A 72,089-nucleotide genomic window follows, 5' to 3' on the forward strand; every position below is an offset into this window, starting at 1 on the left:
AGGTATTTACAAAAGTTTAAGCTACTGCCATTATAAATTACAATAACTTATTTTTTAAGTATTAATTATTAAAAAAAAATACAAGCCATTGTTATTTGTAATATCAATACATCTAAGCCATGTAAATACAACACACATTGCGTTACAAATCCTATAGGTGTCACATTTGCGAAAGTTAAAACTATTGGCATTGTACATGACAAAGCTATATTCAAAACCAACACATAAATAAAAAATTAGTCATTTACAATACCAGTACTCAAACTTTCCTAATGCGAGACCTATTGCATTGCAAATGCTTGTTTTCTGTGCCATTGGCAAAGTGGTATATTGAGCATGGAGGGCGGGATGGGTTATGATGTGCATTGCATAACATAAGTCACATATTTCAGGAGTTTGCATTCACTGAACCTTAACTAACGTTTGTGCTTCTTCTGTGAATTTCTATGGTATTTTTGTAAAGGGCCTATTTTAATGATGATGCCAGAATTTGTAGAGCGCACAGCTACTCCGAAGTGTGTACTTGCACTAAACTCACAGGTAAGATGGTCAGCTTTGAAAAAAGGGTCATGTTTCAACCTCTTAATTAAATCTATTCAAATTCAACCAGCCGATGGTCAAGGGGAAGTTTGTTCTAGGTGGTGGGACCCCAGATATGAGAAAAAATGGCCACCTGTTCTGGCACAGCATATCCTGGGTACCTTGGCTAATGCTCTGTTAGAGGAATACAGCTTCCTAGCAGGGAGATAGAAAAGAATTCTGGAGGCAAGAAATCTAGGACTACTAAATGCAGAGTTCTGTAGCTGAGTAGAACTGCTTTGAAGAGGACACGTTTCATCACTGGGAGCCAATGTTGAGTGGGAAGATGGGAGGAAACCAGAGTTCTCAGAGGAAGATTGAGAAGCATATGTGCAGCTGCGTTTTGAACCAGCTGGTGCCTGTTGATTAAATAAACAGGGAGGCAGGGATATTGTGCGTTTGCATAGTCAAGCCTAGACGTAATAGGTGCTTGAATAACTGTTTTCCTGGCTGGTATGGAAAGGAAATAAAGAAATGTTTTCATTATGCGGAAAAGGCCAAAACAAGTGTCTGCCACAGCTTTGACTTGGGGCTGAAAGGAGAGCAGGTTGTCAAACTTACCGTGAAGATTTTTTAACCACTACAGATTGAGGGCGTTAAGGCAGAGCGCCCTCCGGCCAGGCTGGCCAAACAAGCGGTGAGTTAGGGCCGAAGAAGAGAACTTTGATCTTATCCGCATTGCCCTTCACCCGTTTTGGCTTATCCAGTAGAAGACAGCAGCCAGACAGGGTTTAATTAAATCCAGCACAATAGATTTGCCTTTATTAAAGGAGAAAAGAATCTCCCTATGTTAAAGGAGAAGAGAACTTCATTCACCTGGCTGTGTGCAGCTAGGGTTGGCTGCAGGATCTGACTTTTGGCCAGACCTGCAACATTTGCCTGCGCGTTCCACCATGGTCTTGTTTCCACCATAGCCTTTTTTTGAGAAAATCAGTTATTGTTAAAATCTTTTTGCCAAATGGTCTTTTCTGCTATATAAAATGGCAGCAGTGAACGTGGTTTTTATCAAAATCGTGATTTTCTTTCATTGACAAACTTATTTTGTTCTCTTTTTGTCTATTTTCCACATCTTTGAGCACCACTCCGCATTCCCCTGGAGCTAGGCACTACTTTTAGTGCTTATCTTTGCTGGGTACTTTTTTCCTATAGTGCAAAAAGTACAATGTTGTTCAAAATCACAATTTTCAAGCGATTTTCTCTCTTTTATCATCCAATCACACTTGTCAAAAAATTTAAATGTAATTGACAGAAATCGTGATTTTGGAAATCATAATTTTAATCAGTCAACAAATAGAAAGTGTTAACCCTTCCAAGCCCAACCAGCACCTTTTTCAAATGATATCTCAGAACCTACATTTACAACAAGCTATGAAAAGTACACCCTTTGAGCGAGCAGCTACTTTCATGCAACATTTGATGGTAATTCAATCAGTGTTTTTGCCGTAGCTGGTGCAAAAATTTCTACAGGAGCTAAAAAGGGAAAACACTTTTGTGTCAAACTCCTTGACCATTTGCCCCCTGAATGGAACTGGAAAAAAACTGGTATGCCACCTTTAGATATACGACAAGAAAATGCTAAGTTTGGCCGCGCATTAGTCCATATAGACCAAAATTATAGGCAAAACAAACACGCATTAGCAAAGCCAATATGTTACAACTTTGCGACCTATTGGCTTTGCCAGTGGTTGTTAGTCATACTGTACAGCAATCCTAATGCTGTGCAGCATGGATAAAGTAAAACAAAAAAACTTTACGCAGAAGGCTGAATGATTTGTAGGTGCCACCCCACATTTGCACATGCCTACAAAATGATGAGGTCCCATTTTTAGTTTTTAGACTATGATATAATTTAAAATGTCATAAGAGATGATATATTAGACATCTAAGCTGAACATGGTGGGGGTGCAAGTTATAGTCTTCTCAGTAACCTATAAATGGTAAATTTCAATGTTTTTTTTAATTTAAAACAATATTTTTTATATTATTACAAGGCCTAACTCTAATATCATTTTACCCTTTGTTTTTCTGAGTGAATTTCTATGGGTTTTTTCACATACAGTTAGATATTATTACCATACCTGACTATAACATCACTTTAACCTTTGATTTTTCAGTGAATTCTAGGGTTTTAAGCGTAAATTAGAATCTTATTACTATTCCTAACTATAACATCACTTTACCTTTTGTTTGTTTTCAGGGAATTTCTGAGATGTTTTTTTATCAGATTCACCGATTTCCCCCACGGAGCATATCTTTTGACACTATGCCATAGAGGGTTGGTCACAGTGCATTGCCTGCAGCCAGGCTGTCATATTCTATAGTTTAGATTGTGGACAGTCTAGTCTGTCTCTGATTTATGGACTTCTCTCTTTATTCACAAACCGGATTTAACACAGGCCTTGAGCCCAAACCCCTCCTTGCGGTGTTGCCGACAGGGCCTGGATGGGTGGCCAACCCAGTGAGGCTAGGCCAATGCTCCATTGCTGGCAAACCCCCCAACTTTGTGGAATCCCCCATAGACACCTACTCAGTTTTTTTTCCACACTACTCCCACAGGACCTAAGCAGTTGATGGGGGTAAAAGCCCTCTTGGGCCCTCAGAATGCTCTATTTTTTCAGTTTGCTATACTGCAGGAGTTCCGCTTGATGAATACAGGACCAGCAGTCCAGCTATTACTAACATTTTAATGTTCATTTCTCAAAAACGGATGAACAAATTAACATCAAATCCGAAAAACGCACACTTTCAGCGTAAAGATCTAGCTTCTGCCAAATTTGGTATTAGTCTGTTCATTAGTTTCATCTATAACAATCCTGGCTGTTCGAGCAGTAGCGGCACGCCCCCCCCCCCCCCCCCAGCGCCTTGAGACCCTACGGGTATGTAGCGCGCTTTATAAGTGTCACTGATTGATTGATTGATTAAAATTCCTATGGTAAACTGCATGTGGAAAATGTATTTTGGGACCCGCTCCTTTTTTAGGCCCCCCATGACAGACCACCCCAAAACTTCCTGGGAAGAACTGAAGTGGAGTACCTTTTTTTTCATTTAAGTTTTGTAAAGATTTGTCAAACTGCTCCAAAGTTGTCAGCAAAACAGAGCACTATTGGCTTTACTCATGTCCTTTAGCCATGTTGTACTGCACCGTGGCTGCTGTTCAATATATCCAAAAGTTAGTGGCGTAGAGTAGATTGGTGTAGAGTAGACTGGCATAGAGGAGGGTGAGTACAGTGGCGTAGAGTGCAGTGGCATGAAGGGACATTGTGTGAAGTGGCGTAGAGTGGAGTGGCAAAGCGAAGATTGGGGTGGCGTACAGTGCCATAGAGAAGAGTGGAGTGGCGTAGGGTGGACTAGTGTAGCAGAGTGGCACCGTGTAGAGTGAGGTGGCGTAGAGTGGAATAAGCCAAACCATGCAGGCGGAAATAAAATGAAATACAACAAGCATTGGAAATGCAATAGGTCTTGCAGCATTAGAGTTAGTGCTTTTAGAATTGTTTATGGGTTTTTTTTGTAAATCTTTAGCATTTTTGTTTCCTGTAGCCAATGCTAAAGAATTTCAAATAAAAAAAGCCATAAACAATTCTAAAAGCTCTAACTCAAATGCTCCGAGACCTATTGCACTGTGTGAGGGTGAGGGGTTGAGGGTGAGTGAGGGTGAGTGAGGGTGGGTGAGGGTGAGTGAGGGTGGGTGAGGGTGGGTGAGGGTGGGTGAGGGTGGGTGAGGGTGGGTGAGGGTGGGTGAGGGTGAGTGAGGGTGAGTGAGGGTGAGTGAGGGTGAGTGAGGGTGAGTGAGGGTGAGTGAGGGTGAGTGAGGGTGAGTGAGGGTGAGGGTGAGGGTGAGTGAGGGTGAGTGAGGGTGAGTGAGGGTGAGTGAGGGTGAGTGAGGGTGAGTGAGGGTGAGTGAGGGTGAGTGAGGGTGAGTGAGGGTGAGTGAGGGTGAGTGAGGGTGAGTGAGGGTGAGTGAGGGTGAGTGAGGGTGAGTGAGGGTGAGTGAGGGTGAGTGAGGGTGAGTGTGAGTTAGGGTGAGGGGTTGAGGGTGGGTGAGGGTGAGTGAGGGTGAGTGAGGGTGAGTGAGGGTGAGTGAGGGTGAGTGAGGGTGAGTGAGGGTGAGTGAGGGTGAGTGAGGGGTTGAGGGTGGGTGAGGGTGAGGGGTTGAGGGTGAGTGAGGATGAGTGAGGGTGAGTGAGGGGTTGAGGGTGAGTGAGGGTGAGTGAGGGTGAGTGAGGGTGAGTGAGGGTGAGTGAGGGTGAGTGAGGGTGAGGGGTTGAGGGTGAGGGGTTGAGGGTGAGGGGTTGAGGGTGAGGGGTTGAGGGTGAGGGGTTGAGGGTGAGGGGTTGAGGGTGAGGGGTTGAGGGTGAGGGGTTGAGGGTGAGGGGGTGAGGGTGAGGGGGTGAGGGTGAGGGGGTGAGGGTGAGGGGGTGAGGGTGAGGGTGAGGGGGTGAGGGTGAGGGGGTGAGGGTGAGGGTGAGGGGGTGAGGGTGAGGGGGTGAGGGTGAGGGGGTGAGGGTGAGGGGGTGAGGGTGAGGGGGTGAGGGTGAGGGTGAGGGGGTGAGGGTGAGTGAGGGTGAGTGAGGGTGAGGGGTTGAGGGTGAGGGGTTGAGGGTGAGGGGTTGAGGGTGAGGGGTTGAGGGTGAGGGGTTGAGGGGTTGAGGGTGAGGGTGAGGGGTTGAGGGTGAGGGTGAGGGGTTGAGGGTGAGGGGTTGAGGGTGAGGGTGAGGGGTTGAGGGTGAGGGGTTGAGGGTGAGGGGTTGAGGGTGAGGGGTTGAGGGTGAGGGGTTGAGGGTGAGGGGTTGAGGGTGAGGGGTTGAGGGTGAGGGGTTGAGGGTGAGTGAGGGTGAGGGGTTGAGGGTGAGTGAGGGTGAGGGGTTGAGGGTGAGTGAGGGTGAGGGGTTGAGGGTGGGTGAGGGGTTGAGGGGTTGAGGGTGAGTGAGGGGTTGAGGGTGAGTGAGGGGTTGAGGGTGAGTGAGGGGTTGAGGGGGAGGGGTCGAGGGGGAGGGGTTGAGGGTGAGTGAGGGTGAGTGAGTGAGAGTGAGGGGTTGAGGGTGAGTGAGTGAGGGTGAGGGGTTGAGGGTGGGTGAGTGAGGGTGAGGGGGTGAGGGGTTGAGGGTGAGTGAGGGTGAGGGGTTGAGGGTGAGTGAGGGTGAGGGGTTGAGGGTGAGTGAGGGTGAGGGGTTGAGGGTGAGGGGTTGAGGGGTTGAGAGTGAGGGGTTGAGGGTGAGTGGGTGAGGGGTTGAGGGTGAGTGGGTGAGGGGTTGAGGGTGGGTGGGTGAGGGGTTGAGGATGAGGGGTTGAGGGTGAGGGGTTGAGGGTGAGGGGTTGAGGGTGAGTGAGTGAGGGTGAGGGGTTGAGGGTGAGTGAGGGTGAGGGTGCGGGGTTGAGGATGAGTGAGGGTGAGTGAGGGGTTGAGGGTGAGGGGTTGAGGGTGAGTGAGGGGTTGAGGGTGAGTGAGGGTGAGTGAGGTTGAGGGATAGGGGTCGAGGGGACCGCTGTTCCTATGCAAGTGCGGTCCAACACATCAAATTCGATGTAGTAGGAAAAGTTTGCCGTCAGATTACGCCGCCTGTTGAGACTCATCAAAGTTGACTGTCAACGTGGGGGGTGCTGTCTTCCTGCCTCAGGCTCAATAGTGAGAGTGCTGTAAAGTACCCTGTTCACCAGGTTTGAAAACTTGGCTCTTTAACCATGTATTGTACACACCGTATATGTGCAGCTTTGATGGTACACTGACCTGCTGCCTGTGAGCCCCTGCTGTTTGCTGAGGGAGCCGAACAGAAACCCTCACTATGGCATTACAGGAAGAGTGCCGCGGTGTGATGCTTGCCCGAGAGTTTCTAGGAGTGGCATTTGTGTCTACTATGAGGGGGAGGGGAGAGCTGCAATATGCACAGTGGAGGTTGGCTGCCTGCAGCCGCAGGAAGAACAGTCGCCGACGCCTCCTCCCGACTTTACACCAGAGGTTGATGTAGGAAAAGTGGGTTACAGAAGGTTTAGGTCTTTCTCGGCACCAATTCCAGCACAAACATTTCAAACTCAGTAAAAGCCAAATCAAAGTATACATTGTAATATTATGGTTCAACATTTTTATTCTGTATTCCTGCACCGCTTGTATAGCTGCCCTGCTCTCGATTACTGCTAGCAAGAATAACTACAATAGAAACCGATAGTCCCTCCAGTAACTACTGCCCTTCATTCAGCCTCATCGACCCACATTAACAAAAGACAGCCAGCATCTTGTCAGCCTAGATCTAAATTACTGCTGCCAACAATATACCAGCAACCCTCACTTGATTATCGCAACGCCTCCCATCCAAGACAATGATTTGTAATCGATAGCAGGACCAGACCGTGTCTGCGCATTTTACATGTTAACAACACAGGCTGACAAGGATTCAGAGAGATAAAAACATCAATTGTTCTAGGCTTCCTGCCTGATCATTTACCACAAAAGCGAATGAATAAACAGCCGGACGCCGCACATACCTGCTTCAGAACTTCGATCAATACTAAGGAAAAACAAGCCTTTCACCGTAACACGGCGGGCAGGGGAGGGGGCGGAAAGGGGAGAGGTGTGACACGGCAGGCAGGCAGGCAGGGGAGGAGAGTAGGAGGAGGAGGGGGGAGGAGAGTAGGGGAGGCACGGCCTAGCGGCAGGCAGGGGAGGAGAGGAGGAGGGGGGAGGAGAGTAGGGGAGGCACGGCCTAGCGGCCGTGCAATCAAGTAGTGAGGGGGCGGAGCTGGGGGAGGCTGTGAGAGAGAGTAGGCAAGGCTAGCGGCAGGCAGGCAGGGGAGGAGAGGAGGAGGGGGGAGGAGAGTAGGGGAGGCACGGCCTAGCGGCCGTGCAATCAAGTAGTGAGGGGGCGGAGCTGGGGGAGGCTGTGGGAGAGAGTAGGCAAGGCAGGCGGCTGGGGGCATGTGCACGCGCATTTAAGCTCAATGCGCATGCGCATTGAGCTTAAATTTCTCGTGCACTGCAAGGAATCGCCACGATTCCTTGCAGTGTGGATAAAGAGCGGATAAGTGCCAATACTCTCGCCTTGCTCGATGCGCATGCGCATCGACAGGCGAGACCTAAAAATGTGTTAAAAATTAGGACAAGTGGAGCAAGCAGTGTAAGAACTGGAAACCAATGAAGTGCTCTGAAACGCACAACTCAATCGCAGCACAATCATCCTACAGACACCAATTAAGTTGAATCAACCTGCACTTGGTCCATGCTCCACAGAGAGAAAAAGAAATGACGCCTGGCACGCACTGGCCAAATGGGAGACAGCAAAGTAGAGTTACAATGGAGCCAACAAATGAAAAGCAATGGACGGCTCCAAGTCCTTTATTGTAAAAAAAATACCCCTGCAACTACAGCATATGCACGGCATGCGCTGTTGCAAACGAGACCTAAAAACTCTCTTCCTAAGGAACCTCCGACCAAACTCTAATGACACGGTGCCGACCGTCACAGTAATTTTGCGAGTGTTTTATAATTTATTTTTGAAACAACTTTTTTTTTTTACTTCTTTTTTTGCAAACCATCCATTTGACTTGTATACTGGGACCTTTTTATTAGTTTTACAATGTTAAAGCTCCTTGCATATGTACACATATAAACACACGAAATAAAAAGAACATCGCAGGCATGTCAATGCAGGCATATTGGGTTTGCCAATATTTAGTTCAAGTCTGAGCTTAAAATATTCCCAAAATAAAATATATTCATCCACTATCGCCAAACTGTTAGACGAGTAAATGTAATTTTAAAATATTCACACCTCAGGGAAACGCTTATCAAATGAAGTATGCTCGAGCAGAAATGAGACACGGAGTTTAAATATATTTTTCATGAGTATCAGTTACTATATCCGTTCGTCCCATTCCCCGAAATACTTAATCATCTCAGTGTCTCTTGGACGAGCCTCGTGATTTGGAAGTCGAATATTCCTGTATCAATTTCTTTAGGAAAGGCTTCATAATGTGTATGTTAAATGTATCTTGTTTACGAAAGCGCACGTGTTTGGCAAACAAACAGAACATAAAACAGCTATTAGTGATAACTTAAATATATAGCGCCTCCTGTCGGGCATGTGATGTTCAACCAGTCCTGTTATGCGGATCCTCGCTTTATTTTCTACAAAAACAACATGAATGACCTACTCATAATTCACATGGGAGGACTTGGTAGCTCTGTAAAAAATACACCCGTTAATCAAATTACATCAAGTAGGCATGTCAGTTTCCAACGTTGGCCACCCTCGTGATTGCCGGCGGGCCCATTCATCTATCCCTTTCATTCGAGTTAAATTCTGCTTGCTGCTTTAGCCACGGTATGGCCCTTTTAAATGTAGTTTGTGGGGGGAGCAGGGGGTGGAGCCCATCGGGGTGTGCCAGCAGCAGCAAACAAAGGGCCCTTCTGCCCTTTAAGAGGCACGGCCGGCTGGAGCGAGCTAGGGAGAGGGATTACGATCTAAAGGAAGCCGCGGGTAGCCGCAGGAAGAGCTAGGCATCCCCAGAAACAACCTCTGCCCGACAGCGCCCTAGCAGGAGCGGGGGGACACAAGGACCGTAGCGGAACAACCCCTCACAGGAAGATCCACCCCTACAGGAACAACCTCCGCGAATGAGGACCGGATACAGGCATCCTCTCCTATAGGAACAACACGCCCGCCCTTTGCCGGAGGAAGGTCTGTTATAGTATCCTGTAACCTCCAACCCCCATCCTCGTGGCAGCAGACGCTTCAGGAGGAAAGTAGTGGAAGGATCAAGAATCGTTTCCACACCCAGCTGCAGCGGTACGGAACAGGGGCGACCGGGCATCTGCTGTAATAGGCTTAAATGTCGTCTGGAGCTTCAGGAGTTCCCTCGTGCACGAACTCCACGTCCTAAGCCGACCTCCAGCCGTCTCTTGGCCTCCGCCTGGCAAAGGGCGCAACAGACTCACGCCTACGTTGCAACTTTGTAGGAACCGCTCCAGGACGGGGTCAGGAAGTCCTTCGCCCAATACCGGCAGCGATAAGCCCTCTTTGTCTTTAAGGACACCGCAGTATTTTACTTATTATTATTATTATTATTTAGTATTTTACTTTAGTACAGCGCTACCTTTTGGGTTATTTTAGAGCGCTACGTCTTGAAAACGTAGAGGAGGCTTTTTCCTCCAGTCCAACACGTAGATCACATATATTAGCTCTTCCTACGTTTGAAGCAGTAAGACAGAAAGAAGTACCATTTTAGACTCCCAGATATGGAGATATAATTGATGTTTAAACATCTCCAAACCCTCCTCGTGATTGCTGCTTTGCTGGACTCCCACCGCCTTACCCGGTACCCACCATTTCCCACACCACTCGCCACCTCTTCAGCTGGTTTACTTGAGCAAAAAGAAGGTCGCATCTTAAGGAGCCACTTAGCTCAAGCCCTCGCTCACCGAGAAGTCTACCTGCAGCCATCATGAACGGCCTCCCAATGCCACCCGCTGCGGCGGGCATCGCCAGCCCAATAGAGGGCTTGCCCCCTCTGCCCAAAGGCCTCAGCGGCCTCCTCAACTCCAGCGGCGGATCGTGGCGCGAGGTCGAGCGCGTGTACAGCAAGAAGACTCGTATCCAAGACGACCTGAGCCGCGCGCGCCGCTCCAGCGCTGCGGATGCAGTGCGACGCACCGGACGACCTCTGAACCTGGACGCGGCGCTGGCCATACTGCGCAAGGAGATGGTAACGGCCCCTTTTATCACTTCGAATGGTTAAATATGTTATTATTTCGGATTTGCCCTAGCGGAATTCCAATTGATTTTAATAGACCCAGTTGGCATAATTTGGGGCCATCTACTTAATTATAGGTAATTCGGGGCATTTCAATGAGTATTTAAAATATGCTCAAAACAGCGAGTTTGCAATAACATAAGTAAAATACAATGAATTAGAATATATTAAAGGTGCAATCTGTATTTGTGCATGCTTCTCTAGGCCGAAGAGTGTTGTTAATGTTGACAATGCATCTGATACACATGTCAATAATATTTATTTACGTTCCGTTTGTGGACCACGTGCTCTGTGCGTAAAAGAAGCTTAGGCTGCGCTTCCTGTAGTTAGGGTGACCACTTCCTTCCAGGTCATTATGGACAGTTTACAGTAACGACTTCTGTGTTGTAACCTAATGCATTCTGGGTGCTGTAGTTTTTGTTTTGCTTCTAGTACACCACGTAGACTAACACCTGAAAAATGCGATTTGGTGGTAAAAAGCTCAGGTCTGCGGACAGCGTCTATAGTATCTGGAGTCTCATGTTCACCCTAGTGGCACTTAAGGTAGATGAATTACGTAGATGTCTGTGCTGTTTTCCACTTTCATGCGCAGGATGGGTGTTCGCCATTCTGCAGGTCATAAACCGGAAAGTTATTGCTGCTAAATGGTCTATTAACATTGTAAATTCCAATTTCACAGAGTACCATTGGCTTCGTTTAAGTACTATCACTTTCACAATTGTAAAACGCAGTGATCAGGTATTCTTATGGTGTTTTAGGATCCATTTCTTAAATGGGGCAGAGTTAGCAAACTTTATATGGGGATGTTGAGTGGTCCATGTAGTCGTCAGCTGTTGAACATATTTGCTTCAATCTGTGGTAATTCCTACGAGTAGTAAATGTAGCTGGATCTACCGTTAATGGTTTTTGGTGAGCTGTTTGTTTTCGAGATCTAAGTAGCCATTCTTCTTTTATGAGCGACTCTAGTTTTTAAGTTCCTACCTAGAAACCGCTTTTAGCTGCTTCGTCAGCCTTATGTTTTCAACAAGCATTGGCAACACCATTAGGTCTGATGTTGTCTGCCAACCCTTTAGCTTTGTTAGGGATTGCTTTGTCATGGTTCTCGGACAATGTTATTGTTAGGAAAGCTGACTGCCCCTGGTCAAAAAATAAAAACATACATTGGCTAAAAGCAAACATTAACAAATAAGTCCCTGGCACTTAAGGGAGCTAATTTGTATGTGGGTGTTCTTCTTGCTAAAGGGTAGAATGTGGTCTCTTACATTGAAGTATTTTGTTTCACTTTTATGTTCAAGTACCTAGGCTTATCTATTCATTTAAATCTATAAAGTGGTATTGAACTGAGCTCATTCTTTAGTGAGATGGAATCCGTCTATACAGTATTACGTGTGTTTATTTACCATCTTTAAATAACCTACATCTTCAATTTACAAATTCATTATTTGCTTTAGATTGCTCAGAGATAGCACACTATGGGTTACAAAATCCAATCAAAACCTAACCTTATCATCCTTACATTCGTACAGATTATAAATTGTCCTTGGTAAAAAGGGCAGACTAACTTATCACTGAGGTTTGTAATTAACGATCTCAGCTCTGCCTAACACACTGGATCAGATTTTCTCTCCAGTCTTTGACTACTAGACAATAAAACCCTACACTTTTCATCGTCTGACCACACTTCAGTCTTGGCCAAATGTAAGATCTTCTGCACTCCTTACTATCTAGATGTAAGAACCACCATCTTTAGGTACAGGGGGAGACCTTAACGTTTCTCATCCTTGGAGAAACAATTCAAGCGAATTCATAGTTCAGCTGAAGCAGATGACATCCCACCCAGCCCAAGTGTTAACTAATTATTAGTAACATTTTAGATACCCTGGAAGCAGTTACACTAACAGGCCAATACTCTAACTTCCGGATGTATGTATGTAGGTATGTTGTATTTCTATAGTGCAAACCTAGCCCATAGCAGAGTGCTGTGCTTGCTCAAAGACTATCATAAAGTCAATGAGTGATAGGAAAGGTGGCCAGTTTTAAGACTGTTAATGCTGTGTGATATAGTGTTCTTTAAAGAGATTAATTTTCAACTACTTTCCTAAATTGGAGCAACATTGGGACCGTCCTGGTAGACACAGTGATGTTGTTCTGGATCCCGTGTGAACACACAGAACAGGTCTACCACCTTGTTTTTTCTTTTTTTTTTTTACATGTTAGTCTTAAGGTATCCTGTATGCTGAAAAGCAACGGAGATGGTTAACTTGTCTGTAAAATAGCCAAGGGTTCTGGCCAGGATGGCTTTGTAATTGATGCAGCTGGTTTTCAACATGGTGCAGGCTGGCAAGAGGAGGCAATGGAGTTCCACCAGGATGGGGGTGATCATATTTCCTCCGGCCTGGAATGAAATTTCATGCGTTGTGTGGGGCACCAGTGTGGAGTCTGGGAGGCCATGGAGGAGGGAGATACCTCCATGCAGATGAGAGCAGTTTGAGGTTGCTTGCTGGAAGAAATGGTTTCAGTTGGCAGACACGTGCTCTAAAGTAGCCTTTGAGATGAATGAGGCACAAAGGCCTGATTCACTAAGGTAACTTACACTTTTGAAGACATTTTTACATTGAGGCAAGTTTATTACTTTATGTATTCCCAAATTTGATTGCAAATGTACTACAATCTGCCCCCAGATTAACACACTTGGGTAACTCTAGTGTGGGTGGGTGACGTCCATCCTCAAACCCCCTCCCTAAACCATTTTACTTCTCTCTAATCCTACCCCATTTTGTAGTAATTATACCACTTTTCCTATACCCTCCCACCCACATTTACTACTAAAGCATATACTTAAGTGTGCAGAGACTTCGCAGTTGGGGCGGAGAAGTCCACATACGTAAGTATAGGTTATGTTTAAAACTTCCCACCTAGTTTGTGAATTGCAATTTATAGTACATTTTGTAGTGCTACAAAAGTACTACTAAGTGCAATATGTGAATCAGGTCTAAAGTCTACAAAAGCTTGTGTAACATAACAAGCAAGCTGAAGAGAAGTTACCATCCAAGCAACCCTTTGGGAGATGATCACTCAATTCAATATGGCCACCTGGTGGGGTGAACGTTTAAGCAGCAAATTGTGTTGATATGCTCATTAATAGCTGCAACAATGGAAGGAAAATGTTGCACTCTTTCTGCCAAATCTCTGGGAAGTTCTGTGTCTGCCAGGACAGATGCATAGTCGGCACATCATAGGAGGGCCTCCATCTCGGCCTGTGCAAGAGAGTCCCTTCCTACTGGTTAGCAAGGCTGTTTATTGAACAATGAGAGACTTGCAAGCTAGTGACTTGAACAATATATGTGGTGTCGATGTGAGTGATGAGAATGGGATTCTTTCTACCACCCAGCATCCTCACCTCTGGCTATCACATTCAAACAGTGACGATTTTTTATACTGAGCCATCAAATTTATTTCTATCCATCTATTTGTTTGTTAGGGTAGAAAGCTGCTTTTTCTTTCCAGTTTTCAGACCCTCATTTTTAGGTCGAGCTATTATAATCCAGCAGGGATTAATAGCTCGAACATATAGTAGGGGAAACAAACTCTTGACCAAGCGGAATCCCTGCAGTTCATGTGTTGCACTCGTGTGAGACGCGCGTCCACGTCAAACCCATCAGCCTCACAGCACCAGACTTCAATGGAATGCCTCCCAAGCTGCTCCCCCGCCATGAGCCTTAAAAGCAATGCCAGTCGTGCGAGACGCGCGTGCACATTAAACACCATCTGCCACAATCACAATGGCCCCTGCCCCATCCCCACTACAGAGCGCGTCTCACAGCCATGGTTTTACTCTTATGGCCGCGAGGCCGTGTCTCTTTCATGGACAATGCTTGTTTAATTGGTTTACTTTCCTTTAGTCTGCACCGTTATGCCACACTCTTTGCTGCTCCCTTCAATCTTTTTTTCCGACTCAGCATGGCGCCTACTTTATGGACCTCATGCTATAACTTAAATATGCTCCGAAACCCATGTCCCCCCACCCACTCAGACATTCTCTGCATGCACCATTGTTCCCCTCTGTACACAATCGATACCCTCCCTGTGGCTTGTTCTATTTCCGATGCAGTGTTTACTTTATGGCGTTTCCTGCAGAGCGCCTTAGTTTTCTTCGGCTTGCCCAGCTTGCAATAGCCGTGGCAGGTCCTGCGCACTGTTTTCTTACCCCACGGCAAGAGAACCGTCCCGACAGCGACTCCCCCCGATCGCCCTGAAGGCATGGGTGGCCCACACTGTGTTGTGCTCCCTGCATAAATTTAACCCTAACAAAAGTGTGTTACCTTTCCTTTTAATTTTGCTAATAACTGCTACCATGCTGTTGAGCGACGCTACTTTACTTATAACGCAAAACAGACACTCTTGCTTTGTAAAACACTCATATGGAAAAAATGCGATACTTTGGTGGGTGACCGTTGCTTATGCCGAAAAAACGTTCAGAACAGATTGGCCGTTGTATGACGCTCTGCTCTACCTAGGTTTCTCTTGTATAAAACCCTACAGCCTCAGCTTCTACTGAAAAGTGCATGCTGGGACGGGAGAGACTAGTGTTGATTATCATTGAGCCTGCAGCTTTTTCAAAAGTTGTGGAGTTGAGCGAAAGCCAAATGGCAGAATTAAGCTTACAGCGGTGCTGTGTGCCCTGAGGCATCATAAAGCTGCAGTGTGATGTGGCGGTCATTTTCTTTTTCTTGGGTAATAAAAGTAACGTACATGCAAATTTTTGCCTCAGTTAGCTTTGCGTATTTTTATGCTGCATGTTGAGATGTATGCACTGTATAATAGTTAGTTATGATAGCATTCAGCCTAATTTTTGATGCACAGTGGGCGACATTTGCAAGAAAATCCTTTTGTTGTAGATTCTTACAAATTTATCATGAGGTTTTAATTGCATTGTTCCATTGCATATGCTAATGCTGTCATGTGCATTAAATGTTTTAATGTATGGGGCAATAATCCAAGTTAATTACATTATGTTGATTGGCATCCCTGTCCAGTCACATTTGCTTCTTTCTACGGAAGACTGTAAGATGCTCCTTAACAAAGGAGTTTTATCACCTCGTTAATCCAACCGGTGTCCCAAACAGTCTTATCGAAAAAGGATGCAAACATTGCCTTGCTCTGTTGAGAGAAAGAAGGCACAGAAACACTTTTATAACGGCAAGTGTTTCGAGCTGTGACAAAGGAGGCACTCTGGAGCAGTTCAGTGGATTTATATACTGGCTGTAATTAAATTCACTTAGTGAACACGTGTTGGAGAAGACTCAAATCTTGTACTACAACGCTTCCTTCACCAATCCTATAAACCCACTCAGCCCTAGCGACTGCAAATAAGGAGTATCACCCTGCCCATAAGGGAACATGAACCATCTCCCTGTGCTGGTCCTCTAAGCCACATAGATTATGTCTCTAGCCACTTAAATGTGCTTGAGTTTTCTTTTCAAGTTTTGTCATTATCTAAAGGTTGTAAAGTAGTTTTATCCATCAGAGGCACGCAATTAGAGATAGCATCAACTCAAAATTCCTATTTTTTATAACAATCATAAAATATAAATGATTATTACACTGAATCGTCACCAAAATCACGGTTCATATGTGCGTTTATTATGCTTGTTTGTTTCCTTGTTTCTCTCTTATAACGCCACTATACCATTTTTACCCTTCTTTTGAAGCCCTGCTCCCGCAACACTGATTTTTCCGTCTCCTTCCACCTTTTCCCCTCTTTCATTGCCTCCTTTTCTCTGTCTCTTTTTCACCCTGTTTCTTTTGTTCCCCTGCCTCCCATCTCTCTCAGCCTTCTCATGTGTCCACATTTTCTGACAGTGACTGTAAGGCTGCATGTTCTTTCTAGTAGCTTGGGTTGTTTGTGCATCAGTAATGTCTGTCCTTTATGGCTTCTCGCTGTGCGAGTCAGTGATGCACATTATATGGGACGTTGTGGGCTCTGCATTGTCAATGCGTGTCCCGCCTGCCTGCATTGCTGTGGCTTGGAGATGTGTATTTCCATCAGCCGCCTGAGGGTGGGTAGTATAGAAATGTGTTATTTGTTTCTGGCAGCGTGACCTTTGATGTGTGCGATCATTGGACGCCGGTTACATCGCAGACTGTATATCGGAGACCTGTGATCTCCGGCAGCGCGAACTTGCACCAGAGATGGGTGTGCTGCGCTGTAACAACAGATGGTGGACAGTGTTTTATTTGTATTCTCTCTAGCGCGTCATGTGTACAGATGACACGAGTGCTCTCTACCAGAATCAATTAACTATAAACCAAAAACAGTACCAATATTGCCACACTACTTCAACTTGGACCAAGGATGATCACTCGAATCATTGACTGAAACAGTAACTCTCGGGAAATGTTTTGTCCGGAATAAATCCAATGAGTTTAATTACTTTTACATCACGAGCATCATATCAATGAGCAATTTTTTCTTTTTTAGATGAACACTTATTTGACTCCACATAAGTATGTCGAATAACGAAATAGAGATATTTATCGTAGTGTGGAGACGGATAGGGTGCTGTTTCCCGGGTAGCACGGTGAAACGCCTCTCCGACCATCCAGCCGGCACCATCCAGTCGGTCATCCACCGACTGGATGGTGCCGGCAGCTGCATTCATTGACAGAGACCGAAGAGCGTGGACCCCCCCGATAGACTCAGCGTACTAAAACCTAACAGGAACCAAAAAATTCAAAGAGGCGTTTCACCGTGCTACCCGGGAAACAGCACCCTATCCGTCTCCACGCTACGATAAATATCTCCACTTCCACCCGAATTGGTGACAACAAGACTTGTTAATATCGCATCATGCGTTAAACTATTTTTACCTTCTAAAGAGAACCCAGCAACTGAAAGGCGCTTGGTCCTGACGAGATTTCGCCACAACAAGGGGTCATCGAAACGCGTAGACCTCCTCTACCCAGCATTAGGAATTCTCGATTGACTCTCAAGCACACCAAAACTCTTTATTTGCTGATTTCCAATGCTATGTTTTTCTATATATGTATTTCTAAAAATTGATGTTGTAAATATTTTTGTATAATGGCTATATGTGTATATATATCAGTGTGTTGTTCTGTATGAATGTTGAATGCAAGTTGAGTTTGTTGCTAAATAGTATTGTCTTTTTGTTTGTTTAATTCTATTTCGTTATTCGACATACTTATGTGGAGTCAAATAAGTGTTCATCTAAAAAAGAAAAAATTGCTCATTGATATGATGCTCGTGATGTAAAAGTAATTAAACTCATTGGATTTATTCTGGACAAAACATTTCCCGAGAGTTACTGTTTCAGTCAGTGATTCGAGTGATCATCCTTGGTCCAAGTTGAAGTAGTGTGGCAATATTGGTACTGTTTTTGGTTTATAGTTAATTGATGGTGAGGCTTGTCCTTATTGCCAGTGAGCCCAGACCCTGTCTTGGTTTTGGTACTCTACCAGAATCATGCAGGTTTTCTTCTGCCACCGTGGCTGTGTAATTCTCTGTCCATAGGGTCCCAACTCCTTGTGAGATCTGGTGGTGGTCAGGAGATGACGTCACTCTTGACTTGAGCACCGCCAGAATATTGTTGTGTACTTCAAGCAGCGGCACATCGATTCTTTTTTACCAAGCCGTCCCTGGTGCAGATTGCAGCTCACTCCCCCCTCACCCTCACCCTCACACCCCCTCACCCTCACTCACCCTCACCAGCATAGCATAACAAAACACAGCATAGCATAACAAAAAAAGAATAGGATAGCAAAACACAACAAAACATAGCATAACAAAACACAGCATAACAAAATACAATAAAGCATAGCATAACAAAACATAACAAAACATAGCATAGCATAACAAAACAGCATAGCATAACAAAGCATAGCAAAACAATACATAGCATAGCAAAACAATACATAGCATAGCAAAACAATACATAGCATAGCAAAACAATACATAGCATAGCAAAACAAAGCATAGCATAACAAAACTAAACTTAGCATAGCATAACAAAACATAGCAAAAATAGCACACATAACAAAACATAGCATAGCAAAGCATAACAAAACACAACAAAGCATAGCATAACAAAACTAAACATAGCATAGCATAACAAAACATAGCAAAACACACCATAGCATAGCATAGCATAGCAAAACATAGCATAACAATACACAACAAAGCATAACATAGCATAACAAAGCATAGCATAACATAACAAAACACAACAACGCCTAGCATAACTTAACAAAACAAAGCATAGGATAGCAAAACTAAGCATAGCATAACACATACAACATAGCATAGCATAACAAATCATAGCATAGCATATCAAAACATAGCAGAACAAAACAAAACATAGGACAGCAAAACATAGCATAGCAAAACAAAACATGCATAGCCTAAAGAAACATACATAGCATAACAAAACATACATAGCAGAACTAAACATAGCAAAACAAAACATAGGACAGCAAAACATAGCATAGCAAAACAAAACATTGGATAGCAAATCAAAACCTAGCATAGCACACAGCATCACTCAGCATCTCAGGGGCACCACAACATCACTATGCGCTACCACAGCATTACTGAACGCCACAGCATCACTCGTTCGCCACCACAACATCACTTAGCGCCACCACAACATCAATCTTTGCAACCATTCAACAACAGCTGGTTCAAATATGTTCTCTCAATGTTTCAAAATGTATTACAAATGTAACAAAAAGATGTTAATATTTCACTTCTGCTCTTGGATTTTCGTCACAATAAAATACTCTGAACTTAATCTTCACAAAAGTTATTTACAAAAGTTTAAGCTATTGCCATTATAAATTCCAATATTTATTTAAGTATTAATTATATAAAATAATTAAAAGCCATTGTTATTTGTAATATAAATACATGTAAGTCACGTAAATACAACACATATTGCATTATAAATGCTATTGGTGTCACATTTGCAAAAGTTATAACTATTGGCATTGTAAATGACAAAGCTATTAATTTCTCTATTTTCAAAAACAAAACATAAATAAAAAAATTGTCATTTACAATACCAATAGCTCAAACTTTCCTAATGCAAGACCTATTGCATTGCAAATTTTTTTTTTTTACTTCTATAGAAATAATTTTCCAATATGTGTCACATATGTCAGGTTTTAGAGGTGGGCGAGCAAACGAATCACCAGGGAGAGCCGAGCTAGAGCTGAGCCAAGGGTCGTATATATGGCTCTAAAATCAAGCGGAGTCTTAAAATATTTAGCATGCAAATCATGTACCAAACATCACAGTTGTATGATATGATAAGTTGTCTTCAAGCGTCAAAAAACGTGTATATCAACGTACTGAAACTTTTACCATGGTACATCAAATTTTATTTCTGCATTGATAAAGCTGCTTCTCATGCCTACCACGATTTTCAGCACATTATTTCACGGAGATGTTGCGAAATGGTCACCTATTGTGGGGACTGTTTGAGCAAGCGAAAACATAACTTTCACTTCACTCTGTATCTTCGATGACCTGAGCCAGAAACAGAAAAAAATACATCAGTGTACCATACATTGAAGTTAAAGGCTGGGGCGGTATAAGGGGACACAGTTATGTGCAGCAGAGTATGACTGTCAATGTATACATCTATTTTTTTTTTTTTTTTTTAAACATTACCCCTAAAAAAAATGAGTTTGGCACCAAGGACAAACGTGGTGGTAAATCTTTTCTGGCGTACTTAATTGGCAACAAACAGTGCTTTAAATGTAAAAAGAGAAGTGCCGGTACTCCACAAATTGATTGGGATGGGTCTAGAGGGTTTGGTAGGGATGTGTCTGTGGCCGTGATTTTGAGGCAGGCATTTAACAATCTTGGCATTTTCTTATTCAATGGAAAGCGCCCTAGTTTAAACTGGAGCTGCTGCCTACACCTGGTCGCTTCCTGGGCAGTTGTTTGCTGTCACATTGACTCCTTGAATGTTTGGAATTGGTTCAATTTAAGATTCTGTCGCTAGTCCCAGCGCAGCACTTTTCCACAGACAACACTTTTGTTACCAATGTCACCCCCTTAATAAATGATTTCCCTCCGGTAGTTACGCGAGTCCGGAGGGTCCCTGTCGTTGATGGCAGAATCTGTGCTAAGTTTCTCTAGGATCAGCAGCCATGAAGACGCTCAGAATGCATTCTCTTAAACCAAGCCACCCACTCCCAGCACACCAGATACTGCAAGTATCGGGCCTCACTGTTGTACACTGTAAAGTTGTGTGGGCCCTAGGCCCTCATGCTCGCAATCACTGACACAGACACACTTGCTGTATGGTGCAACTGGCCCAGAGCACGTGGGCTCGGCCTCTTTTATTTAGCCTGTGTCACCTGACCAGTGACATCAGTGATGGGTGGGTGTTCAGTGCATTCTCAATGGTTAGTACTAGAATGCTAACTGACTCTAGGGCACTACATCCCTCCCAAAATTGGTTAAAAAAATAAAGCAAACGGAAAGAGTCCAAAAACCTGTGGGGAAAAGAAAAACACAGAAATGTAACATTGGACTTGTGTTTTCAAACGAGTCTCTTTGGCTGCTTGCAAGCCGCAGGCAGTATAGTTCTTGCATTCAGGACTAACAGTTCTCGGTGGCACGGCTCCCAGTTGTTCGGTGGGTCTATTGTTTGTCTGCGCCGTCTGTACGCTGTTCAACAGCCCTGCCTTTGCTTCGCTCCACTGGTGATGAGAGAGAGAGATGGATGACCTAGGTGTCAACGGTCTTCTGCTTTTGTTGTCTCTTCTGGCTTCGTGATGTTTCCGGGCAGGCTTTAGTGTTGTCTCTTGGCAGGTGAAAAGAGTAGGTGCAAACATCCCTCTCACTAGGATGCCCCTCTCGCCGGTATTCCTCTCTCACCAGATGTCCGGGAGGACCTCTTTGCCAGGTTTCCACTGGACTGGTGTTTTCGGTCGTGTTGCTCCACCATGGCCTTCGGGCCGGGAGTAGGGCGCTCCACTAGCATCACCGTTGTGTCCTAGTTCCACCTGAAGGTTGAGTTGTCGACTCTTCATTGCTCGCGAGGCTTTCATCCCCTTGGGTCCTGCAGACGCGCTTCTGTAGACCTGTCTCCCGTGCGGGACTTGCTGCCACCAGAGTCCCTTGAGGCCTCTGCTTCTTTTTTTTGCCACGGGTCGGTGTGGAGTGGTCAGTTCCTCAGCGGGATGTGTGAGCACTCTCGCCATCCAATCTTCTGCTCAACCTCAGAGGTAGATGTCGGTAACAGTCTAGCTTGCTTTCTTCTGCGTTCGCCATGTGGATGGATGGCTCGTAGGTGGATGTCTTTAGTCTGCGCTGCCGGTGCTCGTGCCAGGTCTTGTCTTCCATTGCACAGGTGTTCCAGTGCCTGTCACCTTCCTTCTTTCCGCAGGGGCGGCTTCTTCTTGCAGTGGCCGCGTGCCACTCTGACTTCTCCTTTCTTCTATTCTTAGTGGCGGTGGCCACTCTGTTCTTTCTTCCTTCTTGAAGTGGCAGTGTGCCACTCCGATTTCTTCTTCCTTTTCGCAACATACCCTGGTCTCCTCCTCCTCGTCTTCATCTTCTCTGGCCAAGCTTCCCCATGCAGCTTGCGCACTCCACACAGGTCTTCCTGGTCTAGTCCTAGGACACGGTCTTCTTGTCACTTCACTCCCAGGGTTAGCGTCGCGACCATCACCTCTTCTTTCAGTCCCTTCCATTATTTGTGAAGTTGAAGTTCGTTGGACCATGTCTGCGGACCGCGCCTTGGCTGAACTTTAGGTGAAGTTTGTTGATCCATGTCCATGGACCGCGCCTTGGTTGAACTTCTTGGACCTTTGTGCGGGTCCCTTCTGCCAATCACTGGCAGGTAGGCTGCTTGGTGTGGCCATATGGTTGGCCGGCTTCATGCTTGGTGACCAGGCTGAGTGGTCATGTTGCTCTTGTGTTGAGTCTTCACTGCTGCGGGTTGTCTGCACATCCATTTTCTTTTCATCGCAGTTGAATTGCTTTGATGCTCATCTGGGAGCGCCCTTCGTGTCTTCTCTGTCACTTGCTGCTTTGGGCTAGTGCGGTCTGCACTGCTGCGCATTTGCGTCATGCGTCTTTGCACTTCCTAGTGCCGGGTTTCGGAATCATCGTTGGTTCGTGTGGGGGTGTTCCTACTTTCGCCATACTGCTGCAGCGATGGTCTGTGGCCACCAGGCATCGCTGTGTTCTTTTCCGGCGTGGCCTAGGTGCTTCTGGAGGGTTGCTTCTTGGAGGGTTGCGTCACCACTCCATTGACCTTCTTCTGGTCTGGCTTCTTCTTAGAGTTGTCGGTTGCGATTCTTTGGAATTTCTCTGGGCGCACTTGCGGCGTGCTTGTGGGTGTCTTCGGAGGAGTTCTTGCACTCCGGTTCCTGAGGTGTTCTTTTTGTTGTGGTGCGCTCCTGCGCCGTCGCGTTCTCTTCTCAGGCTGTGTGGTGACGTGGTGGCGTTCCGGTGTGGCAGTGTCCTTGCGCACTCTTCTCTCGCTCACCGTTGGTTTTTCTTTTCTTTCCCCTGGTGGTAGGTGACCTTCAGTCACAGGCTGTGATAAGTGTCGCCTTTCCTTTGTTCCCTTCTTCTTGGGAGTAGCCACCTGCCAGCAGGTGGTTCTCTATCAGTTTGTGGGTATCACTTGTGGGCCCTCTTGTGTTGGCTGTGCTTGGAGACGTGTGGCTCAATGATTAGAGTGGCAGACCCTGATGCAGAGGTCTAACCCGGGACCAGGGTTCAATTCCCCGCCTCGGCGGGTCTTGGGCTCAAAATTCCACGGACCTGATAATTCTCGCCTCGGTGCCTATTCCAATCATGGGGCCTCATTTATGAAGGTCTTGCGTCAGTTTTGCGCCGCCGGTGCGTCACTTTTTGTGATGCACCAGCGGTGTAAAAAAATGCGCCTCGTTGCGTCACTTTTTAAATATGGCGCATCTAGGTAGATGCGTCACTTTTTTAAACCCCTGCGCCACATTATACCTGCGCCAGGTATAATGTATGCAGAGGGGGCGTTCCCCCGCAAAAAGCCTCGTAATAGTGACGCAGTGAAATCTGAGATTTCACTGCGTCACTTTTAGGACGCTGTTGCGTCAAAATCTTGCGCCTGCCTCACAGCAGGCGTTAGACTGACGCAAGCCCTTTCAAATGGGGCTTTCCCCATGTGAAAGGACGCATTGCTGGAGTTGCGTCACTTTTGTGACACACTCCAGCAATGCGTCACTTTTGCGCTTACAGATGCGTCACTATTTCTGACGTATCTGTAACTCCTTGCGACATGATGCGTCATATTTAATGTATGACGCATCAGGAATGTCATAAGGAGTGCGCAGTGCAAAGTGACGCATCGCTGTTTTCACGCAGAGATGCGTCACTTTTCATAAATGAGGCCCATGGAGTCCCACTCTGCAACTCTGGGCAATAGCTTGCTTAATCTCTACAACGGTCCCCACTACGCTAAGGATGCCTGGCCTCCACCTTGGGGGGGCCCAGGAGTGGACGCCTCACAGGGAAAGCCAGGATGGGTTCCACAGCGGTATTCGTACAAGCGCCTTGAGACCCTTGCGGATGAGTAGTGCGCTATAGAAGTATCATTTACATTTACAATTTTTTGTCGTAGGCTTGTTGTTGCTTTCTTATTACAGTGCCGAAAAGGTCCACTAGATGCCAGTGTATCCTCATCTCGATCGACTGGGGCTTCTCTTACTCTCATTTGGGTGTGCCCCCAACCCCCGCCCCTCCCTCTCCCTCCAGCTACCATTCGTCACTATGCTCACGTAGCTCAAGCACCTCGACCACGGTAAGGGCTGTCCTCATTTATTTCCAATGTTTGATATTGGCAGGTTGCATTCTACATCTTGCTCATGCAACACACAATCTAGGCACTTTGCTGCGAATGATTCTTAGGCACTGCAGCGCTTCTCTCTGTCAGAGCAGCCTTGCCAATGCTACCGGCCCCATCTCCTGTGTGTTTGCGCTCGCGGCCCTTTGATCAGCATTCCCGCTGGGCTGCGCTTCTCACCCTCGGTGCTCCGATTGGCCTAAGCAGCTTGCAGACGCTGTGGGCCTTACTGCTCCTTTGCTCTCGCGCCGCCTACATTGCATTCCTGCTGTGCCTCCCCAGCTGCTCCCGGTACACACACACGGGGGAAGCTAGATGCCACATGAGGGCTCCACGCGGGCACCGGTGAGTGGCACTTATTGTTTTCTTTTTTGTTTTACGTTTTCCCGCCCCTCGCAGCAGGCTTTGCCACGGTCTGCACGGGGGGGGGGGGGGGGGGAGGGGGCTGCTTGTTCTGCTTTCGGTAATCGGCGCCCTGCAGCTCTCCACATTCTGCGGGCGCTCTCCTTTGAGGTTTGTTCACCCCGCCACCTCACAGCGCACACGCGCGCGGGGGGCGCTGGAAGCAGGCCGCGGGTGGGCTCCCCTGGTCTTGCTCTCGCTGTGGGAAGCAAAGTTAATATCTAGCGGGTGGGCTCCGCTTTGTGGTATTCCGGGCGGCGCTAGCAGGCGGCTGCCATTATCGCGGATATGGTCATTGCGGGTGGGCTCCGCTTTTTATTCCTGCATACATATGGGTTCGCCTTCTGCCAGCGGGCCACTCCAGCTGCGCGGGTGGGCTCCGCGAAGGCTTCCGCATAGGTGGGCACATTCGCGGCCGACGCCGGTGGGCTCCGGTCGGTCCGCACTTTTCCTCGGGCACCACCACGGCAGGGCGGCTTACAGCAGGTCAGAGAGGAGCGTGGTGGGCTCCCGGTCATCTCTCAGTGTTCTCCAGGCCTGGGGCTCGTCACACGCCCCACGGGCCTCTCGGCGGCTGGTGCCAATCACAGGGGCGCCGTTGATGCAGGCAGCTCCCTCCTTTTTCCCCCACAATGTTTTTGATAGCTGTGGCACGCGTGGCTAGCGTACCCTTGTCTCCATTGTAAAGTTGAGTGGGCCCTAGGCCCTCATGCTCGCAATCACTGACAGACTGGCTGTATGGTGCAACTGGCCGAGAGCACGTGGGCTCTGCCTCTTTTATTTAGCCTGTGTCACCTGACCAGTGACATCAGTGGTGGGTGGGTGTTCAGTGTATTCACAATAGTTGGCACTAGAATGCTAACTGATTCTAGGGCACTACAGTTACAATCAACAGAAGAGTGCCCACACAGGGATAGTAGTGTCCAGCACAGAGAAGAAAAGAGAATCAAATCAACCTGAGTAAGAATTTCTCAGGGATTTCTTGGAAGCTCTCACTCACCACCCTGGGTGGTGACATGCTTCATCATCGGGCCCACCAGGAGAAGCCGAATGCCTCCCTGGTGTGCTGCAACGCCAGGTTACTGCGGAGCGGGATTTTTTTGTGACAAAGTGTATGAAAAAAGTGAGTTTAAAAAAATACCAAACAGCTTTACCAAACAAAAAAACTTTATTCCGTGGTTAGCTGGGTATTGGTTAAAAGGTATGTGCAGGGAAATATACCAACTAATGTGTTGGGTGTTTTCCCCTTTTAAATTACAGCGGGGTCAACATGTTACTGCCCTTTAAGTGTATGGATATTACTGGGCATTCGTCAGGACCATGTAATTGTGTACCTCGGTGGTGTAGGCGCGCTAAGGCCCACCCTAGCCAGAGGACGTGAAAGTTAAAAAACAGAATTATGTGTCAAAAAAGTGCAAAAAAAACAAACCAGAAAAATGGGGTTCGAACAATTTTGATGAACCTGTGGTTTGTGTATTAAAAGATCCACACTTCATGGGTCTCGGGAGGGGGGTGGTGGCGACAATGGCACACCGCCCGCAACGCCAAACACCCGCTAGGCACCTAACGATCTCCTCGAACCGGACCCCGTGGGCACTACATACACAACAGAGATGCAGCTATAAGTGGTGCAGCAAGTGCAGTGGCACCGGGCCCGAGGTTTGCATGAGCCCACTGACCCCTGAATATTGATATACTTCAGCGTTCAAGGAGCCCGCGTTTCTTATTGGCTCCGGGGCCATTGGCTCAAAAGTGAAGTCCTTTTAAAACGCTGATACCTGATGTATGCAGAACATAATGTTGTCCCCAGACCCACGGTCTGCTCGCACATGGTGCCTTCTGTAACCTGATTTCAATACTGTTATATGTACAACTCCTTGCGTGAGAAATACTCCTGCTGACAGCAGTGTTCTCTGCAAACGCTGCACAGCTCAATGGAATACGCTTCAGGCTCTGTCAAATACCCAACCTAAAATTAAAGGTGTGTTCTGTCTCTCTTCTAGCTCTGTCTTCTCTCCCTCCCTCGTTTCTCCTCTCTCTCCCTCTTACAGCTTACATCTGACCAGCATTGCAACCTACGAGCTGCAGTTTCACCACTCATCACTGCAGCAGGCTCAGCTTGCTCCGTTCTGATTCTGCTTTGCTCCTCCTCTACTCTTACCACTCTTTTCTTCCTCTTCACTCTCTTTTCAAACACTCACTCCTCTTGCTGTCTCGTTTCCTCCGTTCATTCCCCCCTTTTCCCATTCTCTCTTATATCCACTAGCCTTTCTCGCACTTTCCTCTCTGTCCACATTTCCTGCTTCCTTTTTCTTCTCACCTTCATTCTGTCTTTTTCTCATGTCATGCACTCTCATCCTTACCAGCTTTTCCATCTTTCTGTTGTCACCTTTCTCTCTCATTCCTTCCAACCGTGCCACCATGCCACATAACTCCTATCAGCATAATTTCATTCAGACCCCACACAGTTCCACGCAACACAATTCCACTCCACACACTACCATTCCACACCACATACATCCATTCCACACCACAGAATACCACATAATGCCATAAAATTCAACAACCCACATAAACTCCACAACATACCACTACACAAAATACCATTCCACATAATCGCACTACATGACACACAATCCTACTCCACATAATTCTAGTACACTCAAAACCACAATTACAATCCACGGCACACCATGCCACATAATCCCACTAGACATGTACATTCCACACCACACAATTCCACGCCGCACAATTCCGCAACTAACAATTTCGATGCAACTCACATAATTCCACTCCACACCGCAACTTCACACATGGGTAAAAGACATTGTCATTTACAACACTATTAGCTCTAACTCTTGCAATTGCGAGACCTTATGGCATTGCCAATGCATTCAGGGCAAAAAGATTCAAAACCAGTGGCAAGCATTTTGTATGGTTAACATGGAGGGGGTGGGATGAATTTGACTCCTAAATATAAAACGCTATTTGAGGTGCAAATCTTATTTTTTGCTCTTTTTTTTTTTAATCTTATTTTTCAGAACGTGCTACTGTGGGAAAATGCGATTAGCTCGTATAGTTCCTTCTCTAAACTTCTTTTTTATTTCATAAATGCACAAACAATAGTTTTAAGTATCGAACATTTTATCGTATGCAGCATTCCAGTGTTTTTTGTTTTTTTTTTAGCAAAACTATCCTACACACAGCGCTTCCGTTTCCTGCAGGAAATGTGTAAACAATGACTTGTTTTGCCAGAAAACTGCAGCATTTCAACCTCCGGTGTAATCTTTCCTCGGTTGGTACTGAATTTCACAGATGGTGGTTGAAATGAATGCGCGGAGTTGTTTCCATTGTGCTTATAATAGTTTTCTGTCCTGCGGCAGAAATCCCCGGCGCAACTGCTGAGGGCATATCTTCAACCCGCTTCAGCATTCTTCGTTTTTTAGCTCGAACCTTAATAGAAAGCACAGCTGTCTGGTTTGCTAACGACTTCTTGTGGGCATTATGAAAGCTTCCCTGGGAATGCATTCTGCCCACTGCTGACCATTGGCTCTGTGGTTTGTAACTCAAATGTCCTTGCTTACTATTTGCTGACTTTATTTGCTTTAGACTATTCCGCTTCAGTTCGTCCCCCTGGAGCATCGTTTTCTGTAAACCCGCCTTTAAATCTTCTTCTTATTTTGTCACATTTGCTGTGCAATCAAAGACGGAGGTCAAATGTTAGGCTTGGTCTTCTAAAGAAGCTCGGTGTTTACTCTTCTTTCTCGGACTTTGAAGTGAGAGAATTTATATGACAATATAGCTGTGAAACGAAAGGTTTTTTTCTAGCACATAAAAAGGAACCGTGATATTTCACAGTATTTCAGAATTTGTAAAGTTTAAAGTAAGTTTATTAATTTTTTTGGTAATACTGCAGTTTGGTAGAAACAAATTTGAATACAATCAAAACAAATTAATACACGAGGTGATGACGTTTTCACATATTGTTGTGCACGGTCAAACTGTATGTCTGGACAAATGTAATGGTCATTTCATTTGAAAATATGTTCTCTGTAATGGCAGTGCTTTACTATGCCATGCTTACACCACTCCACTCTACAACAGTCTACTTCACTCTATTCCCTTCCACTCTATGCCACTTCATCCTACGACACTCCACGTCACTCTCCTCTCTGACATGCCACTCCCCTCTACTCTGACACCCTATTATGCGCCACACCACTCCACTCTATTCCACACCATATCACTTACCTAATTTACCCACTCCTATCTACCCCACTGCTCTCCAATCTACACTTATACACTTCCCCCTCTCCAGTCCTCCACACTCCACTACAATCTACTCCAATCAACCTCACTCCTATCTCCACTCTACTCCTCTCCAATACACCACACTCCAGTCTGCCACAATCTATCCACTCCAATCTACCCCACTGCAATCTACCCACCCCACTCTAACCCAGTCTGCTCTACTGTGCACAGTCTACCCAACCCCACTCTACTCCCTCCAATCTACTCCAAACCACCTCAATCTATCCCATTCCACTATACCTCAATCTACCCACTCCAATCTACCTCACCCAGTAACTTTTATTCATGCTGAACAGCAGTTACCCTAGTGTACCACAAGGCCAAAACACTGCTGAAACCAATAGGTCTCTCATAGGCAAAACCTACTAGCTTTGCCTATGTTTGTCTGAGAGGAAGATGAGTCGAGCTGTTTGGTACTAAATGAATACAAAGTGAATGCGAGGCTGGTTTGGCGCCAGGAGTCCGCACAGGATAACTAACATTTGTATGTTGTAATGTATTGCATCATTTCTATAGTGCTTCCTAGCTCTTTTTGAAGTCCCAAGACGTGTGAAACTCTTATTTTAGCCTATTTTTCTAGCAGCACTCATACTGAATAATACGGAATATAGTCTTTTGTGTAACTCCTGTATTCCTTTCGTGAATTTGAATGATTGTCACAGGTCTCCAGCATTGCTCCACAAATATTGGAATTTCTAAATGGGACTGATTTACCAAGTCATGGGTTATCCTCGAAAGCTGGCTCGATACAAGCACCCTTGATCAGTAATTTAGCATTACTCTGCGATCCTATACCCTCTCATTCTGTCTACTCTGGCATTTATAACTTTGAACCCAGCCTCTCAAAATTGGGGCTTTAAAACAGACACCCCTGTGTGGGTTGTCCCTGGTGTCTTTATCCTTCAGGAGAGTTGGGGTCTCATTTAGAGTTTAGCAGTGATTGAGCAGCAACATACTTTGGTGGTCCCCCTGGCCAGCTAAAATGTGCTGTTTTCCTTCCCCTTTTTAAGAGGTGGGAGAACAGTGTGGTTTATGACTCCAAAACAGCAAAGATTCTTCCTTCCTGAGGCACTGTGGTCCCAGAAAGTAAATGTAAAAATGTCCCAAGCGCATTGGGGGGAAAAACATATTTGCGCATCACGGACACTTTTCAATTAGTTTTTAACAGCAAACCGCTTGTTTAGAAATTTGTGGTTGAAAAGCAAAAAGGAACACCAAGCAGGCTGGAAAAAAACATGGCAGTGCACTCCGCATGCAACAGGGATAAAAGTGCATCCCCCATTCTGGACTTCCCTCAAAATGCACTGTGTAACCAATGTGTGTCTGTGTAAGTCAACAACCAAATTGAACCATCATGGTAGTTCAGTTGGAAATTTTACTGAGTGACTTGACATCAGAGTTCCGCCTAGAGCATTTATATATTTCACTGTACTCCATTGAGGTGTTTGCAGACAAAAAACAAATTAGGAACATTCCACTTATCCTTCAGAAAACTACATCTTTCATAGTTTGACACCTTGGTGGTAATTTAGATACTTCCACACCCCAAGAAAATGAGTGGGTCTGTTTTTCCATCTATTCTTTCGATAAAGGCCATATATAGTCTTCGGCTTCACCCCTCAATGTCTCACTACTGCTGACATGCAATATTGTATTAAGCGGGTCTCCTGATGTGCTGTCTTCTTCTCTCCCGCCTAGGTCGGCCTGCGTCAGCTTGACATGTCTCTTCTATGCCAGCTGTGGTCCCTCTACGAATCCATCCAGGAGTACAAGGGTCTGTACCAGGACATGTCATCGTCCATACACTCCGAGGGCTCCTACGCTGCAGGCTTCTCAGACGAGGATGAGGACTTCGAGGCGAGCCTGCCCAGTCCTGGGACGGAGGCCCCACAGCTGCGTCCCCTCAGTGTGGCGCAGCCACAGAACTCACGCGACCAGTGGCTGCAGGAATCTTTTCACATCACCATCTAACAACCATGAGGATCCTTGACCTCTGCATCTTCACACCCTGGATTGTAATTTAATTTTCCATTTCCCCCGTGTTTATTTCCCCTTTCACCCTCTCTAACAGACTGTTGTATTTATTTTGTGGGTGACTTTTGCATTTTTGCTGGTTGTTTTCAGTGTCTCCTGGAATGCAGACCTAACTTGCAGGGTGAAGTTTGGATGCTTGCAAGAGCGTCTGGGAGGGTAATGCCTGTAGATTCCTTTTTCCTGGTTCTACTGCTCTTTGCTGGGATAGTATGCTCTACTACGGCCAGCACCTTGCAGCGTTGCATGCAGAGAAAATAGGATCATGGGTACTTTGTAACTATATGTTCAATTTGTTACAATGCCTCCAGATGGGAGAAGCAGGAACTGCAGGATATGTCAATTCCCACACAGACATAATTACTAACTCCTACCCCATCCCGAGGCTTTGAAGATATTTGATTTGATTCGGGTTTTATATAGCGCTCTATCGCTCCGAGGAGCATCTTGGCGCTAGATGTGATTTGTGTGGATCAAAGGAGGGGTAAGAGATATAATAACCCCTAGAGACGTTTCAGAGTTAGACCAGGGCTTTGCAGGTGGTGGCTGTTTGATTGTAGATCCAGGTTTTGATGGCTTTCCTGAATCTACTTTCGCATGAGATTTCCCGGATTTGAGGAGGGAGTTTGTTCCATGCATATGTTTGCCATTCGTAAATGGGAGGGGGGTTCTCAGAGCACCCCTTCCGAGAATGTTGACAAACGTTTTTAGGAGTATTTCTAAAAAAGGTTTGTTTAACTTTTCATTTTATTTTTGAAACAATCCGATTTTGCTTTTGGGGAAACTTTCTTTTTAGGGAAATGACCCGCATCAAAAATAAATTGCTTTATTTAAAAGCAGACTCAGACATGGTGGTCTGCTGACCCCAGAAGTCCACCATGCCTGGGACCCGAGTGATCTGCCTCATGCATAATAATGAGGTCGGTCGAAGTGCGATCCACTGTGATTCAGAATTTTGTGAACTAACCTTTTAGCATATAGACAGTCACAAAATTCCTTTCCATTTGCAAAAAGTCCCTGCGCAATTTGCAGCCCCTTTTTGCGATTGGAAAATTTGCACATCAGGCCAGTAGTACTGATTTTATAATGGGATAAACAGGACTTGGAATGCAAAGCAAAAACCTAGACCTGGTCAGCTACACGCACGTGGGAAATGTGAGAGTTGTGTAAGAGGAGGTTTGAAGACCCATGCTAGGACTTTCATATCCTGCACCACAACACCCTTTTGCAGGGACTATAGAAGCTGTGAGTGCCCTTCCACTATTTCTTAGAGTGCCATTTACTGGAAAAGACCAGCCTGCAGGAGATGTGAGCCAAATCTGTCCCGCTGCCAGTGCTTCTATACCTTTCACTACAGTGCATCCTTCACGGAGAAGCAGGGACTGCAGAAGTGTCAAAATAAATCTTTACAAAGATCTCTGTAGAATTTCTGCTTAGGGCCCGTTCTGTGAAAAAATGGTGCTATGTAATGTATTTATGAAACAAAATTAAAGCATTGCCATACAATTGGTGTAATTACTGTGTAGTTGTGCATGTCAGAGCTACGCAACAGGGCCAGTCTGGGAGCCTAAAACAACCATGGCAGAAATGTCATACCAGTCTCTCATTTCACAGAAGGAGCATCATGAGCACATCCGTGACTGGGGGATGCGCTACAAAGTGTGGAGAAAAAGACCACGTGAGAGGAGATGTGGTCTAACAGGAATACAGCTAACTATGGAACTGAGGAACCAACCAGGCAGGAGTCCTGGACACTGCTGAATGTCCATTTATTCTGGGCAAATTATTTAATCTGCTTCTCATGTAAAACACTCTAATGGGGTACCCAGGGGGAGCAAGGCCTAAGGTCTTGCTCCTTGTGGGCTTGCTCGGATGGGCGATACTGGTCAATGAAGGAATGGCCTAAAATAGGTTATTGTCCGTGAGTGGGGTAAGATTAAGGGATTTTTTTTAATGGGGATCCTAAATTCATCCTCTTTGGCTAACTCCTAATACATGGGCAGACACAGGAGAAGCAATTATTCTAGACCGCGTAGTTTGGGTCCGTTGATTTTGTACCACTGTTGGGTAGTAAGGTGCTGGAGCCAGTGAGTTGTGTTATAAAGGTAGGCGGTGTAGTAGGGAGACTAGGCGGTGGGTTATCCAGAGGTTTGGGACTGAACCAGCGTGGGGCAGTTGGAGAGGCATTGCACACAATGCGAACCATGTGGAATGATGACCTCCAGAAGCCTGGGATATTGAGGCAGGCCTGGGGTGGCTTGACTCGACCGATATGGCAGCTGATAGGGACTATGGTAGCAGCAATAGCCACATGCTCACCATCAAGGGTAGGGTGAGTGGGAGAAGTGTGGTGGCAATTAAGATGCCTGTGCAAGAGTCCGGAGAGGGGGCTAAAAGGTCAACCAATGGAAGCGGGTATAACCGTTCAAACAATGCTGCAGAGCTACTCTCGAGCTTAAACAAGAAACCTAGAGAGAAGAATATTGCGTTATATTAATATATTATTGAACCCATTACAGTTGCAGCAAATATGTTTTAGTGGATTTTACAATGTTTACAAGGCAGCTGACAGAGTCTTTAAAAAAAGGGAATACTTGATTTGACAACTAACTACACCTACAGACATAGCACTTAGAACCCAGTTTTTGTCTAGTTATTTCAAGACTAAGGCTCAGTTTGCTAATTGCCTGAAAAGTCCATTCATGAAATGACAACTCACAAAAAATTTTTGATTCCATCTTCAGAAATGTACTCCTGTCTGACTTTTGGCTAAAAATAAATTTCCAGTCTGGTCATCAGAACACTCAAACATGCTTGTTTGGCTGCACACGTGTACAGTTCTAAAAATATTGAGTTTAGTGGATTGACACACCTGATTTCGGGAGGTGTGATGGGCAAGTCTCCGTTATGATCCCTAAAATATTCTCAATTGCTCCTTAGATTGAATAAATGATAATTACTCTTCGAGGAATCGACGCACTGCTAAATCATAATAAAATGGTTGTTAGAACCCACATTGACCAGTTCTCATTTGAGATGACTTAACTACACTCCTGCAGAAAGCCACTGTGCCTAAAGAATATTTGCCTGGCTACAGTAATGTTGTACTGCTGTTTTGTGAACGTTCTTAGCTGCCAAGTGTCTCTATGGATAATGTATGCAGAGGAGGCACTACAGGTCCAGAACAGGTCCTATCCAGAAAAGCTGGAAACCCCTGCCTCTTTGCAACCTTGGAGCATAATACTGCTTGAACTAGCGTGTTTTGAGAAGGGAATCCCCCTCTCACACATAAACACTTTAGGGCGTGTATACACAGTCTGAATTACACACCCACTAGTTTAATCACACACACATCTTTTATTTTAGTCCTGAAGAAAGCCAGCATATTCATAAGGCACTGGCTGAAACATGTTGACTCACCATGGATGTGAGAGGTCGTAACTCGCCTCCAACGTCCTACAGCCTTATTTTTAACCGCTGTCGGTGGCCCAGGTATTAAAGTCTAATCCACCTTCGGGTACTGGGACCATCGCCAAGCCGTTTTAACATCACTTTCACAACACTCTTCACCGCACACTCAGCGACATACCTGCTCCGCTGTAATCAGGCGTCGAAGCACACCCGGGACACACTAGGTGTCACTGGGTGGGCCCGATGATGAAGCATGCCACCAACTAGGTTGGTGGGTGAGGGCTTCATGAGCACACCAAACAGGTGCTCTTGCCTCCTATGACAAAACATACCCGAGTCCCTAAAACCTTTGTCCTAAAGGCACAAGCTAGTCTCTTTTTGATTAAAATACATCTATGGATAATGTCTCACTTTAAGTCAGTCCTGACCTTATAACAAACCTCAGTGTATTCTGGGACTTGACATTTTGCTGTTAACAATGGAAATATGGGCTCCAGTGATAAAGTGCTGTAGGGTAAAAAGCCAGGATTAACTGAAGGTATCACATGTAACCATGGGGCACCTTACAGCTATGCATTGTATGGGAATGTGGAAAGTCTTGTCATGTTTTTGCCACTATCCCATGCAGCCAGCATTCTATTCATTGATGCCTTTCACAACACATTGCATTGAATGTTTAAAGCCTAAGGTGTTTGGAAGGTGATATGCTATCAATACTGACTTGTTAGAAAAGGGAGCCGATTGTACATGTTGGTAAAGAGTCTTATGAGACAGCCGTTTCACCAATAATTGAATCAAACACTGCCAGAAGACCGACTATGATTTTAATGCTCCCAGATTCTCTACAATGTATAACATAATTTGATCAGACCCAAAACATGCTTCTAAACCCTGCACCCTTAATCCAAGCACACACAACTGGATCAATCGGAATGAAGGAGAAACCCTATTTTAGTGACATTCCTAAACCGCAAACCTTAAGCAGAGTTATCTTTAAAATGTATTTCTTATGTCACCTTGTATGACAAAGTGTTGCCCTTCAAAAAGAAATAAAAATGACACAGTCCCCTTCACTTTCCTTTGAATGGCATTTTAGTGTGTGTGAGTGCGAGTATCTATCAGTATTGATATATTTACACTGATTACATTTGTTTACCTTTTAGAGGGGTTTTGCCATTTATTATTGATTGAAACCTAATATAGGACTGTCTGCCTATTATACATAATATCAGAGTTATGTTGCATTCGAAAATTGTATTATGTTTCGCAAACATATTGCTGCCATAGTACAATAGTTTGAGGCAGGACACAGAGATGCAATGCTTACACAAGGGAGTTAAATTGTACTCCTTTGCATATACACTATCCTGGAAGAAACGCACATGGTGTACGTTCCAGCAAATTTTAAACCGGTCTTACAGTGCACTCTGAGAACCTGACCCTGGAGACATTTTCTTTAGGTGGCAGCGGTGCGCCTCTGGTTGGACATAAATTTTGTGTTCAGGCTCTACATAGCTGAACAATCTCTCAGTCTACTCATAGGGCAGGTGTCTGATTATCTAAGCTATCCCTCAAGTGGCAATCTCTATCACTAAAGATGAGAGCGGCAAACAATCATTTGTGTTAGATTTGTTCTAAAATTGCCACTGGTCATGCGTTTAGTGCCTGAGAGCACCCTCTAAAGCATATTGAAAGTCTATATATGCACTTATAGCTAAGATTTGGAAGCAAGCACTTACGCAGCACAAGGCCTGTCTCATACTGGGCAAGCAGAGTACCTTATAATGGCCACTTCTAGAAACTGGCAGCCAGTGCAGCTTATGAGTGGCAGAGAACATATCATATTTCCTGAAATTTGTGACCAGTCATGCTGTGATATTCTGAATGCCTTGAAGTGTGGAAATAGGTGAGTGACTCTGGGAGGCCAATGTAGCAAGTAATGGTATAATTCAATCTAAGAATGACAAAAGCATTAACACACACTCTTTAAGTGGCATGCAATAAAAAGTTGTTTCTTCCAGCTGCTCATCTGGATATAACAGAATGACACTACTGCAGCAGCAGAACAAGCATTGGCATAGCCAATAGGTCTCGCCTTTGGAACCTTATAAGTGTTTAGTTATCCAGCACAATATCCTTGGTGCAACAACATCAACTGTTACATGGCTAAACACTTCTTAGGTCCCAAAGGTGAGACCTATCAGCTATGCCAATGCTTTTTCAAAACGGGGATGTTAACCAATATTGCCCTTAAGGAAGGGAAGCCACAGGAACAGGCTGCATTAAAAAAACATGAGCTATAATCTTGAACAAAACTTCCGGGTATGTGAGTCATTTGCCCTGGAGGCATGCCATTGTGTTCCCCTGAGAGATGACAATTCAGATGTGCAAATTGTGAAGCCAGAATTCGACACAGACAACTTCTGAGTAGCAGACGTTGGTGAAAAAAATGTGAAGTGCAAAAATCAGATGAAAAGGATTCAGAGTAAATAAACCAAATTCTGAAGGAGGATTTCAAAGGATTCGTAGTCGGCTGAGCAGGCGAAGCACGTCCATGGCTTTGGATCCCTGGACAACACTTCAGAGGAGTAATATGAAGAAGATTATACCACTGGGTGCACAGCCAGTTCAGAACAGGACAAATGTGAGCAGAACAAAGTTCTGCGATGTGATGCAACTTGAGGCAACAGCAGCATCCAGATGAGCAGAATTGGAAATGAAGGGATTGGCTGCGTGACGGTAAAACCGTCCACCATGGGAGAGACCTTGATTTTACCGTCCATAATGTGCCTCGACTGAAAAGAAATTAGTCTGACTTTTCTAAAGGCGAATATGGCAATCGAGCCTACATTATACCCAATTTCACACATTCAAGCTATTTAAACCATCTAATCCTTCTGAACAAAAAACACTTTCAAAATTAGGCAGGCGTGGTAGAACTAATTAGGCTCTTCGCTACGCTGACGTTTCCTGTACATATTTCTTTAGCTTTCTGCAAATACTTTACTAAGATCTAAATATAAGTTCACATGGAAGAGTTGGCAGTAGCTTGGCTCCAAATGAATGCTCCTAGGAATAGGTCTCAGGGAGTGTTATCAAAGCGAGGCCACTGGAAGATGGCAAGGTGGGCAGCATGTGTGGCCGTGGGCAGGGTGTTCATAAAAACAGTGCCCATTACTACAAACATAACTTCTTACCATGGGCATAGTGCTCCGATGCCGAGTTGGAGCTGTATGAACCTGCAAGTGCGGGAAGCCGGAGGGTGCCTCACAGACTTGTGCCAAGAGGGGAGGCGCACTGAGCTATGCCGGCTCCCGCCAGAGCACGTCAGGGAGGAATGCGCCCGGCAGTGAAGTCCGCGCCGGTCACGCCTCATCAGAGTAAATAAACCAAATTCTGATGGAGGATTTCAAAGGATTCGTAGTTGACTGAACAGAAATAATTCTACGCTAATGCTAAAAGTGTAACAGCAGTGGGTTTCAGGAGAGAGAGCCGTGCACGAGAGAATGACTAATGCAGCTGTTTTCAAGCACACTCGTGCTTGTGGCACCATCCGCCTTGCGGGAGTGAGCAAAAGCCAATTAGTATGCACGCCGCTGCTCTCTCCCGCAAGGTGGATGCCGCCACAAGCACAAGTGTGTGCTTGAAAATGAGCAGAGCGACTGCTAAAGGTCCTCCTCCTATGCAGCGCATGTGCGCTGCGTAGGCGAGACCTAAAAGGGAAGGGGGAATTCCAATACTGTATTCTTGTCTGATGTCATTCAACACATCTACAGGGATGGTCTCAATGCCTAAACCATGTGTTAAACTCATCCAGCTAGAGTTTAATAAATAGTGATCTTCAAGATGTTTCGAAAGCCGATGAGCAAGATTTTCTCACCAATTGTAAAGACTGTTGCCTAAAGATGTGTACATAGTTGGCTTCTACGCAGGGGTCAAAGACTGACTTCCTTAAAAGGTGTTAACATCTGTCAATGTCCGTAGTGAATGAAGTAAACAGGAGTTGAGGATTATAATGAAAGCAGATAAAGATTTTAGAGTTCCGAGTGGATGAACATCATGTGTGGAGTCTGAGATTAGGGAGGTAAGCAAAAAGGAACCTCCTCATCTTCCTTAGCCTTGGAAGAACTGTGAGATGAGTAAAAAAAGATTGAAGGCTCATTATCCTGCTGCAGGAAAGATGAAACTCTGGAATACTATCATGAATGGCCTTGATCTTCTCATGGAAAAGGGACCATATTGTCACAAACAACAAATGATGGGGAGCACTCATTTTGACGAATGGCAGATCAGTGAGAGTGGAGACTGCCTGGAATAGAGCCCTTGAGGGGTTGGACACTTGAGAAATAGAATCTATATAAATAAAAATGTAAATGTTTGTTTGTTCAAAATCATAAATCTCCGAAAGTTCTTCACCTATTACTTTGAAATTTTGACACAACGTTCGATTCGAATACGCGCGTGTTTTTATATACACAATGTTGGATTTGAATACGAGTGCCAAATACACGTGTTTAATCGAAAGCCCGAACAGACACATCAAAATGTCAATGTTCGTTTGTTCAAAATCATAAATCTCTGAAAGTTCTTCACTGATTGCTTTGAAATTTTGGCACAACGTTGGATTCGATTTGGCACGTTTTTATATGTACACAACGTTGGATTCGAATACGTTCGTGTCCAATACACAAGTGTTTTTAATCAAAAGGATGAACCGACCCTATCGATTTGATTGCTGCGCAACAACTACAATGGACGCATAGAGACAATAGGCTACATATATTAGGATGGACAGTTGGTGTCAGGATGGCAGACAGGGAAGTGGGTGGAGGGAGGGGGGAGGAGTTGGTTCACTTTGCAACATTAAGAAAGGATGCATAGAGACAATAGTCTTCATAGATAAGGATGGACAGTTGGTGTCAGGATGGCAGACCGGGTAGTGGATGGAGTTGGTTCATTTTGCAACATTAGCGCGTGTTTATATATACAAAACGTTCGATTTGAATACGCGCGTGTACAATACGCGCATGTTTTTAAACGAAAGGCAGAACAGACCCTATTGATTTGCTTGCGCAAATACTACAAGGGACGCTTCAGACAATCACAAAAACATATTGTATACCCACAAGCATTGTGAAATTGAACATATTAGAAACGTGCGCTTACTCTTTTCTTTCTCTTCTATTTAACCAGACTGAGCCACAGCAACGCGTGGCCGGTACAGCTAGTTTATAATAAAAGAGGTCTGAGTAGCCGTAAAAGACAATTTTATAATTCATGAATTGTTGACATATATGTGATGCTTTCAAGGTCTGATTGTGTTTGTATATCCAATTTTGACTGATAGATTTACTAATTTGTAAAGTCTACAATTACCCCAGAAATAGGTGTCCTGAGCTAAATGCAAACTACTATATATTTTTTTACATAACAACGATGGAGGGGTTGCAGCCCTGGTTTACCTCCTGTGACCTTAACTGGATATGCCTAAACTGCCTCTAGCCTGTCCTAAACTCTAAAGAACAATGCTTTTCTGTTTATAAAGTCTTTTTGGTGTTTTCTTTAGCACTAAATACCACATGCTGGCAGCTTCAAAGAACCAGGAGAAGAGACTGGGGAGAAATTAAGGGCCTCATTTAGAGTTTGACAGAGGGGAGTAACATCATAACTCTGAGGTGTATCAGCCCTGCCAAACTCGCCATCCCTTGCTCTATTTACAGTTGGCAGAAGGGCTGCATTTACAGCAGTGAAGCCTCTGCTGGTGTTAACTTCTGGCCTGGCAGCCCATATGCCAAGGGGCTGCGAAGTCACAATGATGGTCTAACTAAAATGAGGGCATGGCTACCATGGCTCCTTTTTCCTGAGGCATGGTGGATACTGGCAGGGAAAATATAAAATAGCCCCCACATGCAGGGAGAAAGCTCCCTGCACGTCATTCCACCTGTGTTATGTATTCAGAAAACAAGCTCGAACTTTAAACGTTTATTTTCTCAAGACGAAGATGTTTGCTGAGTGGGTGCTTTATAAAAATAGTGTCAACTCAGCAAGCCTTTTAGTGCTCTGAAGGTGGTGCCACAAAAGCTGCTTTCACATCATAGAAATACCAGCCAGACACATGAGTATCTCAAAGTAGGGTAAACTGTCCTCTGCCTGAGTGGCAGAGGCCTGGGCTTATTTCCCTGCTGACTGTCCACCAGGTTTTAAATGTCCACCTAAGCATGTTCTGTAAGGTTACAGTAGGCAGGGCATTTGGCATATCAAACACATCTGGTTGTCTTCATACCTGCAAACCTCCAACTAACTCAGTGTGAGAGGAAGGTACCAGGTTGGGGTGGGTTATTGCCCTCATAGGCTCCGCAACCATGAACGTGCTTCAGACAGGGCGTGGCCTTTGAGAAGGAAAAGGTCTTTGTGCAGGACACTAGCCATGACCCTTCTCTAACCCTGCTCAGAAAAAAACCACAAAAGAGGCTTCAAAAGCTGTCACTTATATTCTGGGGAGATTGCAAAACCCTGACATTAGATGTGCTCAGTATCCTGACAATGCGAGTTAAAAACACTCTCAGTAAAGGTTTCCTACTCGCATTGTCGCCACCATGAGATTTCAGCTTTGCACCAGATGACCTTGTGAAAGGCGCTGATATTGTGTGACATATGGTAGTGCCGAGTAAGTTGGCAGGACTGGGTCTTTGTCTATCATCAGTATATTATCTTGATTATCTCTTTAGCTATCCTCTATGATATTATAAAGCAGCTCACAAAGGATCAAGGCTCACAGTGCAGAGGATGCAGTGCAGGCAAAGATCTTGGTTGCAGGAGGTGCGTGAGGCTGGAGCTTCTTGGAGCCTGAAGATCTCTGGTGAAGAGAGTCAACAATCCTTGGCAATGGCAAGTCGATGCAGTGCACAATGGTTCAACCCCAGCGGTTCCGACAAGGGATACTGGCTTCAATCTTGCTGTGAAGACAGTGCAGAACCACCACCTGTGTTGTTGAACGCTTTGGACTCTGTAGGAGCTCAGGAACAGCAGACCAGTCAGCTTTGTTGCAGTGCCTGCAGATACAGGGAAGTAACTCCTTCACTTCAAGGGAGATTCCTTCGAGGGTGTCTTGGATGTCCACAGGCCTGTAGAAGATCCTGTATGGAGCACAGGCACAGATGACACAGAAGACTGGCAGGACAACGAGATCAGGAGTCTTCCCAGTTGCAGTGTCGGTTCCCAAAGTGAAGTCCAGCGAAGTCCAAATTGCCCAGATGGTAAGCCATTAAGTACACTAAGTAAAAGTTTGTGACCATTCAGGGGACCCTCCCAGTGGGGGGTCTAGACAGTGGGGAGGATACTCCAGTGTCCTTTGTCCAGTTTTGCGCCATACCTGGAGCCAACAGGTCCCTGAACCGGTTCCAACTGGAGTATGCAAGGAGGGCAGCAAATGTGCCCTTCAGAGAAGTCTAGTGTTGCTGGCAAGCGCCCCGCCCTGTACCAATACAATTAGTCCTGTCTGGGAGGTGGTCCCACCTCCCTGGCACAGGAAACTTATTGTCCGGCCCTCCCCTGCTCAAGCTTGGCTCAGCAGCAGGAGGGCAGAATCGTGTCTCTGGCGGCAGCAGCCATAGTTTGCTGTCCAGGTCTAGAAGACTGGTGCGGGGAGCACTGATGGCCTCCTGGGGGAGCTTAAGAGTGCATGGAATCATACCTTCAATACCTTTTATGAAACAGTGTTGGGGTATGCTTCTAACATGTTTGATACCAAACCGTTACAGCCAGTTTAGAGTTAGCCTTTGCGTAATGAAGCATGCCCACTCTATGTATCATAATGGCTAATGCACTTACAACCTGGGAGAAGAAACTCAGTGGATTGTAGGGGCATCCTGTCCATGCAGGGCCACCGTCAGACTTCTAACCGAGCGCCCTTCCTTCAGGATTGAACGGCCTGCCTCAGGGGTTGATACATGTTTAAGAGGGGTCCCCGCAAGAGAGACGTGTTGCCCAGGTCCCCGCGACTGCATGGGTTCAACCCCCTTATTGTAACGCCTGCCTCAGGGGTGACTTATAGGTTTTAAGTGCAGGAACCTCAGATATAAGTAAACCTATATGTGTTGTAAGTGGTGCTAGCACCAGCTTACACAGGTTGCAATGGCAGGCCTGTAGTCACCATTTGAATGGTCTCCCATGGGTGGCATAATACATGCTTTAGCCCATGGGGGGGGCCTGGTGTACCTATTCCCTGGGTACCTTAGTACCATATACTAGGGACTTATGAGGGCACATAAGTTTCCAATCTGAGGTGTACCCAAGTACTCGCCATGTCCAACTTATGGAAGAAACTACATAAGTGGTATGTGATCCTGCACACCTTATTTATGTTGCAGTAAGCCTAAGTGTACCAAAACGTTTGTCAATTTTAACCTAATATGCGTGGTACCACTTGAAAGAGAGATATGACCCACCGATCTCTCTATGTATTAAAGAATCAAAGGGGGCTGAGGAAAAACCAGAACCTAAGAGGAGCACAGCGCTAGACAAACAATTGTCTCAATGAGTTAATCAAAATATTAAAAAAAGAATCAAACGCTCTAAGGCATGTCAGTTTATCATAGCATAATGCATGTTGCTTAACTAAAGCAATATATGAAATCGATTCAAATTCTTCAAACAAATAACTGTTATGCACTTAATTGCAATGCATGTTTCAAATGCACACAACTTATGGAAGAAGCACAGAGACTGGGGTCCTGATTAGCAGGATCCCAGTCAGACTAGTCAGAAAAACATAATGACACCAGCAAAAAGTGGGGGTGATCATAAAAGCAGATCCTACTTTCCTACAGAAGTATACTGAGAATTGCCCATATGACCACTCTAGCACTTTCAAGTAGTAGATGTGAGGTGTCATGGTGGGGTAAGAGCCGAATTAAATTGGGACAGCTATAGCCGTAACTGCTTGTGGGCAGAAGATGCCCGGATTTTGTGGTACTGCACCTGGACAAAAATATCTTGTACAGCTGCCAGGCCTCACATTGTTGAAGAACATGAAAGAGGGTTTGTTACACTTTGAGGAGGCTTTGGACTGGTAAGTGCCTCATATGGGCAGAGTTTGTTCCCAGAAGGCTGGTACATTGTGCGAAAAAGCACACTGCTATGGACAAGGCAAGAAAGAAGTTGAATAGGGTATTAAGGGTTTTTGTGTGAATACGGATATTAATGTCCCGGGGCACGTGAACATTAACCCCTTCGCTGCTGATGACGAGCTCAGCTCGTCATCAGCCACGGTGGTCGTGTGCTGATGACGAGCTGAGCTCGTTATGTTACATTGGTGTTTGAATTTTGCCGCACAGCGGAAAAATAACCACTGCAGCGATGCGGTTAAGTAAGAGAATCCTTGTTTACATCAGCCAGATGGAGTACACTTATAATCAGTAGCAGCCCTTGTGTGGGACAAGTGGCGGGGAGGGCTGGTAGGGGATGGGTGCAGAAGGGGCATAGGGGTCGCGAAGGGAGAGGGGTAAAATGAAAAATAATAAAACAAAAAAAAGTACTTTCTGCTGACCACATCCCGCGTTGCGCTCCTATGCTCTGCTGCTTCAGACAGGCACAGGCTCTCAGAATGCCCTGTGGCCAACCTGAAGCTGCTCTCACATGAGAGAAGCTTCAGGATTGTCCTGAGCGCCCTTGATTGGTGCTCCAGGACAGACTGCGAGTCTGCGCCTGCCCTTTCCAACCCCAGCAATGCAGCTGCGGTTGGAGAGGGGTTCACTGCGCATGATGGTTTGGCAGGCCTGAGACGGCCTGCGAACCATCATGCGCACCACCACTCCCCTTAGTGCCATCACCCCCAGGCTCCACCCTAAGACTCGACAGGAAAGGAGAAATAAAACAACACGAGTGTCGTTGTTTTCCCCTTTCCTGGTGTTTTTTTAGGGGGGGTGGATGCTTCTTCGCCATAGCGGAGAAGGAGCCGCTGCTTATCATTGCTCAGAACTCTTATATTTTGGAGTAATGAGAAGTTGTGGCAAAGTTACTGGGAGAGAAGTTATGAATAGTGTTGCTTGTGAGCAATGAGTCCGAGGGTTTCATGAGAGCGTGCAGAACAGGGGTGAAGGGTGGGGCAGGAAGACACCTTATCAGGCTGTTTCTGGTTGGTGGTAGGGTGGGGGACTGGTGTTCACGAGAGGGCATGTCCATCTAGCGGTCCTTGGTGAGAGGCTGGGGAAGAAGTCTGGGAAGTAGGTTAAGGTGGGGACAGCTTTGAGAAGTTGGTGATTTCCATGGGTGAGGGTCCTGTGGCAAGGAGCTGTGAGATAGAAGAGGGAAAAAGTATGTTTTAGTTGTACCTTAGTTTTTGGGTCCTCTTGACACTGTGACTTTTATGGGAGGGGGCATTAGGTTTTTACATTGAATTAAGTAGGCTGGGGTTAAATTTATGTATAGTAAGTTTAATATTAACTGCACCTGTTCTAATAAAAGTGGCCTTTTATGCTATGTCGGATGTCTGTGATCTTGCCCGATTCCCTTCGGCCATATTCGCACTATATAAAACTGCGTAAAGTGACGTTTTTATAAGTGGTTTGAGAATAATAGATAAACAGCTTTTAGATAGGATAGCACTGCATAGCTACAGTGCCAAGCGCCGCCTGCGTTGGAACACGAGGAAGATATTTCACCAGTTTCCTTGGAGAATGGGAAGTACACTTTGCGGTCATGGTGGTTTTCAGCGCAGCCAGAAGGCGGCAGTGCAGCTCCACAAAGCACAGCAGTCAAGACCTCAATTGAGGTTTCTGATTCATGTTTTCATTACACAAGGCTAAAAGTGGGGTTCCCCAATGAAATGTGCATACCTGCAGCTTTTGACGGTCTTAATACTGATGTTATGTACATTCCTAAAATACGTTTCTTTTCTTCTACTTATATGAGGATTTTAATTCTCTGAATTCGAATAACATTCTAGATTTCTTGGGAAGAATGCCTTTTCGTTTCTCATTCCGTTTGGCGTCTACGAGAAGTGAAGACCTGGACACGCACTTCCTTTCATGGTAAGCGTTGAATGCCCTCCTTGGTGTAAAACTTGCCACTAGAGTGGATACAGTATTTACCTGCCATCCCGGCTCTCTTTAGTGTCAGACTTTGGCAGCTTGTTGCTAGAACCATACCTGCCAACTTCAGACCCCCCAGGATATAGAGGCATGGATTAGCAAATTTTGCGGCACAAATATGGCAATTTAGCGGCACAAATATGACAATTTAGCGGCATTTTTGCCGCAGTTTATTTTACTCATAATCATTCATTTTCAGCCTTATATCAATGGAAACTGTTTTAGCAGAGTATTCCGCTTTGAAATAGGCAACCTGGGATATGGAACAGAGGAAGCAGTCGGCAGGTGAAGGCTGTTATCCCTTGGAAATGCAATCCTCCATTTGCTTTAGTATAGGTTCTGAGAAGCCCATCAAAGATCCATGAATCTCCATAAAAATTTCCAGCTGCGGATGTTTATTCTGTTCCTGTTATGACTAACACATCGTGAGTGGCCCTTGGGCCATCCGAGAAAGACGGAGAACACCGACCACGCATGGCACATGAAGTGTCATGGCTGCCTCCAGACCACCTCTGGATATACTAGTGCCTTATGCCACTTTTTTCATCGGTTTCTTTGTCCACTATGTATGAACTTTCCTTTTTCAACATCCTGGCATTGGTCTCTTCGCCACCCTGCAAATGAGGGAAAGTATAACCCAATCCAATCTCCTGAATTGATTTGATCTCCTTCATTTGCAGCCTTTAGGCAGCCCTGACTTTACCTTTTCTAGTTCCAGATATCCGCCCCTGAGGCAAGCATACACCTGGCCCTTTATATCCTATTTCTGAGTTTGTGAACTACCCTTCACTGTGAGCCCAAGGGCTTCCACCAACTTGGTGCCTACGACCCTTGCCCTATACCGAAAGCTGAGACCGGTGCCTGTTCCCATTCTGTCCAGCCGGTCAGTGGTCATGAGCTATCCATTCCCGCCCATTTCTGATCCAATGAGCTATCTCCAAATGCCTGCTTTCTACATCTTATTCCTTGCTAGAAATTGTCTTCCAGCCTGTCTTTCTAAAGTGTATCGTGTTCCAGCTTGATGTTTGAGTATTTTTTGTCCTTTTTAAGCTGCTAGGTGAATACATGTTCCCAGTGGCCTTTGATTATGAGGTGGGGTACGTTCGGCTCTGATGCCGAAGTATTTTTCTGATTGTAGACGCTGCGTATGAGAGGGCGCATGTCCAGGGTTCTGTTCAGTGGCCTCAGCAGAATCTAAATCTATGCCGTGGTTTCAAGTATATGCTCCCGTTGCCTTGAAAGTCCTCCACCTCTGATACCAGGCACGCACGTGCATGGTGTATCATTTGAGTTTCATTTAACTGGATATGAGAGCTCACATAAGGCCCACCGGTCACCTTTGAAGATGTGTGCTGTATGCGTCAAGTGTCTGCAGCTGAGTGGAACCCAAGAGCTACCTTATGCACTCGCTGGAGTCTGTCAACAGTCTTACAGGATCTAATGTCTCATGATCCTGTTAAAAATGGGTCTGATGCAAAAGGAGGCTACACCAGTAGGAATGGCCTGGCAGCTTATACACCGACAGCACATGTATGTAAATTGACACAGAAACGATTAAAATCTAACCCTGCTAGTCACTTTTTAGTCGCATTTCGTAACTGCAGTTACTGCGTGTTTTTGCCTGCAGTCTTGTTCTCCACCCACCTGTTGAGGCTACTTTACTATATTGCACCTACATGATGAATCTGTCACTTGCACGTATGTGCTGAGGATTTTTTTTTTTAGATGAGTCATGTTCTGTGCTAGAGTTCCCATGTGCTGTTGCTTTGGGTCCATTATTCACACTGAGAATAAGTGGAGCGTGGTTAATCTCAGGCACTGATCATTTTCTTTAGATGTTTCTCTCATTTTTAAGGTAATCCATGTCTTGCTTCTCTTTTCTTTGTTATGCTTACTTGGGATGTCCTCTGTGATCTCTTCCCTTAAGCTTCCCCTATTTCATCCACCGTAACACTTCAGAGGCACCACACTTTACCCTAGCCTAGCTGAAATCTCACTACCCACACCCATTTTAGAGTAATTTTCCCCAGTTTCACACACATTCTCCTTTCCCCTCCCACATTTACAACATTTAGTCACTAGACAATGGTGAACCACACCTGAATATAAGTGAGGCTGCTTTTTTTGTTGATTGAAAACTACTGAAGTTCTGAAGTTTATTAACTGTACAATTAATTAAAATCTTTACAGTAAAAGGAAAAAGTACATAGAACAGTAATTATAAACTTCTTTACTTAAAAAAGTGTATAGTCCAGTGCTGATTAAGAACAGTTTAAAAGAAATGCAATAAAATATCATGCGGCCCCTTGCTAGGGCCCATTGAACTGGGCTTTTCCTGGCCATATATGGCTGGAGTTAGTTTTTGCTGCGGGTGTTTCGTTCTTTGGGAGACGTGCAAATGGCGCTGTCAAGGATACTACCTAATGAGATCGCTTCTGCTTCGATCAATGGCCTTTGCAGTGGGCTTCCCAAGTATTAAAATGCTCTCATTATTGGCTTTTAGGGCTAGCCTGATTTGATGGACAAATTTCGCAGATCTTGCTAAAGTCAATATGTTGGTAGTTGACAGGCACAAGGCCAATGCTTCCGAACATGTTGTTATGTTCTGATTGAGGCAAATCGGACGCAACAATCGTCGACGTTCGTTGTTGAGATGAGGACAGCAGTAGAGAAGATGCAGCCAGGATTCCCTCGTGTAGGTACACAACCTGCAGATTTTAGAGTCCCCTCTATAAGCCCACGCGGGATTGAAGTCTACTATTCCAAGCGTGGTCAGCCTCATAAATAGAATTTTACTTCGAACCTGTGTTGTGACGGCCTCGCTTAAGTAAGATTGTGCTTTTCCCACAATGTATGAGTTGTTTAGCGGTTCCAATTGGGGGCTGCGGCGTAGGGTTTTGTAATCGAGTTCGAAAGAGATTTTGTGCACTTGTTTGTTGATGGCTCTCTTCCAGACAGACAATGGGATGTCCTGCCAAGAGAGGTTTTCTTCCGCTATCATCAAAACTTTGATTGCGTTGCCCAGCCTGGTGTGCCATGTCGAAGCTGAGTCTTCAAAGATGGATCTCAAATGATGTTTTAGAGAATTAGCCGTGGCCTTTAATAACCTTAGATACAGCTTGATCAGCTCCCCCTGGCCGATCACGTCTGGCCTTGCTAGACCAAGTTCCAGTCTCAGCCTTGTTCTTCTTGCCGTTCTGGGTATATGTAGCACCGACTTGTAGGCCTTTGCTTGGGCAGAGTTGAGAAGGGCGTCCAGCTTCCCGGGGAAGGCAAGGTGGCCATAGGAAATTGATGGAAGAAGTTTTGCTTTTAGGGCTATCAGAATTGGACTAGCAGATGGACTGATCAGGTTCTGACTTAGTTGTCTTAACAGATGTGTTACGTTATTGGCTTTCGAGGCCTGCTGATTTAGGTGTACGTTTGCTTTGGCCCGTTCCGAGAACCAGACTCCTAGGTAGTTGTATGAGGCCACCGAGTGTATTTGGGCATTTCCCAGCTGCCACTGTGCGTGCTGTTTCCGATGGTAGGACCCGAAGATAATAACCTTTGTTTTTCCTTGGTTGACTGTTAAACTGTTAGCAATGTTAAAACTGTTTAGGGCCGTTAATGCTCTTTGTAGGCCAATCTTCGTGTGATCCATTATAGCCGTGTCATCGGCGTACTGTAGAACCGGTAGCCTCACTCTTCCTAGTCTGGGGGCTACTAGGCTGGCACCTTTTAGAGCCTCTCCCAGGTCCGCAGTGTATAAATTAAAAAGGATGGGAGTCAAGGCACACCCTTTTTTCAGCCCATTTACTGTAGCTATTTCGGAGGAGACTGTCCGAGCGCTTGTTTTCACCCGCACCCAGGTTGCCTCGTATAGTGACATGATTGCCTTAAGAAGTTTCGGTGGTATCCCCCACTTTCCTAATTTCCACCATAGGCGTTTTCTGTCTACTTTGTCGAACGCTGTGCTATAGTCTACAAAGCAGCAGAATAGTGGGGGTTGATTCTTCGAGGCTGCCTGGGCGGAGAGATATGATAGCGCCAGGACGTTGTCCATAGTAGATGCCTTAGACCTAAAGTCAGTCTGGTACGTGGGTATTATATTTTCCTCTTCTGCCCATTTTTCTAGGTCGTTGAGTAGCAGGCGTGCATAGGCCTTGGCCTCCAGATCGAGCAGGGCAATGAGCCTGTAGTTTGACGGCTGTAGACGGTCACCTTTTTTGAAGATTGGAAAGAGTATTGAGCCCCTCCAGGAGTCCGGGGTTGCGGCGGTCAAGTAGGTGTAGTTGAAGAGCGGAGTTAAGAGTGCAGCCCAGAACTCAGGTGCCTGTTTAAAAGCCTGCGCTGGAATCCCATTGGGCCCCGGAGCGCCGTCATTCCTCATGCGCTTGATGGTTTTAATGACCTGTCGGTGTTGGTCCAGGTTGATGAGGTCTCGTCGGCGTCAGCCGGGGAGCTGTTACCCCTTGGGGTATTGGCTGAGCTCGAAGTCACGGTATCTGGGTATGTACTAGACTGTCGGGCTTCCTCGGTCGACTCTGCCTTGACCAACGAAGGAACTTTGTTACTGGAGACTGTTGCATATAGCTGTTTCACATATTGAACCCACTCTTTTTCTGCCACCCCGTTTTCTCTTGTTGGTCCTCGATTGCTCAGTTGGTTGATGTATTTCCAAAGTCGTGCAGAGTTCTTTTGTTTCAAGAGGGTAAAAACTTTAAGCCATTTACTTTCTGTGTCGGCTTTTTTGAGTTCCCATTGCTTCTTCCTTATGGAGGTCCGTAATGCGGATATGGGTGGCCCCTCTGTTTGGCTGCCCCCTCTTTTCTTTGCTAGGAGAGCCTTGCGTAGAAGTTTTTTAAGTTCTCGTAGGTCCTGGGGGCAGCTATTTCTTCTGCTGAGTTGCTCATTTATCTTAGTTTTTTTTTGTGGAGTGGGGTTCCCGAGCTTGTTTTGTAGATCCTCAATGATTTGCTCCCATCCTGTTATGGGCGATTCCACTGTGAGCAGACTCCCTTCCTGTGCCTGGGCCAACCATGTTTGTAGTTTCCATTCTGTCATGTCCGACCACTTGATCCTCCGCAGGACACTGGGTTTCTCCTCCCCGCTTGGCTCCCCAATGGATTGGTAGGGGGTTGCGGAGGGGATGACCAGCTGGAATGTTGCTCTTAGTGGCCTGTGATCGCTTTCCTGGCGATTCACGACTTCAAAGTCAGTCATTCTATCCGCCAATTCACCGCTTATCATGATGTAATCAATTCTGGACACGTTTCGAAAAGTGGGCTGAGGTTGCCAGGCATTCGAGCGGGTTTTTTTCAGTGCATAGGTTGATGTTAATTTGTAACTGAGAAAAAGGTCATGCAGAGGAGCCGCCCTTCCTGATCCCCGAGGAAGGCTTACCAATTTATCTAGGTCTTTTAAATTAAAGTCCCCAGCTAAAATGACCTGGTGTGTTTTATATTTGTTTAGCAGGTCCTCCAGGTTTTGTGCCAGTGCCTCCAACTGAGCTCTCATTAGGGTCTGCGCTGGGTTGATGTAACAATTTAGTACCAGCAAATGAAATGGAAGATTAATGGAGCTCAAACCTCTTATTTGAAGCGCTTGTAGACCAAGGGAGTTTGCTTTGATGGCAGTAGCATCAAGGGCACACTCTTGTTTTATGAAAATTGACAAACCGCCTGCGGGGCGACCGAAAATGTTCATTTTCGTTGCTGGTATATGGAATCCATAATACCCTGCCAGAGGGGTAGAAGTTAAGGCCCAGGTTTCTTGGAGACAGATTATGTCTCCACTTTCCAGGAACTGCTTTAGGTTATCGCTGTTTCCAATTTTGCTAATCCCTGCTATGTTCCGAATATTTTTGGAGACTCCAGCTATGGGTCAGAGATAAAATTAGGAGAAGCAATGGTGTTATTTCCTCCTCAAGTTCTGTAGTCAAAGAGACATAAGATAACAATGGTGCAGACTACTAGGCCTTGAAAGTTAAAGGACGATAGTTTTAAAACTTCAGTAACAAATAACCCTCCAAAAAAGGCAACAAATCAGTTTCGAGAGGAAAAAATATGAATTCTGATTTGTGCCAATCAGGGCTGTGATGCGGGTTCCAACATGCTAACTCCACTCGGTAAGTTAATGATGAAAAATAATTCAGCATCAAGAGCTGAAAATTTGCAAGATATTGACAAATTTCCTGCTGATAATCTTTGCCTTGAAAACATTGCAGAAAAAGATCTAATTCAGCAAAAGCCCAAACACAAATATTGTATTGGTATTTATATAGCGTTTTCTATCCCTGAAGAGGTGTTGAGGTGCTTTGCACGCTAGTAGCACGCTAGTAGCACGCTAGTAGGGACAACATTTGAGACATTTGTCTTGCTAACTATGTTGCAATTTGTCATCTTTATCACACAAGAGTCACACATTTTATAAACAAGTTGCGATTAATGGGTTGTGTAATCTGTTTTTATAAAGCTGTCACAAACTGCTTAGCTGTTTTTTCACTTCTTATGTACTTGGGGAATTAATACAATCTGTTAATTAGGCACTCATTCAAGTGACTAACCATGCAATTGTGTAGTATTCATGGAAGCAGCCATGCAAGCGAACATGTGAGCATAAAGGAAGAATCCTGGCCCCTGCCAGCAGGGCTAACTCAAGAGAAACATAATATGGGTTCAGTCCTGGGGCAGAAGAATCCAAACTCAGGGGCAGTTCTAAGCTACCGGGAGAAACCATGAGATCTATTTGAGTGTGGCAGACACCAAGATAATGCAAAGTGGCTTCATCCGCGAAGTACTGAATTATTACGTAGACTCTGTAGTTGGCAGAGGTGACCTATAGTAATGCCTGTAGAAGGACTATGTTTGATCAAGTGAAGAGCCAGGGAAAGAATAAGATAGGGCAAGGTCAGTTGATACTTGTTTGTCTTGCATATGGATGGGATCTTATATTCCTGGATTAAACTTAATTTTAAGAAGCAACCTGTATCTTGGATTTATTAATGAAGATACTTCAGCGAGTTCAGAATCTGGGTCAGAGGGCCAGGGTATTATACCCTTTCCAGGCCTAAATGGGGGAGTTGCCAGAGTAGGTAGCCCCTTAGCCTTTCTGCCTTTTAACTAAATATCAGGTCGGGATACCCTGAATGGAAGGCGTGGGAGATGCTATGTGGCCTTCTCCAGCAAGGAATAAACCAGGGCCTTGGCCTGAGGGAGGGGAGTGAGGCTAAAGACTGTGGGTGCACATAAGTTAAGGGGGCTTTATGACTGGTCATCGGTGACGGCCAAGTTTAGGCACCTTCACACAGAATGTAATGTAGAAACATATATGCACAGAAGAAGTGACTGTCCGAAAAACTCCACCAATCCGCCCTATTTTTTCATACAGATTTTTATTTCCTTTTAACATTTCAACAACCTGCAGGTTTCATGTAAGTATTATTCCACCCAGCATCGTGAAAAGACACATGTTCCCATTGCCCTCATTTTCTTCCTGTGAGGCCTTGGAGTAAGGCATATCAAGTTGTCATGAGAAGTTACTTCACTGCACTTCGGCTAACACGTTCCACGTATAGATCACGATTTTGTGGCATCCCAAGTTGACCTCTCACCATACCATAAGGATACAGGTATTATTATTGCATGATCAGTGGCTTAGCAATGTCAGGTGGTACCTGGTGCGGAAAATTTCTTGTCACTCCCTGGCAAAAATATGTGCTTAAAACACATATTTTTGCCATTTTGTCACCCCATCGGTGATGACACTTGTCGCCCCCGGCTTGACAAAATGGCAAAAATATGTGTTTAAAACACATATTTTTGCTATTTTGTCACCCCCTTCAGTGACAACACCCGGGGCGGCCTGCACCCACCGCATCCCCCTTCCTACGCCAGTGTGCATGATAATCATATATTTCACCAGCGCGTCAATGCATTCAAAGACCTGGTTCTCATCGTGTTCAGAGTTTCCCTTTTTCAGGGAATCTATAAGCAAATACCAGTTAGTAGAACACTTTTCTATTATACTTCCGACTCTCTGCAACCAATTTTCAGTCAACAGGGGTTGTGTTGTTTGCAAACTCAGCAATGGGTTGTTTTGCTGCCAAGAGTATAAACATAATTAATGTCCTGGGGCTGTATTACAGTGAGTGGCCCAGGTGCGCAATGGGCGTTTGCGCCCGCATTGCGCACATACATTGCCAGTGCTATCTGCAGGGGGCTTACCTCATTTGCCTCTGTGCTCAAGTCATATTACAGATGCAGGCGCAGAGGCAAAGAAGTCCTCAAGAGGCGCACTCCTGATGGCAGCCCTCAGGCAGGGGGAAAGGTGGTCCCATGCCCCCCCAGACATCCGCCTGCAGGCAGGTGATTTCACTGACTGCACCCGCCTGCAAGGGGATCTCTAAACCCCTTCAAAAGTGCAGGCGGATTGCTGCCTGCACAGTGAAAACACGGGGCGGCTGTAAAGCAGCTGCTCCAGTTTTCACCTGAATGTGCTGCCGCTAGAGCAGCACAAGTTCGCGGCGGCACCGGAGGCAGCGCATTCATGGCAATAGAGAGCATTTTCACAGTTTGAGCCCAGCGGACCTGTTTTAAGTTGCCCCCAGCGCAAACAATGAAAATGCGCTTTTACCATAATACGGCCCCTTCTTTGTTAGACCTCTATAGAGTACAGCCGTAAATTGATTATTGCTACCCTTGGATCCTTAGGAGTTGGGCAGGGGCGTAACAAAGGCCCCCACAGCCCCTGCATTGTGGGGAGGTCCCCGCGCTCCAGGGGCCCCCTCACTCAGCGGGGACAGCAAGCCTCTTGTCTTCATGGTGCGTGCACGCCACGACCTCTTCTGGCTCTTAATCTGACTCTTAATTAATTAAATGGTGTTCGTTGTTGGCTCTTACTCTTTAAATGATGTGAGCATGCCCGGCCGCTGAGGCTGTCCTGCCTCTTCATTATTTACGCTGCGTGCAGATGTCTCCGCGTCTTCGCGGTCGGGTGGGGCATAGGGTGGGGCTGGTGATTATTACTGTCAGTCATGCATATTTGCAGCGCAACAATTAAAAGTGCGCAGTAAGTCGTGACCAGTAAAAAAAGACAGGAGCAGGTGCGTCTGTCGAAGGAAAGTAGGCCCAAGAGAAGTGGGTAGTACAGATTGTTGCTGGGATTTTTGGAGCAGCTAGTTAGACTGCGCAAGCCGAGGCTGAGTGAGAGCAGGTGCGTAGCTGTTTGCCAAAAATGTTTTTTTTTAATGACAGATAATTTAAGGCAAGGTGACATTTTTCACAACGGTGTGAAAATGGCGCTTCATCTGTACTAGCAAGGCGGCCTTTATCGAGAACACATGACTCAAAATTAATGTTTTTAGATCAAAACAAACAGTGCAACCTGGTGCAATATTGTAATGAATGTGACAGCTTATTAGGAACGTTGGTTTTACTGACAAAAGCACCAGCTAATTACTCTGATTGCTCTTTATTTTATATGCTAACATATTATGACATCATGGGAACAGGCCAGTCGGGCTATAAGTGTATCTGTGAACAATTTCAATCTATAGGTGGCAATTTACTGTAAAATTCTGCAGTAATAGGTCGCCACTGAGCACCGCAGCCACCGCCTGTCCATCGATGAACACCCCTCTCTCGCCCTCAGTTCATTGGTAAATTCAATCAATTGTTGCATATTAGAAAAAAATATTCTTCTGGGAAGTAAAGTAAAGCACTATTTTGGAAATGAGAGAGCGCAGAACAGAGTTAAAAATTGTAGGGGTGCATCATATTCACGAGTAGTCAGCACCCACATATGTAGAGGACTTACTAATTGTATTCAAATATAATGTAGGGTTGAGAACTAATGTAGATGGTATTAGAGTTACACTAAGAGCTAATGTAATGTGCTTTAAAAAATCAATAATGCTGTTTTAACATAGAGATGCCGCTTGCTGTGGAGTATTTCACTAATAAGAGTGTGTTTAATAATTCACCATTGTGCCTTTATTCTTGCTTATTAAACTTTCAGTTGTAACGTTAAACGTGATTAAATGGCTTAGGTAGAGAATTGTATTTTGCATTAAAGATTGATGTTAAAGAACGTAAATGTATTGCTTATATTAGCATGTTGGTGCACATAACGTGCAGAGGCCCATTTCATGGAAATCGTGTAGGCCTGATTTGAAATGCCTTACAGCATTAAATCGTAGAAATCGGAGAAAGCTGCTTCAGCTAAAGTCAATTGCAACATTTAGAATTTGTGAGCCGATTCACATGCGTTCCTTTGCAGGTGCAGGACAAAGTAGCTAGTGGAGTAGAAGGGCCCATTGTGTATGAGGGTTAGGATGCTAGGTTCAGGCGTGGAGCAGTAACCTAGGAATTCAAGGAAGCAACTTGAAGCGAAGAGCCTGGGATCCAAGGACGTTTCAACGGACAGAGGTGGAGAGGTGCCATAATGGAAAATTCTGGAAACCAACACCTTCTAGAGGGGCGTACCTGAAGGCGTGTCATCGCATTGTGGGGTTTTCTATTAGGGACAGCACCCCGAGGGTGGAGGTAGAGCAGATGGGCTGAGCAGTCAGAGAGAGAGGTTGGTTAGGCAGAGAGAATTTAGCTAGGACTGAGTAGCCTGAAGATTGAGATTGAAGGAAAGTGAGTGAACTCTTTTGAGAGTCACCACTGCTGACACCTTTTTCTGAATGGGGCATTGTTGAGTAGGGATGTCACCAAGAATAGTGTAGGGACAGACTAACCTGGATTTTATTCCTTTTATAAATGCTTACTAAAACTCAGGTTATAGCATTTCTTGTTAGCCTGATGATTCTTGAACTGATTCTTGTATTATTTATATATAAGTCGTCTGAGATTCTTCCGTAGGATTATGTTTGTACTAGTGCCTGTTTATCTTTTGAATCTTTTGCTGAGATGTTTATACATTCAGTTGTTTTTGGCTTTGTAATAAATCTTTGAACTTAGTTCCTAGTCAGTGGTTCTTTGGGGGATACGAAGGGGAATTTGTTGAGATTTTCTAACTATTGTTTAAATAGATTTCCTAATTCACTCTATGACAGGTAAAAAGGTCTATTCGACCTGTGTCCGGGATTCTGGAGTATGGTAAGCAAACTCTAGAAGTAAATTCCCGCCCTTCCAGTAATAATATCAACCTGCTGCAAACGTTCCTATAAATGTCCTTTTGTTAGGGATACAATGTTCCACGGGTCTTAAAATAAAGTGATTAATATCCTGACAAGGTAGTTCGGGTGTGTGTCGTCCCAACTCCCAAACACCACACTGGTGCATTCAGACGTCACATCGCCTTTATCACCGGGCCTATGCTCGGGATAGGGGGGTGCGAAAGAGAGAGGAGGCTGCAGCGAGGAAGGACTCAAAGGCAAAGGGGGGATAAAGAGTGAAAGGAGAAGGATAGAGAGAGCACGCAAGAGGGGCGAGAGGGATGAAAAGAGACAGAGAGCAGAGGGATAAAGAGAGAGAGAAGAGAGAAATAACAAGAAAGGAGGAATAAAGAAAGAGGGATATAAAGAGGGAGAGAGAACAAAAGGGGCGGGGAGAGGGTTAAAGACAGAGAGGAGAGGGATAGAGCGAGAGTCTGAGAGGTGTGGCATAAAGAGAAAGGGATAAAAAAAGGAGAGTGAGCAAAAGGGTAGAGGGATAAAGACAGAGGAGAGGGATTGAGAGCGAGCACGTGAGAGAGGGAGAGGGATCAAAAGAGTCAAAGAGAGAGAGGAGAGGGATAAAATGACAAAGGAGAGGATAGAGAAACAGCGTGTGAGAGAGGGATAAGAAGAGTCACAGAGAGAGACAGGAGAGGGATAAAAAGACAAAGGAGAGGCTAAAGAGACAGCGCGTGTGAGAGGGGTCAAAAGAATCACAGGGAAAGAGGAGAGGGATAAAAAGACAAAGGAGAGGCTAAAGAGACAGCGCGTGAGAGAGGGATAAAAAGAGTCACAGGGAAAGAGGAGAGGGATAAAAAGACAAAAGAGAGGGCTAGAGAGAGAGAGCGTACGAGACGGGGAGATGGATAAAGACAGAGGAGAGGGATAGAGACCGAGCGCGTGAGTGAGAGGAGAGGGATAGAAAGAGACAGAGAGAGAGAGGGATAAAAAGAGACAGGAAAGGGATAAAAGGATAGAGAGGAGAGGGATATAAGGATAGAGAGGAGAGGGATATATAGAGAGAGAGCCTGCGAGAGACGGGAGAGGGATAAAAAGGTACAGAGAGAGAGGAGAGGGTTAAAAAGAGACAGAGGAGAGGGATAAAAGGCTAGAGAACAGAGGGATAAAAGGATAGAGAGGAGAGGGATAAAAGGATAGAGAGAGAGAGATCGTGCGAGAGGGGTGAGAAGGATAATGACAGAGGAGAAGGATAGAGAGCGAGCGTGTGAGAGAGAGAGGAGAGGGATAAAAAGAGACAGAGAGGAGAGGGATAAAAAGAGACAGGAGAGGGATAAAAGGATAGGAGAGGGATAAAAGGATAGAGAGAGAGAGCATGCAAGGGGGAAGGGATAAAGACAGAGAGGAGAGGGCTAGAGAGAGAGCGCATGAGAGACAAGAGGGATAAAAAGAGACAGAGAAAGGAGAGGGATAAAAGGATAGAGAGGAGAGAGATAGAGAGAGAGAGTGTGTGAGAGAGGGGAGAGGGATAAAAAGAGACAGAGAGAAGAGGGATAAAATGATAGGAGAAGGATGAAAGGATAGAGAGGAGAGGGATAGAGAGAGAGCGTGCGAGAGGGGGGAGAGGGATAGAGAGGAGAGGGTTAGAGAGCGAGCGTGTGAGAGAGGAGAGGGATAAAAAGAGACAGAGAGAGAGGAGAGGGATAAAAGGATAGAGAGGAGAGGGATAGAGAGAGAGTGTGCGAGAGAGGAGAGAGGGATAAAAAGAGAGGAAAGGGATGAAGAGAGAGGAGAGAAATAAAGAAAGAGCAATAAAGAGAGGGAGAGAGCGAGAGGGAGGAGGGATACAGACAGAGAGGAGAGGGATAGAGAGAATGTGTGAGAGAGAGGAGAGGGATAAAAAGAGAGAGGAGAGTGATACAAAGAGACAGAGGAGAGGGATAAAAGGATAGAGAGGAGAGGTATAGAGATAGAGAGAGCGTTGTGGTCACACACAGAGGAAAGCTTGCATTGTGATATATAGTTGCCGTAGTAGTTGATTCAAAAGTTTATTCAAAAGACTGACGTGTTTCGATTGGAACGCTCTTTGTGGTGTTATTTCTGATATTTATATGTGTTGATCGTATTCATTGCTTAATTTTGCTCGCAAGAAAGTCGTTGAAATGTCACTCATAATTACACTGAAATTATGAAAATGTCACACATGGCAATCTGAAACCTTGGCAGCTATGTCCCCATCAGCCCCCGTTTTCCAGCCTCTAGGGTCCCCATCAGCGCTGTAGCGCACACAAGCAGCACTACACTCTCTTGCCGGCATTGGTTCCACCAGTGAGTTACCTCATAACAGTCCTACCTTATAAATTAAATGGTGCGTGCCGCATGCTGTGGGTGCAGGTGACCTGAGCTTCCAGGCCAAGAAACAAGGGTTATTGAAGGCAACTGCCTCGAGGCCAGAGACAATTTGCATATTTACATACCTTTGTAAACTGGTTACAGAGGCTCAGTTTTTTTCTGCTTCCAGTACACCCTGGCCCTTCACTCTACCTAATCCTTACATTTCATATGTACATTTATTGCTGTAGTGTGAGAATGCATTTCGTGAAAAGGAATATAAAGTAGGATTGCCAAAACAAAAATGCCAGCCATGTGTTGTTTAAAGACACTGAAAGACCTCGTCTTGACACTAAATATGGTTATAAATAAAAATGTATGCATTTATTTGTAATGTGACCTTTCTGTCTTTTCCCTTTAATTATCAGTCATGGATCATTTAGATAGCCCTAGAACATAATTGAAAGTGTTTTCTATTTACATTTGCTGTACGAAGTATGCACAGATAAGTGCTCAAAATACGACTTTAGGTGACTGCTTATTTTGGTCCTGTTTGGGGCATCAAAATAATGAGCTGGCAACCCGAATCATAAGACTGAAAGTCTGTTGCAGGATCAGCACATTATTTTCCACACCCTCAATCCCCTTTAATGCCAGCATAACAATTGTTTAACTTACACCTGAAACCCTACGCCACTGTGAATAACATGCTTGCTGAGTTACTTCAAGTGTCCGGGAAAGCACCCTGCATTCAGACAACTCACTCCTCATTCTCGCCTTTCACTTTAACACTCACCCTGCACTCACAGCAATCACAATGCACTCACACTGACCACTTTGCACTCACACCATTCACCCGCCCACCCTGCACTCAGTCATCACTCGGCACTCGTAATGCACTTGCCCTGTTCACCTTGTACCTCACCCTGCAGTCACGAGCACACTACTCACCCTACACTTATGTCACACTTCACTATAAATACTTGAGTCCTGCTATTCAAAATGAGCTTAATGTTTTCAAATAAAGTACAAAATGAGATAGTAAGTGGAATAAAAAATGCACCATTTTACTTTGTTATAATGGACATAATGCAGGACATTAAAAAAGAAGACCAATTAAGCCTGGTTATCCGAAATATAACACTGTATCTTAATACTGAAGAAATTCCAACCAAAGTCAAAATTAATGAAAGCTTTGTTGGTTTCTATAAAATTGCAGACCAAAGTCCTGAGGGTAAAGCAACAGAACTTGTAAACCTTATTGAGGACAAAGGCCTAGTGCTTAATAAATGTAGAGGTCAGGGTTACGATGGTGCCAGTACAATGAGCGGTATATATAGTGGAGTGCAAACAAGAATACAACAGAAAGAACCCAATGCAGTCTATGTACACTGTGCTGCTCATAATCTAAATTTAGTGTTGAATGGTGCCTCATGCACATTCCTGAAATTGCAGAATTCTATGACATTAAACAGAAAGTATATTTATTTTTCAGCCAAAGCATCAAACAGTGGGAACTTCTTACAATTTTAAGAGAGCACAACTCATTCAAAGCCAACACTGAAAAGAATCTGAGCAAAACACGTTGGGCATCCAGACATGATGCTCTCCATGCTCTAATTTATCGTTTTATGGACCTCATGAAAGCACTCACTACCATTTTAACGCAGTCTAAAAAGGTTGAGGAGTGCACAGAAGCTCAGGGTCTTAGGAAGTGCAGGGAGACTTTTGAGTTTATGTTAATGGTTGTAATACAGTCCAAAGTGCAGGAGATAATAAATATTGTGTCCAAACTGCTACAGTCTAAAGATCTGGGGGCATATGATCAAGGGGGTTTATCTCCGCTTTTTTGGCTTTAAAAGCCAAGAAAGCGGAGATAAAATTATCTCCCTATTACCTAGCTGTCGCTAACACCAGTTAGCTACAGCTAGTAGGAGATAGCGACCATCTTGGGCCCCACTTTGCATGTCAGTGATATTTATCATTAATGACATGCAAAACGGGCATGCCAAGATGTTAGCGACTGAAAACAGTCGCTAAGATCGCTATCTCCTATTACCAACTTTTGGAGATATTCGCGCTAAGCGCAAATATCTCCAAAAGCTAACACCTGCCCTGAGCAGTTCTTAGCCATGTTATCCAATGGGAGGTGGATAACATGGCTAAGAGCATTAGCTCGGTAATGCATGAATATCGCGGACTTTTCAGCGCTATTCATGCATTGCAGCGATTTTTATCGCATTTGCGATAAATCTTGGTAATACCAAGGTTTATTTGCGGTAAAAATCGCCGCAGCTCAGCTGTAAATTTTTGTCTCTAAACAAGCAATAGCGATAAATATCGATATTGCTTGGTAATATGCCCCCTGGAACTTTTACAAGCATCAAATATGTTAAGTAGCGCAGTGAATACATTTGCCAGTTTCAGAGAACAGTTTGAAGATGTTAAAAGCTCAGCATTTTCACTTGCAGATGCATGGGGAATTCAATTACATTTTACACAAAAACAACCACAACGCAAAAAAAAGCACTTCGATGACCTCAGTGAAGACCAAATGCTGTGCTATCCCGAAAACAATTTTAAGGTGTGGGGTGGAGCTAGCTCACAACCAAGATGGCCGCTTGAGCCCGGAGCTCCGCTACGATCTTCGATAATCCTACAATTAACCAGTGTTCACGCTCCTTCTTTGCCCACAACGTCGCCTTAGCTGTCAGAAGGAGAGCGGGTGCTGCCGACCTGCTTGGATCGAACATTAAACGCATGCCTCAGCAATTTAGACGTGGAGCTGCGGTGATGCTGGCAGGCCGCCGATCCCCGGACTGGCGTGCGAGCGGCGTCTGCCTTGCATCGCTCTACGTGCGGCAGACTCTCGAGCCTTGTGGTGTCCCACTGCGGAAGGCTGTCGCACCTGGGGACGGGGCGTTCCGCTCTTCACCCGGGCGCACTGAGGTACATCGTGAGACCAAAGGTGGGGGCCCAGTGGGGTGTTGACGGGTGGCAGAGAACGGACATGCAGAGAACTTTGGAGGGAGAGAGGAGCGAGTTGTCCCTCTGCAGGCCTCATACCGACGGCCCACGCTACAAGGCCTTGGGCAGGACAGTGGAGAGCTGCGATCCTGCGCAGCACTCCGACACGGAGAGAGATCGCCGTTGTTGAGTGGGCTCCCTGGAGCTCGGCGAGTGCTTGGGAGCCTCACCCAGCGGCCCTGGAGTGATTGGGTGTGGCCGGGCGGGCACAATATGAGCGGCGGCGGCCGGTGGTGGAAGGAACCCATCACCTGCCTCTTTGAAGCGGTATCCCAACCCCGCTGAGGAGCGCGATTTCTGGTACCCAGGCAGTTTGGTTGCATGTGCGGTTGAGTGCACTAAGGTGAGACCTGGGTGGCCAACGCGCTGCCAGGAGCCTCTCCCACATGCAGACATAAGGCTTGGAGGGTTGGTCTGACCCCCCCAGGCATTCCCGCTTCTCCCGTAAGGAATAGTGGCAATGAGGATTGGTGGCCCCCATCGTTGTGAGGGGTGTGGGGGTAACAGTGGATGCCAGTGTAACACCTGGTGGCGGCTGGTGTCTGAACCAGCATATCAGGGACTTAATCTGAGCAGGTGCCTGTGGGGTGTGCACAGCGAACGAAGCTGGACCCCGGCCTATTATACTTGGCTTTCTGGAGGGTAAGGCCTGGCAGGTGGACAGATTCCTATTGAGGCATACAGGAGTGGCAGTGGCAGGGCCGTATGATAGTGTGCCCCCGCTGGAGCGCTTCTTCCACAGACCGGAGATACGCAAGTACCTGCCCTGCTGTTGAAGTCGCTGCATTCCTGGCACCATGGGTAGGGGGGATAAAATGCAAACCAAGCTCTCCTTCGACCAGAAGCGATCAAAGTCTTTTGACGCCACCACAAGTGAGGATACTAGAATGCCGCCCCCAGCGAGTGATGATTCGGACTAGGACATATGCAGTATCCTCAAATCAATGGAAAAGTCCCTGGAGAGTGGCATCACCGCATTGGGCACAAAAATGGATGCCCTCACATATAGAATGGACAGAATGGCTGACCTACTCGACAAGCACGCGGAAAGGCTTGATATGTCGGAAAGGCGGCTCACTGAGGTTGAAGAAGCACACACTACCTTATACGCTGATAATAAACAACTTGGAAAGGTTCTACGAATCTTACAGGACAAGAGGGAGGACTTGGAGTCACGTTCACGATGATGCAACTTACGCATCACTGGCCTGCCGGAAACCACTCCCATGGGAAACATGGAGAAGTTCGTGGAGCAGCTGTTGGTGACACTCCTGGGAGAGGGGGTCTTCTCAGCAATGTTTGTGGTGGAGAGGGTGCACCGCTCCCTGGGCCTCAGACCCCCGGTGGGGGCCCCTCCACGGCCGATCATCGCGAAACTGCTTAATTACTGTGACTGGGACGCAGCACTTCGAGTTGCCAGGGAGAAGAAAATCTTGAGATATGTGGGCTCTGAACTGTCGCTGTTCCCGGACTTCACCACTTGGTTCAGGAAGCCACCAGACATTTTGTACCGCTGAAGAGGCAGCTTCGAGACCTAGGGATTGACTATGCCATGCTGTACCTGGCGAAGCTAAGGGTCAATAGGCAAGGTCGGTCAGTCTGATATCTTTACTGACCCCAAGGCTTTGCAATAGGCGATCAAAAATTGGTCTAAGGAACAACGCCAGAGCCCGGAGAGACTGCTGCTGGATGAATCAGCTTGTGGCACGCTTGATAAACAGGACTAAAGCTGAGAGTTGACGGCTACAAAGGCGTTAGATGATCAGGAAGGGGTGTGGGAGGGGGGATGTGGCTTGGGGTATGGCCTGGTTGTCTGTAGTATACATTACGAAACTAGGAGGCCTGAAGGGGGATGCAGGTTTAATGCAACAGGAATCGAGGCACAGTGGTAATTTGGCTACATTGGATGCAAGATTGGTCTAGTATTGCGTGTGGTGACACTGTGGTATGGGGGTCGGCAGACCGAGCGCCAAATAACTAGAGTGGGCAATGGATAGTGAGATCAGAAGTCTGGAGAGGGGACAAAACCCACAGGCTGAATATGCTTAATGGTGAATACTGAAAACTGTTGCTGAAGACGCACGCGCGGCTGGGCTGGATAGAGTGAATGATATTGAGCAATGGAGGTTGGCACAAGGAGCTACCTCTGCCCAAGTGTGCCTCGCACTGTTGTTGTAAGTTGGGGGAGATCATGGGAGGGAGGTGTGGGGGCTTGCCTTTTGGGTCTACATGCAGCCAAGTTTGGGGCGGTCTGCTGTGGGAGGTGGGTGGGTGAGAGGGGGAAGCTAGCTTTGAGGAAGGGATGTCGGGGGTTGTTTTCCGTTTATGCTATGGTACACTACACACGAGAATTCACTGACATAGAATACTCGATGAAGGCAGACCACAGTGATGGTGTCACATAACGCACACAATTTTGGTGGCTTGATAGATTGTATGCGGACTGTGTCCTGGAATGTCAGGGGACTTAACGATCGCGGTAAGCTCCATAAAGGGCTTAGTTACCTAAATAGACACCACATGGATATTGCGCTGCTGCAGTAGACTCACCTGCTGCAACTGAGCCCTATGCTACGTAGTAGGGGACTGCTAGGTAACATCAACTCGGCGGGGTTCACATTGCACGCTAGGGGGGTACTGACCTGGATTAATCACAGAACACCATTCACTATCACTCAGCTGCATGTGGACGTTGATGGCCGATATGTCTTATCTAGTTGCCAGCGCCGGGGCTTTGACTTGATCATAGTTAATGTGTATGGTCCCAACTACGACAGTCCTGAGTTTTTTGTGACGTTAGCTACTGTTACCAAACCATATTGGAATGCACAGCTTCTGTGGGGTGGTGACTTCAATTTAGTACATAATCCAGATTTAGACAGATCGGCAGGCCCTTCTAGAAAGCCGGTGCCGGCTGCAAGAAGGTTAGACAGTGTTATGGTTAGTATGGACCTGTGCGATGTGTGGCGAGTTCGTAATAGCGATAAGGGTGGCTACACACATTACTCAGCATTTCACAATATACACATGCGTATAGATTATTGGCTGGCCTCTTCTTTACTACTTGACCAGGTACGCCAATGTGTAGTATTGCCCCACACACTCTCTGACCACTCTCCACTTCTGTTGGTGATTGCCACGCCAAAGAAGACTTTGCCACCATTCACGTGGCGTTTTCCCCCCTACTCCCTGGTGGACCCGCTGTTTAAGGAGGAGTTTGCAGAGGCCATTGAAATTGTTTTTGCTACTAACATTGGCTCAGTAGATAACTTTCAGACAGTTTGGGAAACATTTAAAGAATATATTAGAGGCATTGCAATGTCCAAACACTCAGGTGTGCTCAAGGCCATACGGAAAAGGTTAGAGGATCTAGAACTAAAACTGAAAGACTTGGAGCAGCAACAGGTTGCTGGGGGGGGTGAAGAACTGGAGGTGGAGATCAAAACGCTGATAGAGGAGTATCACGACGCTGCAGACAGTGAAGTGAAGCATATGGGCAAATACGCAACGGCCAGATCTTACGGTGAAGGAGACAGGCCGGGATCGGTATTGGCTCGAGTAATGAAGGCGAGGAGAGATAAGACGCAGATATCGCAGATTACATCAATACCGGGGCGCTTCTGACGGAGGAGACAGAAATATCGGATCACTTTAAACAATTCTACTCGGACCTGTACACTTCCCGATCAGATGGGTTTGAGGAGCAAATATTGGTCTATCTCGAGCGCATTAGATTACCGTCTCTCCCAGACATGCACAGGGAACTCCTAATGCATCTTATTGATAAGAACAAGATCTCAGAGGCCCTGGCGGGTATGAGAACCAATAGCGCCCGGGAATGGACGGCCTAATGGTTACCTTCTAGAAAACTTATATAGATCCGCTGCTCCCGCATTTGGCCACCGAATGTCTGACATAATATCGACAGACAGAATATCGACATGCAAAAATATCGGAGCAAAAATATCGACAGCAAAAATATCGGAATCCTATCTTCATTAAGGTAAGTACAAAAATATCGAAAAAATAATATCGAAGTACAAAAATATCAGAATCAAAAATATCGTTTTTTTAAATGTATTATTAATAATGTAAAAATAATATTTAAATACATATAATTTTACAAGTATTAAATAAAAATATTAAAACAAAATTAAAACTAATACATATACATTTAAAATAAATAAAATACTTAAAAATGTAAAGTAATTTTAATTTTTTTCATCTAATTTATTTGATGTAATGTAATATTTTTTTGTTTTTACCCTGTACGCCTGTACCCCAAAAACCCAAAACTGACCCTGAACCCTAAAAATATCCCTGTACCCCAAAAACCCAAAACTGACCCTAAACCCTAAAAATACCCCTTTACCCAAAAACTGAAAACTGACCCTAAACCCTAAAAATACCCCTTTACCCAAAAACTGAAAACTGACCCTGAACCCTAAAAATACCCCTTTACCCAAGAACTGAAAACTGACCCTGAACCCTAAAAATACCCCTTTACCCATGAACTGAAAACTGACCCAGAACCCTAAAAATACCCCTTTACCCAAAAACTGAAAACTGACCCTGAACCCTAAAAATACCCCTTTACCCAAAAACTGAAAACTGACCCTGAACCCTAAAAATACCCCTTTACCCAAAAACTGAAAACTGACCCTGAACCCTAAAAATACCCCTTTACCCATGAACTGAAAACTGACCCTGAACCCTAAAAATACCCCTGTACCCAAAATTAATTAATATTATTTAATTATCAATTAATTATTAATTAACAATAACATTAAAGTAAATATATTAGCACATTTGCTGTAATCAATTTAATTTAATAATTAATATTATTTTGCCCAATTAATTAATTAAGAATAACAATAAATTATATATAAAAAAATGACTATAATTAATGTAATAAAATAATTAATAATAATTAATTACCAACGAATTAATAATTATAAATATGTAAAAAATTATAATAATTAATTAACTAATTAATAGAAATTAATTACCAATTAATTATTAATTAAAATATGTACAAACATATATCAATTAATTAATTATTATTAAATTACTTCCCACCCTATTCCCCTATAAACCCATAACCCGCTACAGAACATATTTATCAATTAATCAATTAATTAAAAATAATTAAAAATTAATTCTCAATTAATTAATTAATAATTCCTACTAATTAATAATTAATTTAACATAATTAAATTACTTCCCACCCTATTCCCCTATAAACCCACAACCCGCTACAGTAGTAAAAGACAATATTTAATTAAATTACATTAAAAATAAATAATAAAACATAATAAATACAATATAATATACACTAAATGTATTTAAAAATTGATATTAGTAACATCAAAGTTATTAATTTCGATATTGTTAACATCGATATTTACAACTTCGATATTACTGATATCATACCAATATCGATATTTAGACTGTCGATATTACTTACCTTCGATATTTTTGTATATCAATATTTAAACTTCGATATTTTGGTATATCGATATTTAAAACTCGATATTTTGTCTGTGTACCTTGGCCACCCTATTCCAGGATATGTGCGTTATGGGCACATTGCCCCGTCGATGAGGGAGGCTCTTTTGGTCGCCATTCCCAAACCGGGAAAGCCCCCGGAAGAGTGCAGCTCATACCGCCCCCTCTCTCTGCTTAATGTGGATACCAATATATTCGCTAAAATATTAGCTAATAGACTTGTCCTTATGACAAATATTCTGGTTGCTACGGAGCAGGCTGGATTCATACCAATAGAAACCTTACATATAACATTCACACTGTGTTCGGTACAATGCAACATGTGAGACAGGAAAATAAGGCGATAGCGTTTTTCCTAGATATGGAAAAAGCCTTTGATTCGGTGGAATGGGCATTCATGAGGCAGGTACTGACGAGAATGGGACTGGGGACGGTCTTCTTACAGTTGATAGGAATTTTATATTGCAGGCCAATGGCACGCGTCTGCCTGGGGGACATGATCACTGACCCCTTCCCTATAAACAGTGGGACCAGGCAAGGTTGCCCTCTGTCACCACTACTTTACGCCCTGGTGGCGGAGCCATTGGCATGTGCGTTACGGGAGTACCATGGCAATGAGGGGATTGGATTTCCGACGTACAGGATAGTGGTGTCGACCTATACGAATGATACACTATTGTATGTGCGGGACCCTGAAAACAACTTGTCCGCAGTTATTAGGGAGGTTGTCCACTTTGGAGAGCTATTGGGGCTGAAGGTTAACTGGGCAAAGTTGATAGTGGTCCCCTCACTCCAGCTATGGTGGAATTTGTAATGGACTATCCACTGCAATGGTCTACCGACTCTATTAGATATTTAGGTATTATGCTGCACACTGACTCAGAGATTGTATTTCAGGAAAATTATGGGACAGCCATAGACAGGCTTGAGGATGATGTGGAGCAGTGGACGCGCCTCCCCTTGTCACTGATGGGAAGAGAATGGTGGCTCTGCCCAGGCTACTCTTTTTATTTATGAACATACTAATAGTGTTGCCACGCTTCTTCTTTCTAAGACTTCGTCAGTCCATGATAAAGATAGCCTGGGCTGGTAAGCAAGCGTGGGTACAGTGGAATGTCCTCACCCTGCCATATTATTTGGGTGATCTTGGGGCGCCGAATTTCGAATTATATTATAGGGTAGCACAGGGTGCTCATGTTCATGCCTGGATACATGGTGACTATTACAAACAACAAGGGGCCCCAATAGTATCAGCCAGGGACCTCGGGGAGCTTTTTATACAGACACAACAATGGTCCCAAGCAAGGAGACAGAGGATAGTTGAAAATAAATATAGACTCAATCAGTTCTATATTGCTGAAGACATGCCCAGCCGGACAGAGGTCTTCAAAGTTTATACTTAAATAAGGATTTGTAATACAAAATAACACCTTCAACAATTCACGTGCGTGGGGCACAAGCCTGTACCCAACCACAACAATACATAGACACAGACAACACATAAAAGGGCTTGCAAGGCAAGAGCAGCAGTCTGTAGAATTCCAGTCATACAGAGAAATTTTTTGTAGGTACCATTACATAGCATTGCATAGAAATTCATTACACAAGTATATGGTACTCAAAAAGGTCGACGGCGTTTCGGACCCCCTACTAAATGATGGAGTCCATCATCAGGACAAAACAATAATTGCCTTTGAGTATAAGCCTCTTTTGCCTAAGGAGGGAAGGAGAAGGGGGGAACAGAAGTACATTTAGTTTAACCAATTACATATTATAATCCTGAAAAATTGGTGACATTGTGTTGTGATTATACTAGTAACCGCGGTTTTCGAGGTGGGGACCGCGAGTGATATTTACACTGAAGTGTGCAAGTGACAAGAAACATACTTTTTTGGTGATTCTTGGTAACAGACATACATCTATGATGTCCGATTTGTGAAGTGTGTTGGTGAGTTATTTAAAAATTGGACACCAATGAGAGGTTATATCAGTGCCAAACATAACCGGCGCAGTGAAAGAGTTGAGTTTCAGAGAGGAAATTTAGTCAGAAAAATGCGTTGGCTCACCAAAAGGCGTATAGGTGAGAAGCTCACAAGCGAGCTTGAGGGAATTCCGATTCAGCAGAGCCAGGGTCTTGGATTAATTGTATCAAGGGCTGCCAAAGGGAAGAAATTATGCGGTAAAAATTCAGTGAGAATTCAGCAGGGTACAACGTGGGTATGGCGGAGGAAAGCCGCGATTGTGCTCTGGTGGACAGATCACTGATGTGAACGTGGACCGAAGAAATTACGGGAGACGGTCACGTTACCGGGGGGATAAGTCAAAACAATTAAAGGGATTGCTTACCGAGAGACAGTAAATTATCTCGTGGTCTCGGACCCAGGGGCGGAGCATGCGAAGTGCCTAGCTTCCGTTTGTAACCTAGATTGGTAAAGGTACGAGTTTTAAATAACAGAATGGGTTTACCAGTGGCGAGTGTGGCCAAAATAAAGAGATGCTTACCGCAAACCGGATACTACCGGCGGCGCCGAGTCGCGCTGGGGTCATGGAGCCAGGGGTGGCCTGTGAGGTATTAAATAAAGCCTATTAGAGCAACCGGGCTTTGGGTTTGGAGAACCAGAGGAACGTGGGCATAGAGCGAGGTGCAATCTTACCGGGTCAGTCGGCTGCAATGGATTTCCTGGCTGAAGGTGTCATGTGACCGACACCATTATAACACGGATGGCCATTGGGGCTGGTGGGGGCATAAAAATAGGAGAGGGACTACGGAAAAGTAACCATATTGGAGGTGGTGGTTACTCATTATGGAAGAAGAAGTATAGGTAGGAAACAATTAGAAGGTGCAACCATGTGACATTTGTGACAATAAAAACAGATTACGCAAAGTGCACTTGGATACATGGTGAGGCAGATATACCTTTCCTCCGCATGGAGAGACTGTTTGCGGAACCACTCCCCCTACCGGCCATGATATTTGAGCCTTTGGACCGCAGAACTGGCATCTTAGACTCTATAAATTCTACCAGACGTGCCTGGTACAATATATTGCAGCAGCAAGCCGGAGCTTTATTGTATTCCCCTGTAATGCCAATTGAGGGGACGAGATGGCTAGGGCCATGTAGGTATAGGGGCATGGTACAGGCGTTGCGCACTCTGTCGATAGAAGTGGTTGGAGATCTCTTTCAAGGTGGGGTGGTTAAGATTTGAGAGCAGGTGGGGGGTGCTGCGGGCGCAAACAACTTGCTGAGCAGATTCCAGTACCACAGGGTACATGGGGCCGTGTACGACATGCTTGCGGAAGATCTGGCAAAACCCCCAGAAGTGTGGGAATTGTCCTATGTGATCGAGACTAAATCCCCTCGTAAAATTATAACAGCTATCTACAAATTAGCCATTGCGCACAGGGAAAACAGATATACTGCGGCTAGGCTTGCTTGGCAGCTGGACTTGCAGACTACGATTGATGACTCCACGTGGACTTACTGTTGCATGAACACCAGAAAGATCTTACTCCACGGTCGGCATAGGCTAGTTCACTTCAAGTACCTTAATAGGACCTATTACAAACCGGAGAGACTTTGCAGGTACGGCCTCCGGGCAGAGGCGTCCTGCGAAAGATGCCAAGCACAGATGGCGGATTTTCTGCATTTAGCTTGGCACTGGCCAGGAATATATGCAAATTGGGTGGAAATATTCAGAGAGTTAGGGAAAATGGTGGAGACAGACCTCATGCCTGATCCTATGGTGGTGCTACTGGGATACTCTAAGAAATTACCTAAGGTGCTCCGTAGGATGGTGGATATGGGGCTCCTTGTGGCCAAGCGGAGGGTGGCGATGTGTTGGATGAGAGGTCCAGTTCCAACACTCCGGCAATGGTCTCACGACATGCTGTACTGCTGTACGCAGTCGGAGCACTACAGCGAGCTTCTCCCACCTAGGAGCAGACCGAAAAACTTTTGGGGATTATATAATACCTATAGGCTTCACAGAGGTGGTGCGATGGAGAGTGCGGAAGAGGGAGTGGCCAGTGAGGCGGAGACGGGCACTATAGATATCCCGAGCGAACGCGGGGGTCCCCCAGACGGCGACTGTGGACGCCCCTTAGGGTGTAGCTGTGACTTGTGTTCTTCCTCGGGGCTGCAGGGAAGGGGGATGCAGGGTGGGAGAGGGGAGTTGGGGGAACAGGGGGATTTAGGGAAAGCGTGGTGCATATTCCGGAATGCTGACATTTGTTTGACACTCAAGGATTGCGGGAGCACAGTACACACACTTGTGAGGAGCCACTAGGAACACTTTGTTGAACTTCTGGTTGTGGGAACACTGGGTCTTAATTATTATCGCCGCCTGCCCGCTTCGGATTGTTGGCTTGATGGCTTTGTAAGATATATATAGAATGCGTTTTGTCAGCCCATGGGCCGTTTACGTGTACTGTAGTACCATGGCATGATGCTGTATTTTGCTGCAAAAAAAGTTTATATTGATATATTTATTTTTAATAAATTTTATGGTGTCAGTGTTTTATGCTAACACAGATATTTTTGTTAATCAGATAAAAACTCGATTTGCTGGTATGAACACCATAATCCAATGCTTTCATTTCATGATGCCTTCATAAATCCTCAGATCTAGTGAGGAGGAGTTGTTTGAAGCAGCCATGGCCCTGGCAGCTCATTACGAAAAAGACTTGTCCCT

General features: G+C 45.3%; 1 protein-coding gene across 1 annotated transcript; it reads left to right on the plus strand.

Annotated features, from left to right (window-relative positions):
• The first annotated feature begins 9,877 nt into the window (after positions 1-9,877).
• FAM89B (family with sequence similarity 89 member B) lies at positions 9,878-32,442 on the plus strand. Its single transcript, XM_086938336.1, has 2 exons — positions 9,878-10,272; positions 30,597-32,442. Exons 1-2 carry the CDS (start codon positions 10,012-10,014, stop codon positions 30,867-30,869), a joined length of 534 nt encoding a protein of 177 aa, XP_086794462.1. The 5' UTR covers positions 9,878-10,011; the 3' UTR covers positions 30,870-32,442.
• The last annotated feature ends 39,647 nt before the right edge of the window (positions 32,443-72,089 follow it).

The sequence above is a fragment of the Lissotriton vulgaris genome, chromosome 9 (genome assembly GCF_964263255.1).
Source record: "Lissotriton vulgaris chromosome 9, aLisVul1.2, whole genome shotgun sequence".
Classification (NCBI taxonomy): Eukaryota; Metazoa; Chordata; class Amphibia; order Caudata; family Salamandridae; genus Lissotriton; species Lissotriton vulgaris.

Excerpts from the sequence above, each read along its gene's own strand:
- FAM89B (XM_086938336.1), top strand. The coding sequence starts at position 10,012 with ATGAACGGCCTCCCAATGCCACCCGCTGCGGCGGGCATCGCCAGCCCA. Across the intron at positions 10,273-30,596 it reads CCATACTGCGCAAGGAGATG|GTCGGCCTGCGTCAGCTTGA; the intron begins GTAACGGCCCCT and ends TCTCCCGCCTAG.